Here is a 72089-nt window from a genome sequence, read left to right as displayed (position 1 = left end):
GGAGCTTCCCACTTATTTTTCTCTGCCACCATTCTACTTCTTTGCATTTCTCAAATCGACTATCCTTTAGCCTATACATGTTTCCATCTCTAACCCTAATGACATGGCCATCATTTAAGCTAGATCCCATTCGTCTAATCAATGTTTTTGTGTCCTTGAATTCTATACCAAGCCACGTCTTCTATATCGTAAGAATGAGAGAATAATTCTCCTATATTTTAGCACACATAGCTTATCCTTCACTTTTAGCACACGCCTCCTTACTCAAGTTAGAATGACATTGACCAAAACCCATTCATTGCATGTTCAGTATCAGCTTCAGACTCGACATGCAGCTTTGAGTCCCACTTTTCCATGCTGTCAAACAACTCCCAAAATTCCTAGTTGCTAGCCTTGCCATTTGGTTTCTCCCTCATCTCCTCCTAGATTCAGTCATCCCATATCCTAACAAATGATTTCTAATTACCTCTAGAACAAATTCCTTGGATGAATGGATCCACATCTCTAGGAAACCATTCAATGCTACATTCACTAACTCTACATCATTCACATCTTCCTCCACTATTGCAAGTTGATCACAGATATGAACAACTTTTTATCAAGTATCTTATCATTTTGTCATACCTAGTCATTTGCAAAGACTAGATCTTGTCCCTCAACATCATTTTCTCACTAATAGTCTTTCACTACTATACACCCACCAAAGCAATGAATATCTCCTTGGATGACTTATTCTTAGAGAAGTGAGGCATCAAATTCTCCTTTGCTGCATCCAATAGTACCCTTTCTGATTTTATCTCCTTCTTATCTAGGGAAAATTTCTCCTTTGCATCTTCCAACTCTAAGATCACATTCTCAATAATCTATCAGAGATCATTTTCCTTGAAAACCATGGTAACCCTAGTCTTCCAAGGTAGGGAAATTGAGGTTTCATCCATCCTATCTTCAAGTTGAATACACACTATAGTCATCTTAACTATATCTTATTGAATATATGTGTTAAGTCCTTCTAGCACTCTTAACTGGAAAAAATATGCCTGGTCCTTTAGGCACCCATCACTTCCATACAAATATTGTTGGTTAGCCCTCTCGACTGCTACCATCCATGTTGTATACTACAAGCTCACTCCTCTCATCAATTTTCACCCTCTAATTTCTAGTATCTTGCTTTGTCGCTTCTTGACCCTTACGCATTGATCTAGTCCATGACTCAATACTTAAGGGTCTCTTCTCCACCAAATGGGATTCCCTTCTTGAGTTTCCTTGGATCCTAACCATATTCTTTACCTACATTCTATTCACCCAATCTTTTGAGAATGCCTTCATAGTGTCCCCCAATGGTTGACTCCTCACATGGAACCACTACGTCCATAACAATCTCTAGTCTACAACATCACCTATTCTAAACCATGTCACTCCCTATGCATGTTGAAAACAGTTCATTGGTATTGTCCTATAATGTATGACAACATGGCCTATTATCGTCTCTTAACAACACACTCAATATATTCTTTGAAATTAATATATATCCTTAGCCCCACAAGATGTCGATCAAACATGTCCCCTGCCCCTATGATTTGTTGCTATCACCTCCTATTATGCAAGATCTCTCCATCTAGTCCCAACAAATTTCATTATTTGTCTATTATCATAGTCATTTTCTTCCTGTAGTGATCATTCTTTGTGTGATCCCATGGTACAAAAATTTTTTGTGCATTATTGTCCTCAAATTTTCTTACTATGTAGCCTCGCACCACCATTCATAGACTAAATGAATAAGAGAATTAGCCCTAGTGACAGGTCTGGACACCTTGGGCCATTGAAAAACCTATATGGGCCTCTTCATGGCCCACTCAATGATCTCACCATTTTTTAATTTCATTTCATTATTTTTCTTAGCCATTGTATAACACCATTTGTTTCCTGCAAAAGCATTTTCCTTGGCCACCATATAGTGTGCGACCCTCATATGGCCTAATTTTTTTTAAATATGCACCTTGTATGATCCAAACTCTCCTCCAATTATTCTTGTACAAACTTTGCACTTTGAGATCAACTTTTTGGAGTTTTCACTCTGATACCATGCTAAATTCTAAACCTAGCACATAGTAATTTATTCGTAGAAAATTATTATAGATCTACTAAACAAAAGCACAGCTAGGTTCTTAACATGATTATTCAAAGGAAGAACAATTTTTCAAATAATCTCATTCACATATGACACATAGTTCATTAAAGTAATAATTTGAACCTACCTAGGACTTGTTTTAGGATAATGTCCCAATTAAGGAATATACAAATAAAGCATGCCATGGATTTGATCTATGTGATCAAGTCCTAGATATGTCCTTGATCTACATGGTTAATCTAGGTCTCCAATATTGTACTCATGCACTTTCCTCAGACCTGGGAAATTAGAGTATCTCACTCCTCACTTGAAAAGAATTCTTTCTTAACGGCTTGTTCCAGTATATGGTCTGTCCTTTTCCTCTCCTTAATCTTGCTTTTTAAACTTTTCATTGAGATAAATCCCTCAACCTATTCTCTCTAGTGATGTATAGCCAAGATTAGATCTTATCTTGCTTGAGATCAACAATTGATATTAAAACATGATCACTAAAGAAAATAATTTAGTTTTCCTAAGTTTATTTTATTCGGTAGCCAATATAATTAATTATGTTCTTTACATAAGTTAGATTTATGGTAAGTTACAATAGCAACTTACTCAATACTTTTTAAAGTGTCCTCAGGAGCCTTTGGGTGATTTCTACATGCTAGACACAGGGCTATGTAGAAGTACCTATTTGAGCTACAAACATGAACATGTAAATACTTTAAGTTTTGGCATTACAAAATTATCCTTCTTATCAAAGGAAATGACATAGAAAAACATGGAAAATAAGAAAACACAAATTCCTTGTTTATAAGAGGATGCTCTCCTAATAGAAATAAAAATAATTCCTCTAATGGGATATCTAAATCTTAATGAAAAGTTGTAAAGGTACGTTGGATATGTGGAAAAGAATGGAATGACAAGAAAGATTGTAAATCCAAAATGATTAAGAAAGGGAAGGGATTTAATGATGCTCCTTCTACATAAGAAAAAAACCTCTTTAGATGAAGGAGGTTATGTCTACTTGGCATATTCAAGTACACACGTATATCATGAGGCATGATTGATCGATTTAGGGGAATTGTTTCATATGAATCTTCACAAGGAGTTGTTTTTTGAGTATGAAATCAATATTGGTGATAATGTTTTCTTAAGGGATTGATCTGAAAAACTTGAGAGGAACTCAAAAACTTATAAACAAGACCATTTTAATAATCAGATGGGCTTGAATAATTAAGTGACAATTCATCCAAATACATGTTCATTTAACTATAAAATTGTAACTTAAAATGCATGTAAACGAAATTGATCAAACCATGAAGAAACAAAACATGCAACATCAGGATTGATAACGGAGTTCACCCCAACTAGGATACATCTCTAGATTTGCCTCCAACAGGTCGAATCACTTTTCTCGTCTTTTTGAAATGAGGAATATGTACAATGTTATTTTACAAATGGGTGGAAAAACCTAGAGTTGTCTTCTACACAAAGGAATTCAAGACTTGTACATAACAAACACTTCCTTCGGAAAGGCCTCTTTAGCTCTCCAAGCTATCCTCAAAATTAAGCTCTCCAAGGCTTCTCAAAAATACTCTCAAGCTCTCTTCTCCTAAACTCTAATATCATCCAAAGTACATAGGAGGGTTTTATATAGCTTTCAAAATCCCAAAACAAAGGAGAGAATATCTCCTTAGATCCCCTACTCCAACGAGAAAATAACTCTTTGAATCCCTTAAAAGATGCTTCATGAGATTTATGTGGAGTAAAACTCTCAAATCCTTCTATCAATGACCTTATCGAAAACCAAAAGGATGAGAGAAAATACCTTAAGCCTTTAACTTCATCATGAATTTAGAAGTTGAATTTGAGAAAATCATCTCATAATTTCAATTTATATTTTAAAATTAAAAATTTCAAATATGAGCACATTTACATTCAAATTTGAAATACCCATAACCTAGGCTTGAAATGACTTTGTCTTCACCATGGTGCTCCTTGAGAAATGTGTCAAGATCCTCTTGGATCATACCTACCCAAACAGGAAGGATTTTGGTCCACCAAGAGCTGAAATAGTTGAAGTTGATTCTGATATCAGGGTATTGATTTTCTTAAATGAAGTATCTACTCTTCTAGCTGCTCGAACAATGACCTGCAGTTATGTCTTACAACTTTTCCTTTGTCTGCAATTTCCTACAATAACATGTCACTATATTTTCAATTGAATTGATTCAACTATCTAATAACTCCTGAGATAAGTTGGTTCAGATATGTAGATGTATTATCAATATGCTATAGCAAACTGCAAAACATCATACCACCATCATTTTTCTTACCAATGAGTGCATTGAACATGAAAGTGACATTTTCTCTAGCACTTCTAGAATTCATTCTAGCCATGGAAACAATCTTGACTCTCAATACCAAAAATGGATTTCCAACAATGACTAGACACTTAACCATGCAATAATCATTGTTAATATAACCAAGAGCGTGTCGTCGAGAAGGATGCTTATGATTATGTCCTTGTTGACCCCAACATTCAGAGTCGCGACTCCAACAGTAGCATAACTTGGATGTTTGTTATGATTGAGAAGGGAGTTATTCATACAATTTTAAGGTTAATGGCCTATGTGTAGAGATTTGTGCAGAAATGACCACCATTGTAGGATGAGGGTGTCAAAATACCTGCTTGAAGACCTGTCAATAATGCAGACATTTCATCATTTGTAAACTGAATAATTTGTCAACTGCTGGTTGTCAACATTCATATGAATTTATGTAGTGTTCATTGGATGTTTTTATCCTAGGACTCTCATGAAGATTATCTATTTATAATCACTCCACATAGATTTAACATATTGATGCCTTCATTAATAATTTTTATGCATTCCAACATGCAATTCCACACAGGCATGTAGCTCCATCCATCTCCAGCGTAGCCTTCCACTATTTATGGAATTAACCAACGTCTCCAAATTTTTTTTCATCGTAAAATACTTGCCCAATGTTTTCAACTTGCCATCTAGTGTATCTACTACCAACTTACATTGAACCTTTATGCCTACACTGATTATGTTATCATGGAACCATCATAACAACTAGTACCAAATTTTGTTGACATTGCACATAATTAAATAACTCCATCGTTTGACATAACTTTGATTGTGGCATGGGCCACACTAAAATGTGGCCATATGCCACCAAATATCTGTTTTCCCAAATTTGTAGTTGTGCACTACCATAATTAGCATAATTGATGGACTCTCATGTCTTCCATTTGCTCTAGTTCTCTAGAAACAATGATCTTTCCTCCAAATCAACTCCATAGCAAACAGATCGAATTTCCACAACGATCTTAATCCATGTGCATGTTGATGGCCACTCGCCTATTCCACTTGTACCCCCACCACTGTCTCTTTCAGTTTTCTAGTTTCCTTAATTGTAGCACAATTTACTATTTTTGGCAGTTTTTCAGGTCTTGAACTTCCAGAGCCAGTTTGAGGCCCTAAATGATATTTTTTGGGAAACCCAAAGCCAACATCGGTCAATTATCAATGTTGGTCACTCAGAAGTTTTATTCCTCGGACAGATATTTCTAACGAGGTATTTTGGGTGTCAAACAGAGATCATATACTAAAGTTATGACCCCAAGAAGTTAATGTACAAATTTACCCAAAAGTGGCCCATAGTTTTGGTGCTTCATCTCGTAGGGTTAGATTTTTGGATGTTTAGGGTTTTACATTGTTTATAAATAATAAATATGCCTTCAAGCCTCATTTTAACACAATTCAGAGGCATGTAGCCGCCACATCTCTTTTCAGAGATAAGCTACCATCGCCTGAGCTAGTCTTATTTCCATTCTGTTTGTAAGCATATTTGAATATTTGATATTAATGAAATGAAGTGTTATTTCTACTACATCTCTGTATTTATGGTTATATCTATAATTTTTTTTGTTCTTGCTTAAGTTTGAATTAGTGATATCAGAGTGGTCTACTCTTTCTCTTTTTTTCTTTGCATGTCCACAACGAGGTCAAGATATAAGGAATTAGGGCTCGAATTGGTCAAACATTTGCAAGAACAACCTCACAAATCCCAACGTCCTCCCATGGCAGAAGAGAAGAAATATGAGGGGGTAGGAAATCCTTTCAAAGTATCCCTCGAAGAATCCCTCGAGCAAAAGTGGAACGCAATGATGGACAGTGTTGCCCAGATCCTTCAGTGGCTTCCCAAGGGTGACACATCTCCTTCCAGCAACTACTCTAGAAGCACCACACCATTTAAGGTACAAGTTAACTTTTACATCCCCATATTTGAGGATCAAATAGATGCGGACACCGTAGATAAATGGTTAAATATGCTAGTAGGATACTTTTTTTGTTCATGATTTTTCTAGTCACAAAAAGATAATTTTTCACTTCTCAAAGTTGTCCCCCACATCAAGGATTGGTGGGAAACATACTATGAGAAAAAGGAAATGGGAAAGTGGTGTGAGTTCCATAAGAGCTCTACTCACAACACAAGTGAGTGTCAGGCCAAGCAGTCATTGGTGGCAGAGGTGAAGGCTTCCGAGTCAGACGCATGTTCCGAATCTAACTTAGGACCTAACAAAGGGAATGTCAAAGGGAAGCAGATCATTGACATAGAGCCCAGTGCCACTATGGAAGCCACCAAGATCCACAAGATTGATCCTCAAGATCTAGAGTAGGGGGAACACCTATTACACTCACAGATGTGGGTGAAGGGTTCTCCGTTGCAGTTCATTGTCGACAGCGGGAGCTAAAATAACGTCATTCCAATAGAGATCATGAAGTGGATGGGCCTACCGACTACAACACATCCACAACCATACACCATTGGGTGGATTCACTAAGGATGATATATTCACATCAGCTAGTGATGTCACCTTCCATACAACATCAATCCCTTCACAAATAAGGTATTGTGTGATGTTGCCCCTCTTGAAGTTTGTTATGTATTATTAGGACAACCATACTTGTGGAAGCGGCATGTTGTATATGAGTTTATACTTCATTCTGTTATTATTTCTTTGGGTAGTAAGTTATACAAGATATTGGAGGTAGCCCCACCTACTGCCATCTCTTTGATCTCTTGTAATCAATGTAGTAAGATAATCTCCCAGAGTGAGAAATTCATTTTCTTTTTGATTCGCTCTCAAAGTAAGGGGAAGATCATAGCCACATCCATGGCCCTTGTGAAGGGTTCCTCAATGCAACAAAATAAGATGGATATGGTCATGGAAGAATACAAGGACATCTTTTCCTCACCCACAGGGGTACCTATTGGGTTGTGTTATATTATTTCCATGACTAGCCCACATAGTTAACCGGGTGGTTAGAGCAGGGGCAGAGGCCCCCCCTTTCGTTGTTCCGATTGCCTAAAGGGGCGGTCACAGGGGGTTTGAGGGGTGCAGGTAGCCCCCTCTATGGGGTTCAGGGTAGCACCCAGGAAAATTTTGTTTTTTGACCCTATATTAGGTTGGTTGGACCTACCTATGGTTTTGTGCATGGTTTTCGCACATGTTTTTGGACACAATGGTTTTCAGTCCATGGTATTGGATGCTTCGCCATGTATAAATATGTATTGTAACATTGAAAGGAACATAATGAAAAATCAAACTGGTAGTCCCAGTTTTGGGATCCAGGGGAAAATATCTGTGTATATGTTTTTTATGTGTTATGCTCTCGCATTTTTTATTTTCTGTGTTTTAGAATTCATATGCAGGTACTTTCTGTACGGGGTTAAAACCTATATTTGGTATCAGAGCTGTTTTGGCTTCAAGGGGACACCTTTGCTGCTGATGGGTTTCGCTTGGGCCTGCGGTAGACCTTGTTCAGTGGGAGAACTGGGGGATCGATTCTGGTGGTGAAAGAAGATGGTGAGCAGTGGAAAGATAGAGATCGATAAATTTAATGGTCATAGTTTTGAGTTATGGAAAATCAAGATGGAGGATTTATTGGTGGATAAAGATCAGTGGGTTGTGATAGATCCAGGTACTAAACCAATGGGAATGTCTAATGAAGAATGGAAGAGGTTGGATCAGAAGGCTAAGAGCACAATACAATTATGTCTCAGATTCAGTATTGCTGAATGTATCAGAGGAAGCTACGGCAAAGGCTTTGTGGGACAATTTAGGGACATTGTACCAATCTAAGTCTCTCGTGAATAAACTGTTCCTACGAAAAAATTTGTATAACCTGAGGATGAAAGATGGAGACTCGTTGACAGAACATATGAATGCATTTAATACTATGGTAAGTCAGTTATTATCTGTTGATATTAAAATTTCAGATGAATATAAGTGCATCAGTTTGTTGTGTTCACTACCAGATTCATGGGATAGTCTGGTTATTGCAATAGGTAGCAATGCAACTGCCTTGCAGTTTGATGAAATAGTTTCATCCTTGCTGATGGAGGAGATGAGACGAAAAAATATGGAGAGCTAGAATGGTGATGCCTTGTCTGTACGAGAATGATCCCACAACAAAAACAAAAATAAGTCATCAAGTGGGAGATCTAAATCTAGAGGGAGATCTAAATCTCCAGGAAAGCCTGTAAAGGTTTTGTGTTGGAAATCCAGAAAGGAAGGGCACTACAAAAGGGATTGTAAATCTAAAGCTCTTGACAAAGGAAATGGATCTGATGATGCTCCTTCTGCAGAGGTGAAGACCACCTCATATGAAGGTGGGGATATGTACTTGGCTTCCTCAAGTACACATGTAGATCATGAGGCATGGTTGATTGACTCAAGTGCATCCTTTCACTTCACGCCCCATAGAGAGTAGTTCTGTGAGTATGAGAAATATGATGGTGGTGATGTCTTCTTGAGGGATGACATGAAGGCTAGAATCGTTGGTCACGAAAAACTAAAGTTGAAGTTGCGAGGTGGAAGGGTTAGAACACTTCTGGGTGTTCTGCATATTCCTGCACTAGCCAGAAATCTGATTTCCGTAAGCAAGCTGGATGATGCAGGTGTAAAAACAATGTTTGAGAAGGATAGTTGCAAAATGGTTCGGGCATCACTGGAATTGATGTGGGGACTTCGGATTGGAACTCTGTACAAGCTGCAAGGTAGCACTGTAATTGATGGGTGCAACAGTTCTATGGTTCCTAAAAGTGGAGCAGAAAATATAGTGGTCTCTGGAGAGAGGACCATGTTGTGACATTAAAGGCTTGGACATATTGGAGAGAGGTGCCTTCGAATACTTCATGGTAAAGGTATGGTAGAAGGTATGAGTAATAGCCCTTTGGATTTTGATTTCTGTAAAAATTGTGTATATGGGAAGCAGAATCGGGTGAGTTTCCCCTCTGGTGGTAAGAGGGCGAAACATATATTAGAACTTGTGCACAGTGATGTGTTTGGACTTATGAAGGTTCCATCACTGGGTAAGTCTATGTACTATGTATCATTTATAGATGAATTCTCAAGGAATACATGGATATATTTCCTTAAGAAGAAATATGAAGTCTTTGACAAGTTTAAAGAATTTAAGGCTCTAGTGGAAAACCAGACAGAGAAGAAGATAAAGGTGTTGAGGACAGATAATGGTGGAGAGTTAGGTAGCAAGAAATTTGAAGAATTCTATAAGAAGTGTGGTATAGCACGGCAGAAGACTACTCCATACACACCTAAGCAAAATGGAGTTGCAGAAAAAATGAATAAGACGTTGATGGAAAGGGCAAGAAGAATGCTCTGTGGTGCCGGGTTAGGACAGGAATTCTTGGTAGAGGTGGTGGAGACAACATGTTACTAGGTTAGCAGATCACCTTCATCAACATTGGAGGATAAGACTCCACAACAGTTATGGACTGGAAGGGTATTTGGATGCGATGCATATGTACATGTTCCAAACGAGAAAAGAACCAAGTTGGATAGTAAATTTGAAAATTGCATCTTTATAGGGTATAAGGATGGTTTAAAGGGTTACAAGCTTTGGAACCCAGAAACGAGGAAGGTTGTGTACAGCTGAGATGTGGCGTTCAGAGAGGTGAAAGATGTTATTAAACATGAAGTCAACCAAAGGAACATGAGAAGATAGAGTTTGAGCTTAAGGAGGAAGAATAAGACTCTACAATAGAGGAGGAATTAGAAGATGAAGAGCCACAAACTCCGGGTGTGAGAAGATCAGTTCGAGAAAGAAGGTAGCTGGAAAGGTATAGTCCATCTACTTTCTGTTCAAATTTTTCTTTATCTGTTACTGATGATGATCCCAGAACTGTGAAGGAAGTAGTAGATTCAGAGGATGGAAAACTCCAGAAAGAGGCCATGGTCGATGAAATGGTATCTTTGCACAAAAATGAGGCTTGGGATCTAGTGGAGTTGTCAACTAGAAGGAAACCCATTGGCAAAAAATGGGTTTTCAAAAGGAAGACAAATGTATAAGGAAAGGTGGAGAAATACAAAGCTCAGTTGGTAGCAAAAGGTTATTCCCAGGTGTCGGGAATTGATTTTGGTGTTGCCAAGGTAGCTTCTATTAGATTACTCTTATCTGTTGTTGCTACTTTTGATTTTGAGGTAGAACAGATGGATGTGAAAACAACATTTCTTCACAGCGATCTGGAAGAGGAGATCTACATGAAGAAACATGAAGGTTTTGTGGTGAAGGGTAACAAAGAAATGGTATGCAATTTAAAGAAGTCTCTGTGTGGGTTAAAACAATCACCAAGGATGTGGTATCAGAAATTTGATACATTTATACGAGGACTTGGCTTCACCAGAAGCAAAGCAGATCACTCTTTGTATTTTAAATTAATTGGTGACCCTGTTATTTATCTGGATTTGTATGTGGATGATATGTTGTTGGTTGGAAATGACAAAGAAATTATCCAGGATTTGGAGACCCAATTGTCCTCCAAATTCGACATGAAATATCTTGGTGTTGCAAACTATATTTTGGGCATGGAAATTAAAAGAGACAGGGTAAAAGCTTTGGTTAAACTAGAGGAAGTATATCGATACAATACTGTAGAGGTTTAATATGCAAGATAGTAAATCAATGAAGGTTCCTATTCTTGTAGGTGTGAGGTTATCTACTGAACAGTGTCCCAAGACACAAGAAGAGGAAGAGGACATGTCCCATGTTCCATATGCAAGTGTAGTTGGTAGTCTGATGTATGCAATGGTCTGTACTAGACTAGAAATTACACATGCAATGGGAGTATTGAGCAGGTTTATGTCAAAACCAGGGAAGGAGCACTGGACAACACTGAAGCGGGTTTTCAAGTATCTGCGTGGCACTAGTGATTATGGTTTGTGATACGAAGGAAGACCAGGATTAGACAGAGTGTTAGATATTCATGGCTTTGTTGATGTAGATTGCGTTGGAGATCTAGATCAGAGAAGATCTACAATTGGGTATGTGTTTAACCTATTTGGAGGTGCAGTCAGTTGGATGAGTAAGAAACAATCTGTAGTGGAACTATCAACTATAGAGGCAAAATACATGGCAGCCACTCATGCAAGCAAGGAAGCAGTTTGGTTGTAGAGATTTTGTTCAAGTATGGGGTTAGTACATGGAGCTATAATGATAGACTGTGATAGCCAAAGTTGAATTTTCTTGGCAAAGAACCCTACATATCATTCAAAGACAAAGCACATTGATTCTCAGTATCACTTTGTGGGGGATATGATAGAAGACAAAAAAGTGTTTTTGGTAAAGGTGGACACTTTGAAGAATACTGTAGATGCATTGACAAAATCTATGAGCTCTGAGAAGTTCTCTTGGTGTAGAGAAACAATGGGCATTGTAGGGATGGATAAATTACTAAGCTCTCATGTGGCCCCCTCTGGAAAGAAAACAATAAGTGGGAGATTGTTGGGTTGTGTTATATTCTTTCAATGACTAGCCCATGTAGTTAACCAGGGGGCCCCCCCTTTGTTGCGCTGATTGCGTAGCGGGGGGGGGTCATCGGGGGTTTGAGGGGTGCAGGTAGCCCCCCTCTATGGGGTTTGGGGCAGCGCCCTAGAATTATTTTTTTTTGGACCCTATATTAGGTTGGGTGGACCTACCTATGGTTTTGTGCATGGTTTTCACACAAGTTTTTGGACGTGATGGTTTTCAGCCCATGGTTTTGGACGCAATCATTTTCGACCCATGGTATTGGATGCTTCAACAATAATAAATATGTATTGTTACATTGAAAGGAGCATAATGAAAAATCAAGCTGGTAGTCCCGGTTTTGGGATCCAGGGGAAAATCTCTATGTATATGTGTTTTATGTGTTATGCTCTCACATTGTTTATTTTCTGTGTTTTAGAATTCATATGTAGGTAATTTCTATATGGGGTTAAAACCTACAGTACCCTTGCACTGTCAAATCAAGCATTCAATTGATCTGACTCTTGGAGAACCTCTACCCAATGGGATGATATATCGTTGCCCCATTCTGGAAAATGAAGAGATCAAGCGAAAAATCTAGGGGTTTCTGAAAAAAGGGTACATTCGACCAAGTTCCTCACCTTGTGGAAGCCCAATTGTACTTGTACAGAAGAAGGACGGGACCTGGAGGCTCTGCATAGATTATCAGTCTCTAAGCAAAATCACTATCAGAAACAAGTATCCAATCCCACGGATTGATGACCTTTTGGACCAACTCAAGGGGGCCAATTATTTTAGCAAGATCAATCTAAAGTTTGGCTATCACCAAGTTCCGATAGAGCCCAAATATTTATGGAAGACCACCTTCAAATTCAAGGAACACCTTTTTGAATGGTTGGTTATGCCCTTCGGGTTGATAAATTCCCCTACTACTTTTATGAGGCTAATGAATGACATCTTGTGACCCTTCACCAACTCATTCGTGGTCGTTTATCTCAGTGAAATCCTCATCTTTAGCAAGGGTTGGTAAGAACACTTGCAACCCATTCGGCATGTCCTTCAAACCCTTCGATAGCACAAACTATGTGCCAACTTAGAGAAACACACCTTTGGCATGAGCGAGGTCTAATATTTGGGTTAGATCATCGATGAGCGTGGCGTTGATGTGGATCCGACTAAGATCCATGTCATTTGGGATTTGTTAGCCCCAACCACTCTAACGGAGCTTCGTAGCTTTTTGGGCATCACAAATTTTTATTATAGGTTCGTGTTGGGATTCTCCCATATCACTTGGACTTTGAGTCAAATTACTAAGGGAGGGGAAAAAGAAATTTTTTCCTGGTATGAGTCCCAATAGAATGCGTTCATTGAATTAAAGCATTAACTCTACGTTGCAACGGTACTCACACTGCCAAGCCTGCAGCAACCATTTGAATCGAGACAAATGCCTTAGACTATGCTATTAGTGCAGTCTTCACATCGCACGAGAATCCAGTGGCCTATCATAGTGAGACACTTTCCGATACAATTTTGAAGTACCCCACCTATGATAAAGATATGTATTCCATTATGTAGGCATGCTAACAATGGAAGCATTATATTCTGGGGAACGACATAGTCATCCACACTGATCACCAACCTCTTAAGTTTATACAAACAAAAGGGAAGTTGGAGAATGATTGCCATTAGAAGTGGTCTACATATCTGCAACAATTCAACTTGAACATTAAATACAAAAAGTGAAGCACCAATCATGTTGCAGATTGCCTCAGTCGACCCACAGTTGTAGCACTGACTACTGTTCTCAACTCTTGTGGCCATGAGACTGCTAGATGGTCGCAACAATACAAAAGTGATCCACAGTTCACCTCCACGTACCAGATGCTAGTAGATGGCAAGCAAGTTCCTAATTTCCACTTCCATGATACATTATTATGCTACCTAAGCCACCTTTGTGTTCCTTTAAATGAGTGTGCCAAGCTGATTTGGGAAGCGCACTATAATTGGGTAATAGGACAGTTTGGTCTAGATAAAATTATGGTTTTACTACAAAAGTACTTTTATTCACCAAAACACCAACTAGATGTTGGGAAATATATCATATCCTTCACTGCATGCACCATTTACAAGCCAACCATCAAGAAGAAACGCTTGTACACTCCTCTACCTACTCCCAACCTGTCGTGGGAATCCATGTCCATGGACTATATATCTGGTCTCCCTTCTACCAGCCATGGTAATGACTATGTATTTGTGTTTGTGGACAATTTTTCTAATATGGCTATATTGTTGGCCTACAAGAAGAGTATCACAACAGAGGAAACTGTCAAACTCTTCTTTGAACAAGTGTGAATACATTTTGGGATCCCGCAGACCATTATATCAAATCGGGATAGAAGGTTCCTGAGCACATTCTAGTGAAGCCTCTGGACACTATTTGACACCAAACTCACAAAGTTGACTGCCTTCCATCCCCAAACTCATGTCTATATGGAGGTCTTCAATAAGATGATAGCACACATACTCCACATGTACAACTCCAAGCATCCAGAAACCTGGGATGAGAGTCTTTCCTATATGAAACATAGTTATAATAGAGCTCCCCATAGCTTGACTAGTCGCAGTCCCTTTCAAGTGGGTCTAGGATTTCAACAATTGTGTCTGATTGATGTTGCCATGCCTCATGCAACTATACAAACAGAATCCACACATATATTGTTCGAGGCTGATAAAATGACCAGATTTATTGAACACATCCTACACATCCACCAACAGGTTCATGGCATCATGTAGAAGTCAAATGCCAAGTACAAGCATCGACATGATCAACATCATGTGCAACATAGGTTTTAGGTGGGCGACAAAGTTTGGTTGCATTTGTAGAAAGACCACCTTATTAGATCCCATCAGAAGCTTAGACCACTTTGATATGGTCCTTACACCGCTACCAAGGCTATGGGAGACAATTTTTTTGAGCTCATCATTCCCCCATTCCTTGACCTACACCCATTTTTCAATGTGGATCGCTTTCCACCATACTTCCCACCATTAATGGACACATCAGACATTGCAGAACAACTCACACCAATAGAATTAAACCCAGATTGCATGGAACATGACACAATTGATCGAGTTATGGACATAGAGATCAAGAACACTCGCCAGTAGAAGATCCAACTATATCTGGTTGTCAAAGTTGGCCAACTTTTGGACCAAGGCAAGTGACTCACCAGGGACCAAGTTCAACAGAAATTCCCCCCTCTGCTGGGGGAAATCAACACAATGGAGATCATTGCTTCCTAAGGGGGGGGACTGATCCAGGTGGATGTTGGTGGCCACCCGCCTATTCCACTTGGACCCCCACCATTGTCTCTTTCAATTTTTCAGTTTCCTTAATTATAGCACAATTTACTATTTTTCGCAGTTTTTCACATCCTAAACTTCTAGAGCCATTTTGAGGTCCTAAATGATGCTTTTTGGGAAAACGAGGGCCAATTAAGGGATTTAATTAACCTTTTCCACTCCAAAGTTTTATTTATTGAATAGATCTTTCTAATGAGGTATTGTGTGCGTCAAATGAAGATCGTGTGCCAAAGTTATGACCCCCAGAATTTAATGTCCCTATTTACCTAAACGAGGACCATAATTTTGGCGCTTCATCTCCTAGGGTTAGGTTTTTGGATGTTTAGGGGTTTTCATTGTTTCTCAATAATAAATAGGCCATTGAGCCTCATTGTAACACAATTCAGAGGCATGTAGCTGCCACATCTCTTCTTAGAGATAGGCTACCATCACCCAAGCTAGTCTTATTTCCATTATGTTTGTAAGCATATTCAGTATTTGATATTAATGAAATGAAGTATTATTTCTGTTGCATCTCTATATTTATGGTTATATCTGTAATTTGTTGCATTCCTGTTTAAGTTCAGATCAGATTTGTAGTTCAATGGCTCACTTTTCGAAATGACTATTCTGACGAAAACATGTTAGTAGCTTACGACTTCTCCTTTTGTATGCATCATCAAAGCCTTGTCTATTTTCAACAATTCCACCATTTTTTTTCTATTAACCTTTATGAGATTTGATATTAACTTTCCTGCTACAAATCATTCTATTGGAAGAGAGGAAAAAATATAAAATTGGAAAATTTATCATTCTCCAAAAAATTTGTTGTTGCATACCTCTTGCATGACATATCCCTTCATGTTGGTTCGTGAATTTCACAATCACACTAGACGATAGTAAATTCCTATGCAAACTTTGTTAACCTGACTCAATTAGAAAGTAGAAAGATATCATATTGAATTGACAAGGTCTTAAAAATACAATGTTTTTCCAGATCAAGCTCTTTGCTATGGTGAGCTCCTTCACACAAGATTTATATGATCTACAACTTGGAATCAACTACCCATAGATCTTAGCACATGGATCATTCTAAGGAACCGCGTGGAGCCATTTCCACTTATGTATGTGCTCTTGATGCAAATTTCCATACAACAGATCTAATGTTGATAGATAAATCGCCTCAAGTCGATCTCCTTCATTTTACACGATTTTGTTCCCCTTTGCTACACGAAAATGTGGGTAAACTACTTTGAATGGATCTATGGAGCTATCTTCAACTTATTTCCTCAGTTCCTATCCATCGTAACCACCATATCATCTTAAATTTGTGGTTACGAAGTGTGCATTAGCACTCATGCCACATATTTTCTTGTATTGCACCTCCAATGCCAATGCAAATTACATTGATTGCATTTCAAGAAGGAACCACAAAATTTTTCCACCAGTGTAACAATATCGATCTTCTAGCAATTTTGCAAGAGAGATTTGGGATAATATGTAACCATTAAACATTCATTTGCATACCTAGAAGATAATGAACCAACTCCATTAATTGTCATTGAGTGTTGCATGGACCATGTAATACGTGGCCATATGCCACCAAATGAGCCAACATTAATCCATTTTCTAAGTTCAAACAATCGCCCACCATATCTCCATAATAAAATATATCCACTTGCAATGTTGTGCCCTCAAATTTGCATTGCAGTAAATTTTTAACTATGCCACTATTTGAATTGCCATAGATCCAAATCATGGGGCCATTACGTGGAGCTTAGCATGTGATCTATCGTGGAACTCGCAACAATCCACCATATTACGTGGCCTAAATCATTTCCTATGCTGTCATAGAGGCTTGGAATCCACAATTCTATTCATAATAAAAGAATTGGAAACCCTTCATTAGCTTCGACCCACCTGGAAATTCTTATTACAACATTTTGTAATACATTTATCTTAATAATATCGTGGTTACGTTTTATTTACATGCACAAATCAAACTAGGCAATTTTTCATTTAAGGAGAAATGCAATCCATTGCTTACCGAGCCAACCGAATTCTTCTTCTTTAAATTGATTTCATCGTGCTCAGTTTCTTGATGGATTTTTCTAGGAATACTAACCACATGTAATAATTTTACAGATTCCCCTATCTTTGATGGATTTCGCACGACTTTTCTCCAAGCTTGAGGGCACTGATGTAGTTGAATCCTTCCACATTTGTCAGCGATATTTTTCTCCTTCTTTACCTGAAGTGAAGGATCTCTTTGCTATGATTTAATTTTTAATATGCCAATTTTTTTACCATATTCTTTAAATCTCCAACATTCTACAAAAAAATGATTATTCTTTCCACAAAAAGTACAAAGTGTCACTTGTTTGGGAGAACCATTATACCTGAGAGACTTAGCCACAAATTGATCACCGAGGAACTTATATTTTTTTTCTTGGTCTTTTGAACTCGGACTTTGATGAGGAGAATTAACTCTTATTTGGATGCGCTCATTCCCTTGTGGAGATAAATTTTCATCATTATTACCTGCATAGTATATTGCATCATTAATTTTTGCAATATTCGACAATCTTTTTGCTTCGGTAACTTTGGAGCATTCTTCAATTTCTTCACATGTATATCCCAAGCCTGCTTTTTTAGGTTGTCTTATCGCCTTAATAGGATTGACGATGCATTGACCATTGAGTCCAAGGCATCTTCCTTCGTAACCCATTTTCAATAGCACTTTCGACCTAATTCCTCGAGTGTGCTTCTCCATGGAACCAAAAAAATACATTTTCTTTAGGAGAATTTAAAACAATGTTGCTTACTTCATTTACCATAGCATTCTGACACCTTGCTAGGGCCTCTTCTGAAGCTTTTTATTGCAATTCCATTTCTTGAAGTCTATCTTGAAGCTCTTGCTTCTCATCTTCCAATGCTTTCAACTGTTTCCACAACTTATTGCTTTCTCTATCATCGTCATACAACTCCTCTACCATTTTATTCATGGTTACAAAAATTCCAAAATTTTTTAAATTTTGATAAAATTTGCAAATAAAGGATCATGAAAGGACTTATTTTATAAAATCGACATTTCGAAACTTAAGAAACTACCTTCTTAAGTAGTTTCCTTCTCCTTGTTTGAATTAAACTTGACAAATATACCGACTAAGCCAGACAATGAACTGGTCTTATATCAAGTGATTTAAAAAAATCAAGAGGCACTTTAAAAATTATAAACAAGATCGTTTGAATAGTCAGATGGGATTTAATAATTAAGTTACAATACATCTAAATACATGTTAATTTAATTATAAAATTGTAACTTAAAATGCATGTAAAATAAATTGATCAAATCATGAATAAACAAAACATGCAACATCAAGATTGATAATGGAGTTCACCCCCTTTACTGAGCTACATCTTTGAATTCGCCTCCAACAAGTCGAAACAATTTTATTGTCTCTCTGAAATGAAGAAGATGTACAATTCTCTTTTACAAACGAGTGGCCAAATCTAGAGTTGTCTTCTACACAAAGGAGTTCAATACTTGTACATAACAAACAATTCCTTTGAAATAACTCGTTAGCTCTCCAAGCTCTCCTCAAAATGAAGCTCTCTAAGGCTTCTCAAAAACTCTCTCAACCTCTCTTCTCCTAAACTCTCATGTCATCCAAATTACATTAGAGGGTTTTATATAGCTTTCAAGATCCCAAAAACAAAGGAGAGAATATCTCCTTAGATCCCCTACTCCAAGGAGAAAAAACTCTATGAATCCCTTAAAAGATGCTCCATAAAATTTATGTGTAGTAAATATCTCAAATCCTTCTATCAACGAAGTTATCCAAAACCCAAAGGATGAGAAAAATACCTTAAGCCTCTCAACTTCATCATGAATTTAGAAAATGAATTTGAGAAAATCCTCTCACAATTTCAATTTCTATTTTACAATTAGAAAAATTCAAATATGAGCACATTTACAATCAAAATTTAAATACCCATAACTTAGGCTTCAAATGAGTTTGTCTTCACTATGGTTCTCCTTGGGAAATGTGTCAAGATCCTCTTGGATCATATGTGTCAATAGACAAAATCCTAGGACATGGAAAATTCAACTTGAATCTCATGGGTGGAAGGATTATAACACTCACTAAGGTTTTCCACATTCTAGTATTAGCCAAAAGTTTCATTTCTATAAGGAATTTGAGCAATCCAGGTGTGAAGACAATGTTTCAAAATGAGACCTACAAGATGGTTCAATAGCTATAGTATTTCTAAGAGGATTTTGGATTGGAATTCTATATAAGCTACTAGGAATTGCTATCAGTGATGGGTACAAAAAATCGATTGCTCCTCAAAGTGGAGAAAAATAAGGAGAAAATCGTGAAGTGTCTAGAGAAAACACTATGTAATGGCATCAAATATTAGCTCATATCAAAGAAAAAGGTGTTCAAGTACTACATGCTAATGGTATGGTAGAAGGTATGTCTAATTTATCACTAGATTTTGATTTCTCTCAACATTATTTATATGGGAAGTAGAAGTAGGCATGATTCACCTATGGTATTAGGAATATTATAGTTGGTGGATGATGATGTGTTTGGATTTATGTTGGTTCCATCATTGAGTAAATTTGTGTATTGTGTCTCATTTATAGATGACTTCTTAAGGAATACATGGATTTATTTTCTATGGAATAAATTTTAGGCTTTCGTCACTTTCAAAGAATTTAAGGCTCTTGTGGAAAATTATAAAAAGAAGAAAATTAAGGTTTGGAGGATAGATAATGGTGGAGGATTATGTGGGAATGAATTTGAAGAATTTTGCAAGAAGTGTGGTATAGCAAGGTTGAAGACTACCCCATACACACCTTAGTAAAATGGAGTTGTAGAAAAGTTGAATATACCATTGATGGAGAAAGAAAGGAGCATGTTTTGTGGTACCAAGTTACATATGGAATTCTAGGAAAGAGACAAAGTATAATGTGTGTTACCTAGTAAGTAGATCACCCTCATGAGAATTGGATGGCAAGACTCCATATGACATATGGATTATACCAATGATGGAGAAAGAAAGGAGCATGTTTTGTGGTACCAAGTTACATATGGAATTCTAGGAAAGAGACAAAGTATAATGTGTGTTACCTAGTAAGTAGATCACCGTCATGAGAATTGGATGGCAAGACTGCATATGACATATGGATTAGTGAGAAACCCTCTCTTCAACCTATTAGGTTATTTTGACATTATTCTTATGTACATATTCTAAAGGATAATAAGAGAAAGATAGATAAGAAAGTTGAAAAGAATATCCTTATTTGATTTAAAGATGGTATGAAAGGTTATAATATTGGAACCTAAAATCTATGAAGGTTATGTATAGCATATATGTGCTATTTAGAAAAATAAAAGACATTTTCAAATAGGAAGTCTTTCCAAGGGAGAAAGAACTAAAGAAGAGGGAGTTTGAATTAAAGGATGATGAATCAAACTCTACAAATGAATAAGAATCGAACAAACAAGAACCACATACTCCATTATTAAGGAGATTAGTTTGGGAAATAAGGAATCTATAAAGGTATATTCCACCTTATTTTTGTTTATTTTATTATTATTATTATTCTTATTATTATTACTGATGATGATCCTATAACTATTAGGGAGGTGGTGGATTTGGAGGATGGAAAAATCCAGAAAAATGCCATGGTTGAAGAAATGCCAACATTAGACAAAAATGAGGTTTGATAACTAGTGGAGTTTCTAGCCAAAAGAAATCCCAATGCTAGAAAACATGTGTTTAAGAATAATTATAATGCAGAATGAAAAGTAACACAAAGCTTGGTGAGTGGCAAAAGGTTAATCCCACGTAAGGAGAATTGGATTCACTAACATGTTTCTCCTATTTCCATGTTAAATTCCATTATATATATATATATATATATATATATATATATATATATATATATATATATATATATATATATATATATATATATATATATATATATATATATATATATATATTGCTTTTGATTTCGATGTTGAAAATATGGATGTGAAGGCAACATTCCTACATGGAGATCTATAACAACAAATCTACATGAAGTAGTAAGAAGGCCTTGTGGTGAAGGAAAAGAAAGAGTTCATATGTAGGATGAAAAATACACTCTATAGGTTAAAGGAGTCACCAACGATGTGGTATAAAAAATTTGACATATACACTAGGACTTGGCTTCACAAGGAGCAAAGTGGATCACTGTGTGTATTTCAAATTGATTGGTGCTCATTTTATTTATTTGGTCTTATATGTGCATGATATGTTGTTGATTGTAAATGACAAAGAAACCATCAAGGAAGTGAATTTACTTAGTTTTCCACTAAATTTTAAATGAAGGATCTTGGTGTTGCAAATTTCATTCTAGGAATGGAAATTAAAAGAGATTAAGACAACAAGAAACCTTGGTTAAATCAAAAGAACTGTGTTGAGGCAATATTGAAAAGGTTTAATATGAAAGAATGTAAAATGGTAACTATCTCTATTTAAGTAGGCTTAAAGTTACCTGCAAATTAATGTCCCAAGACATAGAAAGAGGAAGAGGACATGTAATGTGTTTCATATGATAGTGCAATTGGAAGTTTGATGTATGTGAGGGTCTGTACTAGATCGGACATTACACATGCAATGGCAGTATTGGTCAAGTATATATCAAATATAGGGAAGGAACATTAGACATCAATAAAGAGGGTTTTCAAGGATTTTTGTGGCACTATTGGCAATCTATTATACTATTAAGGAAGAATTTGATTGGAGAGAGTGTTAAACATAGATAGATTTTTTTTATAAAGAGTGGGCTAGTAATATGGATTAGAGAAGATCTAAAAGTAGTATGCATTTAACCTGTTGGGAGGAGTAATTAATTGGATGAGAAAGAGAGTTTTTAGTGGCACTCTCAGCTACAAAGGTTAAATACATGGCATCAAATCATGCAAGGAAGGAAGAAATATGGTTATAAATATTATCTGAAAGTATTGTATCGGTGAAGCAAGTTGTAAGGATAGATTGTGATATTTAGAACATATTTTCCTCTGTGAAGAGCCCAAATTATTAACGAAGACACAAAATATTGATATTCAATATCATTTTATGGGAGATATGATTGAAGACAAGAAGGTGTTACTGGAAAAGGTACACACTTTGAAGAATGTTGCATATTCATTAACAAAATATGTGAGCATAGAAAAGTTCTCTTTGTGTAGAGAAGAAATGGGAATTATTTCCCTCAATTATTGATCATGTACTACTGTGACCCATTATGTGTAAAGAAAAGAACAAGTGGGAGAATGTTGGGTATGTGTTATATTCTTTTCATGACTACTTGCATGTGTTATATTTTGTTCCAGATGAAGTAGTGGCAAAGCAACCTTGTGTGGTGTTTGGAGGCAAGGTGCCTGTTTTTTTTTAGATTGTCTTTTCCGTGTGCATTTTTTTAGTTTTCAGCACATAGTTTTTGTGTTAAATGTTTTTGTGGTGCATAGTGGTTTAGCCCATGGATTTGTAGCTTCTGTTAATTAACTATAGCTATCTTGTAATCCATGTTAAACAGAATGGAATTTTATGGATGCCATGAGATATATATATATATATATATATATATATATATATATATAAAGATGAATATGCTAAAAAAATATTAATATTTTTTCCAGATTAGATTTCTAGGGTCAAATATTTGTGTTTTCCATTATATATGTTTAGTTTTTTAAGAATTTGTTTGCAATGATTAATTTCGAGGGGTTAAAGCCTACATCTTCGCTCCTCATAAATCAAGGCATAACAAGAAAATTCAAATACCCTGAGATGTCTCACTGAAATAATGTGGTCATACCACATTCCATATGGAGTATTATTTCTAAGAGCTTAAGATGGCAAATTTTTTTTCACAAATACTATACATAGAGCCACATCAGCCAAAAATATCAACTTTACATTTTTGAAAAACATCATGGAACAAACCATATTGAAGATAGTCTTGTTCATTATTTTAGCTACACAATTATGTTGAGGATTGTATGGGATTATGGTTTAACGTTGAATCCCATGTTGCAAAAGATAATTTTCAAATTCATTATATGTATATTCTCCTCAATTATTAGCGCGAAGAGAGAAAATATCCTTCATTTTCAATCAATACATGAAAATTTTTAAAAGTTTGAAAATCTTGAGATTCATATTTAAATAAGTACACTCAAGACATCTTGGTGTAATAATCAAAAAAAGGCATGATAGTATTTATTTCTATTAAAATATTGAATAGGCATGGGGCCACATAAATTAGAATGTATTAGTTCAATCTTTTTATGTGCTTTAGAAGTGGACTCATGGAAGGGTTGTTTGGTATGCTTTCCAAGGATAGAAACATTACATTACTTTGGTTTGCTAGGAATGATAGACAAGCTACAAACATTATTATTTTCCAATAACCAAAGGTTGTCATACTTAATTATTTCAAATCTATCATGCCATAGAAGATTATATGACAACGTACATTCATTTTGATGAGAATGATATGCAGAACGTTGTGAATGAGTAAATGTCCCTTTCAACTTCAACAATGTTTCATATTCCACTCTAGTCATGACAACCATGTTGTTAGAAACCTTTTTTATTTGAAATTTTCTATCAAATATATGAATGGAGTGGCCTTGTTGTTAAATGTTTATAAGGGACAGGAAGTTCTTTCGCTACTTTGGAAGATAGAGCACATCATGTAGAAGTGAATCTAAGAGTTATGGAAAGTTAATCATGATGGTGTCAATCCTAAAGGTTTAAGACTTCACAAAATACACTACACCATCTATATTGTCACTAAATATTCAAAGAAGTATCTTTGGAAGGTTGTGACATGTTACATCTATGCAAGCAATCATGCATCTCTCCAAGTAGGAAATAAGACTTCACAAAATACACTACACCATATATATTGTCACTAAATATTCAAAGAAGTGTCTTTGGAAGGTTGTGACATGTTACACCTATGTCAAGCAATCATGCTTCTCTCCAAGAAGAAAATGAATTATGAAACAAATCTTCAGTTATTTCAACATTGCAATGAAAAAGTAAGTAATAAGTAGATCATGGTGCTTTAAGTTTTGTTGGATTATTGTTTTACCTTTGTCCACTTTCTAGTTTTGTTTGTCTTTGATTTTCTCCTAGAGGATTCAAGATGTTGTTGCATGGGATCCATTTATGTTGCAACAAATACAATGAAGATTAAGTCTTTCTCCTTGATTTGTTTTTACTCCTTATCTCTAGAATTATTTTTTACCCCACCCCTTTTTAGTGTGATTTCCTCTAAAAGAATCATGTGGTTGATTCTTCTCTTTTTAAACAATGCACACAATTTGTGTAGTGCGTCGTGATGTTGTTTTCTTCTTTCCAAACAATTTCTTAAGTTTTGCTACTCTTTCCACCAAAAAGTCAAATTTGTTAAACTTGAATCAATCACTAGCATACAAGGATTCAAAGTAAAGATAATATATATGGCAAAGCACCTTAACGGAAAAAAATGAAAAAAATATTTATGTTCATTCCAATGGCATTTATATCATATATCTATATATATATAATGGATTTTATCTCATAGACTATAACCCAAATCATCATCCTTCAACTCTAATTATACAAATTCCAGTTTCAATTGAAAATGCTCATAACACTCATAAAGATTTATAGAAACCCTCATAACACATAAATGGTTAGTTCCAATTGAAAATACTCATATAACATATGAATCTCAAGTTCAACTCTAATTATACAAATTTCAGTTTCAATTGAAAAGGCTCATAACACTTATAAATGGCTCATAACACTCATAAAGATTTATAGAAACACTCATGACACATAAATAGTCAGTTCCAATTGAAAATACTCATAACATATGAATCTCAAGTTCAAGTTTAAAATAATACTCATAACACACGTATTTCAATAGAAATTTATAAAAATGAAGTGGAGATTTATAAAGACAAAGTGCATGAACTTCTAACGAATCAATCATTACCTTTAAATGACGCATACACAATACAGTATAAGGTGTAGATTTGAACTATGTTATGAATTCAATGTCAGTAAAAGGGTATAATATATATTGAAGATCATAGCATCAAATTCTATGTATGGAAGATTAGATGTGTACCAATAAGAACGTAAGAATATATATGAAATTAGATAGGGATAAATAAGAATATAAATTATTTTAATTTTCAGATGAAAATTAAATTGGAATCCTGAGTACATTTAATGAATTTTTGAAAACGAAAAGGAAAAAACCCTTTTGAATTACCACCTTTCAACTCGGCAGAAGGAAAGGTTCAAGAAAGGTTCACTTTGATCGCGGCCTCCCAATGATTTCGCAAAGTTACAATGGAATCCAATGTATACAATAGCATCACCTGTGAATCACGTATTACAACAGCCTTCTCGTGAGTGTTTACGCAACAGCCTTGCTGCTGCTGCTCGGATCCTCATAGCCTCAATGACCAAGCTTTTCATTACGACTCTCTCCTCCTTTCTTGGCTATCGTCGTATATTAAATACACAACACAAATAACCAATAAAAAATAAATATAATTCATATTAAATTAAGTTATTAAAATATTAGCGTGAAAAACTTTATTTAATTTGAAAATTTATTTCACATAGGAAATTTTAGGAAATTTTCATGAAAAAAAAAGGATCACGATCTTGAAATTTTCATCGTACACAAAGACGACCACTATTTGAGATCTTTGAATTTTGCGATTTCAGAGGGCAATGATTCTATATGATGACATCCGTTGAGATCCAGAAATTTGAGATTTTTCAGATCTCGCTTTTCACATGGCAATAATTTTAACCTTTTACATCCATTGAGATGTAAAAAAAAGGTTTGAAAGATTGCCAATGTCTGAATGCACATATTTAATTTGAATAAAGTTCAGATTAAGATATTCAAGTTGTTTCGATTGCCACAATGATCTTGGCAATAATTGTAGCGTCCTGTTACTTAAACCTAACAACGTCATAGAGACGAGGTTAAGCAAAAATGCTTCTGGAATCTCTTTTAATTCAAGATTGAGCGTTAAAGCCAGACAGACCAATTTTGGACATCTCAATTCCATGTCTGGGAGAGACGTAATATTAGTACCAAAAAGGGAGAGCCTCCTGCAACTATCACGAGTCTCGATATCGGGGAAAAGAGCGTCGATGTCAGCGCAATGTTTACCTGCCATGGATATAAAATTCTCCTCCCACATAAATTGCCATATCACGCTCAACATCGTGAACTCCAAATGTAATGCTCCAATAACTGGATCCACCAACTACTTTACCTAACTGTGCGCAATATCCATTAAGGAGTCCACATCTTTGCACTTTACTATACCTTCTGCAATCCAGATGTGCGATATCACATGCACAGGAATGTACCAATCCTCATGGGGTAAACTATTGTAGATCCATTTCAATCGTTGATATGAGTAATTGGAAATTTAAATCCACTGTCTGAATCGGCCTTAAAGCAAGGTTACCAATCATTGTTGAGGCTATTACATTTATAGCCAAGGGCAACCCTTTACACTCCTCCGCCACTACTCCGGCAATATGCTCTATTTTCTCAGGAACATCGCCCTCTTTGAAGGCTATTTTGCAAAACAGTTTCCAGGCCTCCTCTCTTGGCAGTGGTTGTATTTGCATGGACTGGTTTGCATTCATTTCTGGAACAGATCTATATTTTGAGTAGAAAATACAACTTTTCTCCCTTTGTTCTCGCCAAATTCAACGCCCAAATCTTTCAGAGTGACTGCCCTCCACATGTCGTCTAAAATCAAGAAAAATTTCTTTGCCGATAGCTTCATCTTCAGCGCATCAACATCATTATAGGAACAACTAGTGATGTCTAGATTGATTGCAGAAGCCACACGACTCTACAACTCTAGAATGGAAAATTGAGCAATTGCAACCCAAATCACATGATCAAAAACACCATTGACCTTGTAGGTCTTGTAGACATTTTCAAGCAAAGTTGTTTTTCCAATCCCACTTGTCACACCCTTATCTTGGTGGGAATCTTTTAACGGCACATAGGCAGGTCTACCCAATTTCTTTTCACCAATAGTCTCGAGTACAGACTACGCCTAACATTCAATACTTAGAATATTTTTCAACTTTTAATAAGCATTCATTTTTTGACACACCGGAAATATATTCATCATCATCATTTATAAAAATGTACGGCAGATACAATCTTCTATTAATGGGAGGGGCAACTCCCTAGTTAGAGTCTACCCAAATAATAATAATAATAATAATAATACATTTTTACAAGTATTTTTACAATCACAGCCTTTGCAAGGCAACCCAAAGTTCATCTTTGCAAAACTGCCAATTTTTAGTTCGAACTATCCTTCAGGGTCATCCCATCCCAGGTCGCCCTCATCGTTCAGCAATGACCGCGTGTTCGTTTAGGGTTGCCCCTTCGTTCAACAACGCCTTTGTGTTCATTCAGGGTCGTCGTCATTTAGCAACGCCCTTCGTTCAGCTCATCCGGAAGACGTGCCCCACTGCAACTCGTCCGGGTAGGCGCGCGCCACTGCAGCTCGTCCACAGGAAGACATGCCCCTCTACAGCTCTTCCAAGCAGGTTGGCCCCACCGCAGCTCATCTAGGCAGAGGCTCCCCACTACATCTCGTTCAGGTAGGGTTTCCCCACCACAGCTCGTCCAGGCAGAGGCTCCCCACTATAGCTCGTTCAGGTAGGGTTGCCCCACCGCAGTTCACCCGTTTAGATGCGCCCGGCCTGCAACTATTCTGTCCGCTAATTCACCTTTCTTTGCTTCTCCTTATGCCTCGCAACACACCAAAATTCAAACTAAGTTCTAATGTTGGATTTCCACTTGGATGCTTGGTTGAATCTCCTCATCTCTTCGCCAATATATATGTGTGCCCTTCGTGAATGGAGGGGCATTGGCCTTCAAGTTGACCTAACCATCCTATCTCGTCGCACCACATCTTGATGTCCGTTCGTCCATATGTGTATGTAAGATCCATCTCCTCAAAATGAATAGATCATCTCATCAAACCGACTCTCAATGTGCCACATCCAAGTCCATGAAGTAACCTCCATAACATTTGTAATATGCCATAGCTCAAGTCTATCAAAGCGACAAGTATACACTTGTCTCATCATCCATGAGCTGCCCATGTTCAGAAACCAATTAGCTTCCATGTACCAAAAGTGCTTAAATTTCGGCTCAACCCATGCCCAAATGTTGCCACCAAGGCATCATCGTCGATGCAACTCCATCTACTCCAAAGTGTCTCATCTCGATCGTCGTCATCAAGTCACTCTCCCGAACACTGTTGGCATTATGTTTCTGGTATGGCTATATGTTACAGATGTTGTACTTGATGGCAACTCCCATGACAAGGCTCTCCATTTATTAAAATTTTAAGAAGGACGCAGGAAATCAGTTCAGAAGGTACGTACGCGCAGGTACACCATGTAGGGACCGCGTCCAGAGACGCAGACCAACCGTTCAGGAGGTGCGTCCACCCAGTGCACACATTTCAAGGCAGAGAAAAGCTCACGTGGGGGTTTCTTATGTTTTACTCTTGGTATTTAGCCGACGGTTTTGGGTTATTATGGTGTCGGCTCGTGGTATTGTTCCATGATTTTAGGAGGAGCTTGCCTATATAAAGCAAAGGAGATCATTTGGCTTGAGCATGTTTTGGGTTGAATATCTTATGAGGGCTAGATCTGGTCTAGATCAAAATAAGGCGAATCTACTGATGGACCGAGATCTCTTCAGCGCATGTTCGGATCTGTAGATCTGACTGTCTGGGTTATTTCTAAAGTCTTGAAATCATCTATGCCCGAAGGGACGCAGGTACAGTGAAAGAAAAGTGCGTACGGACGCAGGAGCGAAGCGTTTCAGGTGCGTCCGGGACGCAGGCTAGCAGTTGAGCAGAGTGCGTCCGGGACTCAGGCTAGCAGATGAGCAGGGTGCGTCCGGGACTCAGGCTAGCAGTTGAGCAGGGTGAGTCCGGGACTCAGGGTAGCAGTTGAGCAGGGTGAGTCCGGGACTCAGCAGTTGAGCAGGGTGCTTACTTCTCTTAAAATCTTTGTTTATCATTGTTGTGTTCTCGGTTTGGTCCTATTATTGTTGATCTGGTTACTACAGTTGATTGGGTGATTCTCTTACACTTTGATCAATTAATGCTTATGGATCCAGTTTGAAAATTTATGAAAAGTGGTCCTTGTATAAAAAGAAGTAGGGGGTTGTAGCTCCCTTCCAGGAGAGACTGGAAAACAAGAGAGAGTTGTAGCTCTCTGCAGGTTGCAGCCTGCGTACTGGTAAAGGACTGCACCAGTACAAAACCATTGTAAAAGGAGTTTCTAATTTGAAAGAAGATAGAGACATATTGCAGCAGGTGGTTTTCACCCACATTGGGTTTCCACCTTACATCTTGTGTTCTTTGGTGTGACTATCTGTTTCCTTTTGTTCATGCTCATTATTTTATGGTACTGACATGCAAAAATAATTCAAAGAACAAATAAAGAAGATTTATTAAAAGAATTATATAATACTGATTCACCCCCCCTCTCAGTATTATTTCCAACAATTGGTATCAGAGCAGGTCCTTCAGAGAAGCTTGATCGCTTGAAGGTAGATCGTTCATCATGAGCAACTACGAAAGAGAAGCATCAATCAGGCCACCGGTTTTTGATGGGACAAACTTCAATTATTGGAAGGTAAGAGTTACTGCCTATCTTCAATCTCTTGGTACAGAAGTCTGGGACATCGTAGAAAAAGGCTACGCTTTCCTTCAGCTACTCCTACAGATGCAGCCGAGAAAAAGAAGTATGAAACAAATGCGAAAGCAGTCAGTACTCTATTAGGATGTATATCTCAATCAGAATTCATGAAGGTAATGCACTATAAATCCGCGAAAGAGATATGGGACAAAATTGTCACGAGCTATGAAGGAGATGAACAGGTAAAGCGTGCTAAACTTCAAACTCTCAGAATTCAGTATGAGACTCTCAAAATGTATAATGATGAAAGTGTGGCTAACTATTTTCTTCGGGTAGATGAGGTTGTTAACTGTATGAAAAATTTGGGTGGGGAAATTAAAGAGGCTATTGTGGTTGAAAAGGTTCTAAGATCATTGTCCCCCAAGTTTGAATCTAAAGTATCTGCAATAGAAGAAAAGGAAAATCTATGAATTCTTACTATGTCTCAGCTACATGGAATTCTAACTGCTTATGAAATGAGAAAGGGAGGTCCATCAGATAGAAGAGAAGCTGCTTTCAAGGCATCAGGCAAAGGAGATTATTATGAAGCAAGCCGTGTCCCAGAAGAAGAGGAAGAAGAATCAATTTTTGTCAGAAATCTTCAAAGCGGTTCTGGAAGGTTCAGAGGTAAGTTACCTTTTAAATGCTTTGCTTGTGGAAGAGTAGGTCATTATGCTACAAAATGTCCTTACAAGGATAAAGGAAAAGAACCTGCTAGATGGAACAAGAAACAGAATGCAAATAAGAAAAGCTACTACACTCATGAAGATAGTGATGGGCTATCAAACAGTGATGAAGATGAACAAGGTAATGAATATAAGTTGTTAATGGCATTTGAAGATGATGATTATATGGATGCTGTAGATGTGGATAACCTTTATGATGAAATTACTAGACTCAAGAGATGTATAGAAGAAAAGAACATGATCATTGATACTCTACAATTTCAAATTGATGAAAAGGAAAAACATATTGAAAAATTAGAAGGTGAAATTGTTGGTCTTGGAAAAGAGATTGAGAAAACAAAAGCTATTAATCTCAAGTTTGTCAAAGGATCTGAAACTTTGGATGAGATTATCAGTGTGCAGCGGTCTCCACTAAACAAGATGGGTCTGGGCTATAATGGAGAAACTTCTCAAGCATCCACCTCAAAAAGTTATCTTGATGCAGCAAGAAGAAATGAGCAAAAGCACAATGAAGATCATCAGGTAAAGCAGGGACAAATTACAAACAGAAACTATCAGGGGCAATCCATCTTAAGGGTGAACAAAAGCTACAACCAGCCACAGGTAAAATCTTCTCAATTTGGTTCAAGAATAGATGACAATAGAAATTACAATCAATTGGCTGGTAGATTCGATAACCGCAGAAGTTTCTTCAATGGACAATGCTTTTCTTGCCATAACTTTGGTCACAAAGCAGCTCAATGTGTTGCATATAAAACGATCATGACTAGGGAAGCTCAAAAACAAAGAAGTATGACGGGGATTACAAAAAGGACCTATAACAACTTTTCGGTTCTTGAAAATGACGTTGAATGTTCTATTTGCAATAACTTTGGTCATGAAGACTCTGAATGCAGGAGCAGGTTTCAGCAGAAAAAGGAACAAGCCTCAAGCACCAAAACATGGAGAATAAAGGAACCTCAAACAGAAAGATGTGGGATAGCATTTTATGCAGAGGGACAGGAAAATCTATGGTACATTGACAGTGGATGTTCGAAGCATATGACAGGTGATAAAGAAAAACTTGAGTCTTATTCTACTCTAGAAAAGGGAAAGAAAGTCTCTTTTGGAAATGATACTCCTACAACTATAAAAGGAAAAGGCATTCCTCAGTTAAAAGAAAAGGTCAAGGCTGGAAATGTTTTGCATGTTGATGGATTGAAGCATAATCTTCTAAGTGTCAGCCAGATGTGTGATCAAAGAACCGAGGTTATATTCAGATCAAATGGATGTCTTGTTCGTGATCTTGATACAGGTAAAACAGTGATCAAAGGCAAAAGAACTCCAAATAATCTGTACATATTTGAAGAAGGAAAACAACAATGCTATCTGAGCAAGGATGATGAGCACTGGTTATGGCATCGGAGGTTGGGACATCTAAGCTTTTCACAAATAAGGAAAGCATGAAAATATCAGGCAATTCGTGATCTTCCAGATATCAAAATTCCTGACAACACCATATGCAAATCATTTCAGTTTGGAAAACAAACCAGAACTAACTTTCCAGAGAAGGAAGGATCAGCTAGCATGCCTCTTGAGCTAGTTCATACAGATACATGCGGTCCATTCAGGAAAAGAACACCTAGAGGAGAAGAATACTTGATATTATTCATTGACGATTTCCCCAGGTTTGTCTGGCTAGGACTTATGAAGCACAAAGATGAAGCATTCGAAAAATTCAAAGCCTTCAAAGCCTTGGTTGAAAATGAATCAGGTCACAAAATTAAGTGCCTCAGATCTGACAGAGGTGGGGAGTTTACCTCAAATGAATTTTTCGATTTCTGTGAAGAACATGGGATAAGAAGAGAATTCTCTACAGCTAGAACTCCTCAGCAAAATGGAGTTGTGGAAAGAATGAACAAAACAGTCCAACAAATGGCTCGTGCTATGCTTGACGAATCAGGAACTCCCGCAACTTTCTGGGGTGAAGTTGCACATGCTGCGGTTGTTATTTTCAACAAAACAAATGTCCGGGTGAACAGCACTCAAACTCCTCATGAGCTCTGGAGTGGTAAGACTCCTTTGGTAAAGCACTTCAAAATCTTTGGGAGCAAATGCTATATCAAGAATACTGATGAGCAGCTTGGCAAACTTGAACCTAGAGGAGATGAAGGCATTCTTCTTGGTTACTCTCCACATAGAAAAGCATACAAATGCTACAATAAAAGACTTGGCAGAATTGTTGACAGCATTGATGTAGTGGTTGATGAGAAGGGATACATTCCTAGGCAAGTACATCATGAAGATATCGAAGAAGATGAAGGCTACCCTCAAAGACAGAATGATGAAGAAGAGGAATCTCAAGAAGAACCTCAAGAAGAACCAGAGGAGCAGACAAGAATAGAAGAAAAGACTCCATCCAGATATGTTCAGAAGAATCATCCAGAATCCCAGATTATGGGGCAGAAAGAAGCAGGTGTACAAACAAGAAGAACAGTTGCAGAAGCTTCAAGCTATTTGGCATTACTCTCCTCTACTGAACCACAAAGTGTGAAAGAGGCATGCAAAGATGAATGTTGGGTGAAAGAAATGGATGAAGAACTTGAGCAAATCGAAAAGAACAACACTTGGGAGCTGGTTCCTAGACCAAAGGATAAGAATGTTATCGGAACAAAATGGGTCTTCAAAAGCAAATTGAATGAAAATGGAGAAGTAATTAGAAACAAGGCCAGACTTGTTTGTAAAGGGTATGCGCAGCAAGAAGGAATAGACTTTGAAGAAACCTTTGCTCCTGTTGCAAGACTTGAGGCCATCCAAATGTTCCTTGCTCTCTCAAGTTTTCAAAACTTCAAAGTATTTCAAATGGACGTGAAATCAGCCTTTCTGAATGGAGAGTTGGAAGAAGAAGTGTACATTGAACAGCCAGATGGGTTCATTCTTGGAAATGATCCAAATCTTGTATGCAGATTAAAAAAGGCTCTCTATGGTCTCAAACAAGCTCCAAGGGCTTGGTACTACGGTTTGGACAAATATCTTCATCAACAAGGTTTTTCAAAAGGATCAGCAGATAGCAATCTTTATATAAAAGTTGAAAATGACAAATTGCTAATACTTGTTGTGTATGTAGATGACATTATTTTTGGGAGCAATGAAGAAGCGATGAGTCAAAGCTTTGCCTCGGTCATGCAGAAAGAATTTGAAATGTCTTTGCTAGGAGAACTGACATATTTCCTTGGTTTGCAAATCCAACAAAAAGAAGGAGGAATCTTTTTATCTCAAACCAAGTATCTTAAACAGATTTTGAAGAAATATGGTATGGAAGATGCAAAACCAGTATGTACACCCATGGTCACAGGATGTAGCCTCAGTGCAAATGATGAATCTGCAGCAGTACATCAACCAACCTATAGATCTATGATTGGAAGTCTACTTTATTTGACAGGTACCCGACCGGACATCATGCATGCAGTTGGAATAGTTGGAAGATTTCAGGCAAATCCGAAGGAGACTCATCTTCAGGCAGTGAAGAGAATTTTCAAATATCTTCAAGGGACTCAAAATTATGGCTTATGGTATCCTAGAGATACAGATCTTACACTTCATGCTTATACAGATGCAGATTGGGCCGGAAGCATGGATGACAGGGAAAGCACAAGTGGTGGTGCTTTCTTTATGGGTTCCAGACTGGTATCTTGGTTCAGCAAGAAACAGAGTTTGATTGCCTTGTCTACAGCTGAAGCGGAATATGTTGCTGCTGCATCTTGTTGCACTCAACTCCTTTGGATGATGCAGACTTTGCAAGATTTTCAAATCACTTGTACACCACCTATCCCCATCTTATGTGATAACACAAGTGCAATCAGCATCTCAAAGAATCCGGTTATGCATTAAAAAACCAAGCACATACCAATCAAGTACCATTTTCTCTGGGAACAAGTACTTGAACAGAAGGTCAAGTTGGAGTATGTTCCTTCTAAGGAACAAGTTGCTGATATTCTCACCAAACCATTGCCCAGGGACACTTTTGAATACCTCAGGCAAAAGCTGGGGGTTGTTGATGCATCATCTTATTGTTGAACCTTTTCTGATTGATGGTACAGGTTCAGGGGGAGCATATAATGCATTGTTGGCATTATGGAGGATGGCCAGAAGGAGATCTTGGAAATAGCTGCAATATGTCTCTATCTCTTTCATGGTGGATTATGGCTCTTTGTTGCAGATCTGGTTCTTTTTCAGGGGAGCATGATCTTAGGGGGAGCATACCCCTTTGCCCTTGATGTCAAAGGGGGAGAATGAACCTGAAGCTTGTGAGGTTGCCATCAAGTCCAAAGGGGGAGATTGTTGGCATTATGTTTCTGGTATGGCTATATGTTACAGATGTTGTACTTGATGGAAAATCCCATGACAAGGCTCTCCATTTATTAAAAATTTAAGAAGGACGCAGGAAATCAGTTCAGAAGGTGCGTACCCGCAGGTACACCATGCAGGGACCGCGTCCAGAGACGCAGGCCAGCCGTTCAGGAGGTGCGTCCACCCAGTGCACACATTTCAAGGCAGAGAAAAGCTCACGTGGGGGTTTCTTATGTTTTACTCTTGGTATTTAGCCGACGGTTTTGGGTTATTATGGTGTCGGCTCGTGGTATTGTTCCATGATTTTAGGAGGAGCTTGCCTATATAAAGCAAAGGAGATCATTTGGCTTGAGCATGTTTTGGGTTGAATATCTTATGAGGGCTAGATCTGGTCTAGATCAAAATAAGGCGAATCTACTGATGGACTGAGATCTCTTCGGCACATGTTCGGATCTGTAGATCTGACTATCTGGGTTATTTCTAAAGTCTTGAAATCATCTATGCCCGAAGGGACGCAGGTACAGTGAAAGAAAAGTGCGTACGGACGCAGGAGCGAAGAGTTTCAGGTGCGTCCGGGACGCAGGCTCAGGGTGCGTCCGGGACTCAGGCTAGCAGTTGAGCAGGGTGCATCCGGGACTCAGGCTAGCAGTTGAGCAGGGCGAGTCTGGGACTCAGGCTAGCAGTTGAGCAGGGTGAGTCCGGGACTCAGCAGTTGAGCAGGGTGCTTACTTCTCTTAAAATCTTTGTTTATCATTGTTGTGTTCTGGGTTTGGTCCTATTATTGTTGATCTGGTTACTACAGGTTATTGGGTGATTCTCTTACACTTGATGATCAATTGATGCTTATGGATCCAGTTTGAAAATTTATGAAAAGTGGTCCTTGTATGAAAAGAAGTAGGGGGTTGTAGCTCCCTTCCAGGAGAGACTGGAAAACAAGAGAGAGTTGTAGCTCTCTGCAGGTTGCAGCCTGCGTACTGATAAAGGACTGCACCAGTACAAAACCATTGTAAAAGGAGTTTCTAATTTGAAAGAAGATAGAGACATATTGCAGCAGGTGGTTTTCACCCACATTGGGTTTCCACCTTACATCTTGTGTTCTTTGGTGTGACTATCTGTTTTCTTTTGTTCATGCTCATTATTTTATGGTACTGACATGCAAAAATAATTCAAAGAACAAATAAAGAAGATTTATTAAAAGAATTATATAATACTGATTCACCCCCCCTCTCAGTATTATTTCCAACAAACACACCCATAAATGTGCTCAAAAATATGCACCCCATACTGCATCGAAGTTAGGTACACCACTGACCTCAACTCCTCAATGCATCAGATACTCCAAGACCACTATAATATAAAGTTTCCAATAGCTACAACAATCTCATGTCATCATGAGCTCCATGAATCATCTCCATTCGACATCTCGGCAAGCATACATGTCTCGGCCTTAAAGGTCTCTGCAAGATGCCTCAACTCTCCATGTAGTATGAATGCTCTCATAGAATACTTACAAATCCAACCAATCCATGGTCTTGCTGTAAAAGATTACACAACATCTCTATCGGCTCATAAGTAAAATGTATCCATGTCGCATTAACAAATCTATCTGCACAACATCCCTAGCTTGGCACTGCCCATTGGATGCCCATAAGTGACCTCTCTAAATAGGTGGACCTGTATAATGTCCCTGAATAGTGTCTTCGATGTTCCATCTATGAAACTCGATGTCCATGACTCAAGCTGACCATGTTGTCCAACTGAATAGACCCATCACAACATCAGTCATCTCATCCTAGTCATCAAATTAGGTTTAGTGCCCTCGATCACTTAAACCATATATATCATTCAGTCACATAGGTCTCTTCCATCATCACTCCCCCACTAAAGGTCCACCAAGACTGCCTCTTGGTCTCAACCATGAAGAAGTCTAATCAAGTCTTACCAAAACCTCAAATGTGTGCCCTTTCTCCAATCTGTCAATGAGTCATGCCGGGCACTTAGCCAATTCTTCATATGGCTTAAAGCATAACTCATCCTCTGCAATGATCATCATGTTCCTCCCTTGTCACAAGCATTTTCACCCCCTGCCATGAGGTCACAAATTGCTCCAACAATCAATGTTCCTTGCTTCTCCACACAAGGTTTCATCGTAGTCATCCATGGTAAGGTTGTCCATCGCATCGACAAATTGTCTTTACTCTTCCCTGCATATGGCCTATCCTCCAAAAGCTCCATTGAAACACAAGTAGTAATAGGAATACTTACTTCATCATGAGTCTCCTCCATGTGAGTGCCTTCATCCATCAATGGTTGCATCGTGCTCAAATCTAGTTCAACTTGAGTAATGAATGGTACCTCAAGTCCTTCCTCTTTTGTTGTCACATCTACAACATCCTCCAAATTCGGTTCCACTATGGTAGGTTCCATCCCACCAAGCTCCTCTTTTTTATGCACTACAACTTTCTCTTTATCATTAGTCAAAGCTATGAACCACTCTCTCTGAAGAGTTAACTATTCTCGAAGCACTTCTTGCTTCTTCCAAAGAAATTTCTTCATTACTTTCTGTTGTAGGGAAAAGTATCCGACACGGAATGACCCTATCCCACTCTAAGGGTGATAGTACCTCAGCAACAACTGAAAGAAAAGCTATCTAAGATTTCTTCTTTATGAAAGTAAATAGGGGAGAAAGAGATCCACCAGCCGATGTCTTTCGCTAGTGTTGATCCAGTCTTCTCTCCTTTCTGCTTGCTCCCAGCTCCTTGCTCTTTCACTGGCCCAGCTACACAAAGATCCTGCAAAAAGGCAAGAGAGGGAAACTACAAGAAGCATACATTCATAACTGATTCAAGGATTAGAATAAATCAAATACACAAGTACAACAATACATCATTGAAACACATGTATATAGAAGAACCTGAAATGCTTTATTAATGGAAGAAGTAAAGTTCTGAGAGTGTTACAACCATAAAAGGCCCAATCCAGCAACACCTCCCAGCAGAAAGAAATCTCCTCTTCACCTCCTTCAAAGCAATCACCCAATAGCTCTAAACTCAAACCAACAACACTTCCTTGCTTTCACAAAATTCCAGCCTCCCTAGACCTCATGAGAGAGCTCTATATATAGGATATTTGGAGAAAGGATGAGTCAGCTTGAGACTGACATGAAGCTGACTTGTGTCCTCTCCCTCTTCAGTTATACTTCAGTTCTTGAGTCCACTTGGAGATCCTTTCTTCCACTTGGACTTTAAGGACTTCTTACTCATCATAGGGCGAATTTGCTGATCCAAGTGTCATTTTAGAAGCTTCCTGGGCACCTGACACCTTGCAGAATGACTGTGCCACTTGGCCAATCTCGCCCAGCGCAGGTAGCCTTCCTTACTGTTGACATTCAGCACAGGTACAGAGTGGAGCAGTTGACATTCAGCACAGATGCTCAATGGAGCAGTTGACATGATCCTGAAATTGCTTGTTTTTGAGTGTTTTCAGGTGGAGAACTGATCTGAAGTGCTGTGGTTTGCTGACCTTGTTCCTCTAGGGGTAAGAACAACATGTTTAGGGACTTTGGATCCCTTTGATTATTGACATTTCATGCTTCATGCTGTAAGGCACAAAAATGTCTATAACAGTTGCCCCCTAAAGTATGAGGTCGTTTATCGGGTGAAATGCTTTATCTAGAGGATCCGAAGTTCATTCAATCGCTGAGAGGTGTCCTGTAATAAAATACAATACAATACATTATTTTTCATTCTGTTTTCATGATCTAGCTGAGGCGGGCATTCCCATGCTCAGCTTTACAAATACATTTTGGTACATAGAACAGACGATCGTCTGATGGTAGACTGATAATTCTCTGCTAAAATTATCATCCTTTGAGTAGGATGATCATCTGCTGCAATGATGTACATGACAAATGTTTTTATATTTCCTGAATATATATCGCAGCCCGGATGGATGAAACTAGATCCGGGGTCTTCAAACTCGTTCGACCTTCACTCTAAGTACAAGTCGATCCATGTGAGAATTGCACTGAAGTCGAACATTGAAAGACATCGCTTGATTACCGGTCAATGATGAAAACCGTTAACAAGTGCGAGAGGAATCACCGATAATGATAATGACCCTCAAGGTACTGCAGTACAATTCACGTGGCGTGAATAAAGGACTTGGCGTCGAACGCCACGCAAAATCTTCTGGTCGAAGGTCATTGATGTATACCTGTCGCCGGAAGTGAGAAACTTGCCATTGAGGCATGCAAGCTTCAAAGTACTGAAGGGGTTGTTCCTAGATCAACTTCTTGGATAATGAGCTGAAGTCGACAAGAAGCGATTCGTCAAAGGAGGGCCTTAATGAATCCCACATCAATGACACGGAACGGAGCTAATGATTTTAGTGGAGGTGAAAACAACTGTGACATATGATTCAGGGTGGCGATCATGGACGGATGAAGGATAATGTATGGTAGTGGATGGGACACGGTTGACACTTTCTGAATGACCTCTCTTGAACATATAACGACACTGATGCGATGGATCGGTAGCATTACCCCAAATGTGGATGGTTTGGTGAAGACCATGGTGATGAGACCAGTGAATGAAACAACCCAACCCGATGTGGTACGGAGGAAAAGTGTCATGTTCAAGAGCGACTTGCTACCATTAAAGCTTTGAGGTTCTTCCAATTTTTCCCCAGTCATTTCTGACCAGTACCTCTTTATTTTTGTCAAGCTTGTGGAGGATAACATATGATTGTTCTATAACCTGCCCTTCGGGCAAGCCTATCGCTATATTTTAACGAGCTTAGCGATAGGGAAACTCGTTCTCGTCTAAATACAAGTTTGTCGCTATTTAATCATTTTAACGAGTCTAACGACAAGGAAAACTCGGTCCTTTTCATTTTTAGAGAGTCTGAAAAGGTACAGAAAGTTAACTCCAAAGTTCCTTTTTCGTCATCTAATCCCTTACGTCCGAAAAAGTGTAAAACAATACAGAAGGGATGAGTGTTCGGTATTTTTAACGAGCCGAACAAAACAAGCGCTCGATCTTTTTGTGCAATAATCCCTCAGATCCAAAAAAGATTAAAATCTAGAGGAGGGATAGCTCTTCCGGTCGTTTAACGAGCTGGAAGGCCAAAACTCGGCAAACTTTTCATATTTTACGAGTCAGATGAAAAGAGCTCAAAGAAGACTCGTCTTTTGAGGAACGAGTGATAAACAGGGATAGCAACTGATTCCAGGTACAGGTTGGAATTTTCCAATCACGGCAGTGTCACAAGGATGGCTAGGTGAAATCACTCTTCGCAGCTATTTCTCAAAAGAGGTAAACACACAAATGGAGGTGAATGATCGGCCAAATGAAAAGTGGAGGTGACGGTACACAAACACGACCAAGGCTTTTATGGCTGATGAATTTACGATCTCAAAAGGTTATTTATCGATTCATTTTTTCTGAATGAGCTTGAACTCTAAAGGAAAGCCTGCTCATAAACTTATGTTTATTTTTTAACGAGCATGAACTATGCGCTAAAACTGCTCGGATCTTGCGTTTATTTTTTAACGAGCATGAACTATGTGCTAAAACTGCTCGATATACCAGTCATAAAATAAGAATGTCTCCTGTGAGATAGCTATTTTTTATGGAGCTTTATCTCACGAAGCTATGCTCCATATTTGGCAAGTTTTGACTTTTTCCCCACATCCTTTCTTTATGCAAGGTCAGAATCGGCTAATCCTACGAGTTTAAAGGGTTAGACCTACATGTTTAAAGGGAGGAGCTAAAAATTAAAAAAAAAAAAATAGTCGTCCCTCGCTCGCACTCCAAAAGATTGCATGCCCCCAGGTATAAAGTAGAATTTCAAGGCTGCCCCTACTTATCCGATAAAACATTTGTTTTAAAGGGTGAGGCTTGCCTCTTTCAGGTTACCCAAAGATTGTTCTGTTAATCTTTCAAACTGAACATTTCCTCAGCAATGTCTACCGAAGTAGACAAGGGTGAATGACTCTTTTGCCAAACACGTAACTTTAACAAAAGAATCCTATTCTAGAACAACCCCTCTTCCAACCACGGACGGGGTACGGACTAGTCATATTCTTCCATGGAAATTCTACCTTGTACCCAGGGTTTCTTCTGCCCGAAGCAGACCAGGATGCATGCCCCCTGGGTTCCAGTCCCATCTTTCCGAATCACTCGCACTCATCGGGAAGGAGAACTGGGGGTGGAGACATTTCTTGAGTGAATAGACCATTCAGGGTTGGTATTTGACTATTTGCGATGCGTGATCCCAGAAATGAAAGTTGGTCTACGAGCTTGACCACTCTTCCTTCATGTGGAAAACACATTACTCTAAAGAGTGAGGAGACTATCGCTCCCATGCAATAAATATAGTCTCGTCCAAGGAGTAGGTTATAATCCAAGGGTCCTTGAACGACCTTCACGTTCATTTGAATGGTCTTCCCTTTCAATGTAATAGGCACATTGGGGAGGATCCCTAATGGTCGACTGGTTCCTTTATCAAAACCCGAGAGATTTCTTATCTCAGGTAAAAGCTTCGGGGAACCCAGTGCTTTCCAAGCAACAGAGGAAAGGATACTCACAGATGCCCCTTCATCAATGATAGTGCCAGCCATAGTCATTCTGTAAATTTGGACAATGATTCTGAATGGTATATTGGCTGGCAATCAGGGTCTGCCTAGTTGATTCCAATCAAAGGATACAACCAGGTTGCTTGGTGGTGGGACCGAATATACGGCCGGATATGACCCTGACGATGTTCCTTCCTGCGATAAAGGAATAGGTGCATTGCCTTGACGCTCATCAGAGTCTGTGCTGATGAAAAGAATCTGGATGGTGTCATCCTTATTCTCTTCAGCGAGGGTGTCACTTGAAGATAACTCTTCAGTGGCGGTGTCATTTGAAGACGAAACTTCTGAAGGTAGAACCGGGTCAACTGCCATATCGACCTTTGGACTTTCGTCCGGTCTGGATTCAGTAGGTTCATTTTCGGTGACTGACGCTTCAGCTGACCACTTGAGCGGGCCAGCTGTATTTTCAACCAACGAAGGACTTGGCACGAGTTTTTTGTATCCAGGAGGAAGTCTCAACGGTGAAACTGGATGATCTTCCAAAACTCTCTTCGCTTGGTCTAAGAAGGGACAACGGTGGATGGCGTGATCTCCTTCACACAGTCTGCAGGGGGATCTTACTCCTCCTCTTTGTCTTGAACCTTCACTTCTATTGGTTGACGATAAGCATTCAACCTGACTGTCAGAGGTTGATGCTTCCGAATTGTGCAAACGAGGGGACCAGTCCCTTAGTATCTGAGGAATACAGGGACAATCTCTATGGAAATGGTCTCCTCTACATACGACACATGGCGATTTAGGCCCGGTCTGTGCTGTGTGTGGATTTTTGTCAGATGTCTTTTGCTTGCCCCCAGTCGCCTTAGGCTCCTTCTTCTTCTTCTCCCTCTTCTTCTTCTCCTTTTTCTCCATGGGAGCTTGGCTTTTGCCGGCTCTACCTTGCGAAGATGAAGGATTGGAGGAAGAGTTGTTGGAAGTAGAAGTCTGGTGGGCAGCTCTAGACTAATCTAACTGTTGACTCGACCGATCAGGAACCATGGTGGCCTGAACTACATTGGTTGAGAAAAGCCAAACTGGCAGGCCAATTGTCAGTCCTGGAAGCGACAATGTGGCCATATGGGGCGCACCAACTTCTCCCCAAGAGGAGAAAGGACTAGGATTTCCATCTTGTGGACTTCCTTGGTTGGGGCGTTCCATGTTCTGAACCTACAGATCAACGCGGGAATAAGAGGTGATTTATGTTCTGTTTAAAATGAATTTTATAACAACGCTTTAGACACAACTTGCTTTTTCACTTTTTAAGAGTCGAGAAAAAGCTAAAGATGACTCTAGTCTCCTTCGATGTTTTAACGAGCCCAAAGTGACAAATGCTCAGATGGACTTTTTCAGTTATAGAGTTTGAAAAAGGCCAAAAGAAACTGCTCTGGAGATCTAGGCAGAGGGTGCGCCAAACCTTTCGCGAAACCACAGAATACGTTTTACGGTTCGGGTGGTCGATCTTCCTGAATGCTGTGTTCACTGCATCGCGATCAGTAGGGCGGCCGACACGGCTTCCTAAGGATAAAGGCTTTGTTCCTATAGGGGCCTCCCAATATACGCGACGGTACGCGGGAGCACAAGTCCGTATTGATACTTATCGCTTCACCGTGGAGGAATCACCCAACCACTCAACGCTAAGATATCATGTTTAACGACGCCGGAACACGTCTCTAGCTTAGACCTCTATGTGTTTGTGTTATGTTTCAATGCATTGTTATGTAAATTCAATTCATTTTAAGTTGATCTTGCTTAGCAGTTTGCCTTTAAGGATCACCACGAGATGTATAAACAACTTCCTAGATGCAGTCTAAGATGATAAGCAAGCTTTTCAATCTTTCAACTTTGAAAATCTTAACTACTGAGGGAAAAGAAAGACATCATCTTTTCACACAGATCATAGAGCACACACTAATGCACTTTTCCCTAAATCAACATGCAAGCTGTCAAAATGCACATGCACAATGCAGGTATTTCTTTTCTCTTTCTTAATGTTGATGTATTACAAAAAAGAAAGCTGTTGTATAATTTTGAATTCAATTTCAAGCGAAAACAAACAAGCTTGTCCAAAATCAAAAGACACCTTAAGCTTTACTTGTTTCGACACTAGAAATACATAAATTCAAACCATATGATGAAAGCAAAAGCTCAATCAGCTATGAACATCAATCAAACTAACTCTAAAGATCACTACGACATTTATCACAGTTCTGGATCTAAGAGGCCACAGCAAGACTAGTTCGCTTTTCGTTATGGGAAACTGTAAATGAAACAAGAAATACACAAAGAACAATCACAGTTTCTTTATACAACCGAGGCGGAATAGTGGCAAGGGAAGTTGGTTTCAGATAGGTACAATGACCAGCAACAGGCAGCAAAAACAAGAGTGAAAACAGGGCAAGAAACAGCAGGAAACCCCAGTAGCACAGTGTACCACTGGTTCAGCGCAGGTAAAGGACTGTCAGATTGACATTCAGCGTAGTTCCCGAAGGGGCTACCTGCGCTGAAATGCAAACTGCCTTTGTACAGCCTGCACTGAAGAACGAGACTTGCGTTTTTCACAGTTTCTGGGTCACAGTTTGCTAAAAAATTCACAGTTTTTGGCCAAATCAGAAGCTATCAGTCAAGTACACACTAAGGGATAATTAGGAAGATGAAAAGATATCACTAAGAGCTTCAGAGTCCTTGTGGATCAGCTCTTCAAATCATAAACATGCCCAGAAACTGAGCTAGAGTAGCTGCCCTCTACTTCGCATTTGAAAGATCCAAGTGCAGTTCGATTCGGTACTCCCTGTGTTTATGAAATGAATAGCAAAAACACAAACAACCAACAAGATACGCTCCCCAGTGGAGTCGCCAATTTGTTGTAGGGAAAAGTATCCGACACGGAATGACCCTATCCCACTCTAAGGGTGATAGTACCTCAGCAACAACTGAAAGCAAAGCTATCTAAGATTTCTTCTTTATGAAAGTAAATAGGGGAGAAAGAGATCCACCAACCGATGTCTTTCGCTAGTGTTGATCCAGTCTTCTCTCCTTGCTGCTTGCTCCCAGCTCCTTGCTCTTTCACTGGCCCAGCTACACAAAGATCCTGCAAAAAGGCAAGAGAGGGAAACTACAAGAAGCATACATTCATAACTGATTCAAGGATTAGAATAAATCAAATACACAAGTACAACAATACATCATTGAAACACATGTATATAGAAGAACCTCAAATGCTTTATTAATGGAAGAAGTAAAGTTCTGAGAGTGTTACAACCATAAAAGGCCCAATCCAGCAACACCTCCCAGCAGAAAGAAATCTCCTCTTCACCTCCTTCAAAGCAATCACCCAATAGCTCTAAACTCAAACCAACAGCACTTCCTTGCTTTCACAAAATTCTAGCCTCCCTAGACCTCATGAGAGAGCTCTATATATAGGATATTTGGAGAAAGGATGAGTCAGCTTGAGACTGACATGAAGCTGACTTGTGTCCTCTCCCTCTTCAGTTATACTTCAGTTCTTGAGTCCACTTGGAGATCCTTGCTTCCACTTAGAGTTTAAGGACCTCTTACTCATCATAGGGCGAATTTGTTGATCCAAGTGTCATTTTAGAAGCTTCCTGGGCACCTGACACCTTGCAGAATGACTGTGCCACTTGGCCAATCTCGCCGAGCGCAGGTAGCCTTCCTTACTGTTGACATTCAACACAGGTACAGAGTGGAGCAGTTGACATTCAGCCCAGATGCTCAGTGGAGCAGTTGACATGATCCTGAAATTGCTTGTTTTTGAGTGTTTTCAGGTGGAGAACTGATCTGAAGTGCTGTGGTTTGCTGACCTTGTTCCTATAGGGGTAAGAACAACATGTTTAGGGACTTTGGATCCCTTTGATTATTGACATTTCATGCTTCATGCTGTAAGGCACAAAAATGTCTATAACACTTTCAACTCCTTGAGTTCTGAATCAAATAAGTCCACTTTTCCTACAAGTCGGTAGAGTTCACCTTTATTCATGTTAGAGATCCCTTCCTTAGCCAAAACATGAAGAGCATCCCGTGTTTCATACAACTCCTTGCTTAATTCTGCAAATTTTTGTTCAACATCACCTAATTCTTCAAGTAGAATTTTGCTCAGATTGACTTGGCCCTAAAGTGTGCCTCTACCATTCTTTAAAGCTCATAATTCCTGCAAAGCCCATTTTCTGGAAAATGGACATTCTTCTCAATTCTCAGAATCAAGCTCTGATGCCAACTTGTCACGAAGTGCAAGCGTATCAACTTCACTTCATATATCCAATCGAGCCTTCCTGGCAGCAGTCTTTCAAACACACATAGGCAGGTGCGACATAGCTATCAAATTTCTTTTCACCAATACTTTCGAGTACGGACTATGACTAACATTCAATACCTAGAATATTTTTCAACTTTTACTAAGCATTCATCTTCTCACACAACAAAAATACATTCATCATCATCATTTATAAAAATACACAGCATATATAATCTTCTTTTAATGGGAGGGGAAACTCCCTGGTTAGATTCTACCCAAATAATAATAATAATACACCTTTACAACTATTTTTACAAACACAGCCTTTGCTAAGCAACCCCAAGTTCACCTTTTCAACACTGCCAATTTTCAATTCGGACTGTCGTTCAGGGTCGCCCCACCCTGGGTCACCCTTTTGTTTGTTCAAGTTGGCCCTTGTTTAGCCACACCCTTTCACCACTTAGGGTCACCCACGTCATTCAGTAGCACCCCCATGTTGGTTCAAGGTCACCACTTCGTTTAGCAGTGCCCGTGTGTTCGTTCAGGGTCGCCCTCATTCAATAGTGCCCTTCGTTCAGCTCACCGGGTAGATGCACCCCACTGCAACTCATTCGGGGAAGTGAGCCCCACTACAACTCGTCCATAGGAATATGTACACCTTTGCAGCTTGTCCAAGTAGGGTCTCCCACCGCAGCTTGTCCAGGTAGAGGCGCCCCACTATAGCTCGTTCGGGCAGGGTCGCCCCACCGCAGCTTGCTCGTTTAGATGCACCTCACCTGCAACTGTTTCGTCCGCCGGTTCACCTTTCCTCACTCCTCCTTATGCCTCCCAACACACAAAACTTCAGAGTAAGTTCTAATGTTGGATTTTCACTTGGATTCTTGGTTGAATCTCCTCAACTAGTCACCAATATATATGTGTGCCCATCGTGTATGGAGGGGCATTGGCCTTCAAGCCGACCTGCCCATCCTAACTCATCGCACCCCATCTTCACTTCGGATCACCCGCATACGTTGGCTCGTCATGTCCACTTACCCAACCATCCATCCTATAAACTTGCCATCACAATTTTCCGTACTTACCCTTCTTTTCATTTCTCGGTTTTTTGACCTTCTAGCTGGCTCATTGCAACTCGTGTCTCGAGCGCATTTAACCGACAGCCAAACTCGTCGCACACCAACTCATCTCATCGTCGCAGCTTTCGTTGCATGTGACTGGCGCACGTTTAACTGACCACTCAACTCATTTCACCCAACGACTTGTCACCTTTAACCAAATATACCCACGCCCCAACGTCACACATCACACACACTCAACTCGTGGGTGTGACACCACCCATCCCATATACAACAAATATCTGATTGCAGGGAGCTTTTGTAAGCCAATTCTCGAGCCGTATTTCTGCACATTTAATTTCCAACCCTACCAGTCTAGTGTCTGGTTGGTCTTGAAGTAGTAGGCTTGCCTAATGTGGTGTCGCGGAGGCAATCTATTGAGCACTATGAAACACAAAGAATTCGGTTTGAATATTGTGAAAGATATCATCAAAAGTTGTCTTCCACCTCTAGATTTTTGTAGAAAGTTTAGGCTTGCAAAGGAGGAAATTGATACACTACTATTGCCTTTGAGAGAAATCGATCAATTCTCTTACTTTTCCAACTACATCTTGCATCCTTCGCAAACAATTTTGAAGATATTAAGGTGGCATCTTTTGCCGATCTTGAAATTGATCACTAATATCGACTAGGAGACTCTTCATATGATTTAACTACCCTTCCAAAAACTGACGGTTCTCATCCAACCAAATAACATCATTTATTTGCTGGATAAGTGGAGGAATAACGCTACCGTAGGTATTGGCTATGACTGTAGTGATAATAGCCGTCATTGCGATTTTATTTTTACTTCGCAGTAGAAGAAATCCTACGTCTAAAGGGGCGAGAGACATTATAACACAGGCTAACAAACAAATATAAATACAAAGAATTGACATGTTTTTTGTGAAATCATCAAGGAGATACAAAGTCATAGGTCGTTATTTAAAATGTAGACTGAGTTCATCTAACATGGTTATTATATAAATGTGGAATCCATAAATAGATTGTCCAACTTTATATAAAATCAAGCCGAGCTTTCAGCAAATAGTGCTTAAACACATAAATTTTATCATCAATAACATCTTCCTAAGATATGCAAGTACGAGGACATATGTCCTAATGTATACAAGCTTCCTTAAATGGAAGACGACAAAGGCTAGTCTATTTTAAGTTTGTTTTCCAATTGACGAAATCAAGTCTCTCTCTAGTATACATAGTTGTTCTCAGCATTGTACCAAGAGCCCTATTTAGACAAAATTTCCACAAATAACGCTTGGACTACCGCCTCGAACAACTGTGTTTTTCAGTTTCTTTCACTACTACATCAAGGGAACTTTTAAGACATTTTTTTATGACAAAAGAAATCTTTTGTCTTAAAAGGTCACCTTTTATTTTAGTTATTTTACATTAAAATTTAATATCAATTGAGTTCTTTTAAATACAAAATTTAAGACAAAAACAGTTTGAGACAAAAATAATTGAAAACAAAACTTTATATTTAAGACAAAACTTTAATTTTAAGAAAAAAACAAATTGAGACAAAAATATTTTAAGACAAAATTTAATATTTAAGATGAAACCAGTTTAAGACAAAATTATTTTAAGACAACTTTATATTTAAGACAGAAATAGTTTGAGACAAAAATATTTTAAGGCAAAACTTTAGATTTAATTAGACAATGGCCACTTAAGATGAAATCCATTTAAGACAATTAACAATTAAGACAAAAACATATCAATTTGAGACTAGTATCTAACCACTGGAAAATTGACTCTAACAATGCGCCCTAAGTCCACCAGCTTGTAGGCTACTATTGTCCTACGCCTATATTAAGGTTGTTATTTCACTTACCATTCACATTATTTTATATAAAGACAACGATTTGTTGGGCTCTTCATTTTGTGAGGGTAACAGGCTCTGAAGAACGTGACAACATTTCCTAGCAAGATTTCCTGGACATTGATTCCACTTTTATCCCTTCAATCTCAGCTGGTAGAATTAGAGACAACTTGTTTATTGTTGCATTTGGCCAATGAGTCACTTTAGTGCTTACCATTGCAGAGCAGTTGATAAACTAACTAAACAATGGACTACTTCTATTGGTTATGTGATTAAGCCTCGAGTTTGAATTTCCCTTAATATGCATCCCATCGAATTTTGGATCTAGCTCAGGGTAATTATCTACAAGAAATATTGCAATGTGGTTGGCTTACAATTCGGTGGAGAGTTGAATTCCTTCCTTCATTTTTGAGCCATCATTAAACAAACATATAACTGTACATTGCTAATTTGTATTGTCTTATGGAGTGCGATGAATCTTGTTACATTGTGAATCGTGTATGATCTTGCGTGTTTGTAAATGTAAATGAATGTATGAGCTTAGACGCTCATTGTATCTTCATTATTAGAATGGTTTCATGTATGTAGTATGCCTACAATATTATCTTCATTATTATGTGCGTGGTGAATGCACAATTATGTGTTCATATTCAGTTACTTTATTTCCAAATTTATGGGTATACTTCATTTAACCAATCCCTACGCTAGTTATTTTGTCAAAATTGAGTATTAAGGTATTAGGAATTCGGCCATTAGTCTCCTTGAAACTATAGGAAGGTGGGCGCACAATATGTGTAGTTATGCTTCATGAACTTAGCCTAAGTTTCATTTTAGTCCATGTATGCTATGTTTTCAAGGTCGAGAGGAAGTGGGAGAACATGACTTTGTTGACATGCTAGCAGGTCCAACACCTTGTGGGTGCTGGTGAAAGCACACCCTAGTGGAACCATGTTGTGTGTATAGACACCAACCTTAATCCATCGACCCTAGTGATCAAATCTGACGTAAGGCAAGGTCTATACACTTAGCCAAATGTTGTTTTATTTTGGGTGAGAAGCCTAAAGGCCAAGAGTATGGTCAAGGAAGAAATGGGAGTGTTGGGAACATTTCCATCCACCAATCGCTAAGATACTTGTACCCTAAAACATCCTAAGAGTGTATAAATTAATATAAATTTTCTACTACTGATGTATTCAAATTGAAAACAAGAGATTACAAATTTCCTCTATTATTCTGTGAAATGGAAATCACAATTTAGAAACACATTTTCTAACACCCTCTTAGCAAGAAAGGGATTTTGCACCACCCATATCCTACACCTGTGGAATTCAAATTTTCCTCTTGACAATGCCCTTTTCAATATATCCACGTCTTTATTCTCAGTTGGAATATATTGTAGCATCATAATTCTCCTCTTCACACAATTCCAGAAGTGATGGTACTTGATATCAATGTTCTTGGTGTTGAGAAATCTAGGGCATTCAAAATCAACATTTTCTCTACTTGATAATTGCTTGTGATGCACTTTTACCTCTTATCTTATAGTCTTTTCTTCGTTATCTTATTAATGTGTTCTTCCATCAAGACAATTACCAAAATTCATAATAAAAGACAAGTGACGCAGTATGTAGGCTTCTCCAGCCAGGGCCAAAACCACTCACCTTTTGAGGGGAAAACTTGATCAAAATTATTCTTCTGGATCTTCAATTGATAAGTACCAAGACCTTGACATAGACCCTTGACTCTAGTATCCTCTCAAGAACTTTATCACAAACCTTGGTGCTCTGCCTCTTCCTTCCTTCGTTTTTCTCCTTGTTCTAGAGCTACTCCTTTTCAACTCCTTCTAGAGAAACTCGGTCTCTATCCTTTTTTTCTTCACCTTCACAACTTCCCTAGAGAATCTCAGTCTCTAGGTCTTCTATAGAGAAACTCGATCTCTACTTTGATTACCCAGAAGAGTCTTTCCTTTTTTTCCCCAGAAGAAACCCTTCTTCACATTGCCTAGAAGATACTTCATTGCCCCAAAAGAAACTTTGTTGCCCTAACTTCGCACTACCCAAAATATACTCGCTCCTCCAGAAGAAAGTCACTTTCACTGGTCCAGAAGGAACCCTAACTTCTCATTACCCAGAAGAATCCTTTTTTCCCTTCTTTGCAGTTCTATTCTCTTCCTTTTTCATAATTCTACCTTTCACCCTTTCTTCACACTTCTTCAAGTCGATTTGCTTGTCCGAATTGTGTTTTTCCAAATGAGGTCAAGTTGGGCTATTTATACACTTCTTCACTTGACCTTTAGGCCGACTTGACATTTGGAGTTAGGTCGACATTGTCTAGCAGTTTCTTCATCATTTGTAGGCTGACTTGAAGAGGTTATGTGACAAGTTCTAGGAGGATACTTTACATAGACAATATTGACCTTTTACAAAGTGTAACATGACTCTTACATTTTATGACTAGATGAAAAATAAATCCTAAAGACTCTCAATGGGAGTCTTGACTAAAAAACAAAATCCTTGCTCATGAAACCCATGAAGCAAGTTAATATAATAATTTCATTTTTCTTATTTACATCTCATTACATAAAATCATAATTACATGTCATTATGAAGACCGAACCTAGTTACACTTTTCAATGCTCCCTCTTAACTAGGGAGGTATTCATAATGGTACTTGGACTTTCTCAATCTGAAGAATCTCTCATATGAAAAATTCAGATTTGTAATTCATTTGCATAACATCATACCAACCATCATTGTTATATAGAAAGGCCTTGACAAACAACTTTATCTCTCCACAAGATCAGAGAACAATGCTAGTGAGACCAATGATTTATAGACAAACTCATCATTGTTCCTCTAGGAACATACCCCACCTGGGTTCACTTAGCATATGCTCCATAAGGACTATTCTTTTCTTGGACTCCCTAGTGCCACAAAGAACATTGGTCCTCCACGAATACTCTTTCATTGGATGCCCTATCTCATCCCCTAAGAGAATCACATGCCAAATGATTACACAATCCTCCATTTTGTCTTCACAGATGAAGAACAGAACAACGTGTCTATCTCTCCTTTTCAAACTAGGAGGTTTTATTCCATTAAAAGAATGTACTCATTCCTATTACAGAGGAATGTACCTAAGCTCCCTGCTTAGGAATTTCTAAGTTTCTTCCAAGTAAGAAACTTCTTATCAGGCTCCCTCTTAACCAGGTACCTATCGTAGCTCTTCATGTGGAGATCCTAAAACAACCAGCTGCATGAAGAGCTCCTTCCTTTGATGTCATGAATTTTTCTTCGCTAAGGAGTCTTCATCCTTTGGGAACTTCTATATACAAGGCACAGATCATTCATCACTTTTTTTCATGAGTTATTCATGTCCTCAACTTATCAGAAAGTGATCCATCAGATTCTCCATCTAGCTTTTCTTCATGTCATTCTATTTTCATGCCATATTTTCAAATTAGACTTACCTTCGTGATGATATTTTACCATGACATCTTCCTGTAAGTATCACATCCTGCATGCAGATTGACACATGTCCCACTAATATATATTGTCAAGGGTTTCTATCTTTGGCTTCTGTCGGAGTCTCCATATCCTTTTGGGAGATATTCTAGTCAGATCTTCTCAGACTTCAGATGCTTTATTTTTTTTTTGCATATTATCTTGATCTCTTCCTTTCTTTTCATACACACTTCATTCCCAGGAGCTTCCAATTATAATCCCTTGATTGTAGTCAGCTTCCTCATGATTCATGAGAGAACATATTATGTTGATTTCATCTAGTGCGACTTATGGTTTGCTACAATCCTTCGGCGTAGGATATCCTTCCTTCTCTTGATCATATTTCCCAGGAGGGAAATAGTGATCTATATTATTTGTGACATGACTTTCATAATAATCTATGTGAGCATATATACATCGTCTTTCTTTCAGTCATTCAGACTTCCTGTAGAAACTTTATTCGAAATGATTTTATCCTTCATACCTGTTTTCCTGTTATGTCATCATACCATCATTCCTTGAATCCCACGAGTTGAAATTCTTGATGAAAACCTTTGCTTCCTTTCTACATCGGTGAATCCTTTTATGAGAATTTTTTCAGAGAAACTCAAGGATGCTTCATATCCTCACCTTGTAGGTGTTTTCTTCTATGATGTTCCTAGTCGATGATGACCCCTTCTTCTATAAGTATTAATGAGGTTTCATAATAGCTTCCTATTCTTTGTAATTTGGACTAGACATACTTTCTACTTTCGATGTCATGAGCTCTTGTAATGTTTCTATCACGATGCTTCTTTCTAATGTGATGCATCCTATCTTATTACATTTCTTCTGATCTATAACTTATAAGTGAAAAGAGCCTTCCAATGAAGAAGACAACTCAATCATCTTTTCACTTCTTCCTTCTTATGCTTCTTTGTCTTTGGTTATTTCACTTCATTAGTAGAACAGTCTTCTTCCATGTCCCTCTTGCGATTATGACAGTCCTTTTTGTAGTGCCCAAAATTATTACAACCATAGCATCTTTCTTTATCCATGTTCTTCTTTTTCATCTTTGTATTACTAAACTTTCCAAATTTTCCCTTTCGTCTTGACATTGTTTGTTCCCTTCCATCTTATCTTTTGTCACTTTCATTCTTCATCTTGTCTTCCTCTGCCTTGCAGAGAGACCATAACCTAATGAATGGAATAACTTCCTATTCCCTAGTGTCAATGAGGTTACCTTGTTCATTAGTTAATGCATTTAGAATAGTGAAGATTATTTCATTACCAGACATTATCTCTCTTATATCCTTCAATTGACCTTTTATTTGAGACGCCTTAGAGAGACATGACGATATCCCTCCATTCTTTGACACCTTATATTTATGAAGATCAGATCTAAGTGATAAGATATTTTCTATCGTGCTTCTAGAGAAAATTTATCCCAACTTTTCATATATTTCTTTAGATGTCTCTAACTTGGCTACATAGGAAATGAGTGGATCTTTGATGCACTCGTTAAGAATATTTTTATCTTTGAGATCCATTTCCATGTATTCAGACAATGATTGCTCTTTGGATGGTTTGGATATCTTCCCATGGACATAATCAATGAATTCATTTACTTCAAAGGACAATGTCTATCCTTCTTTTCCAAACAAGGAAGTTTGATATCCTAACCAGCTTTTGGTATTACTTAAAACATGAAGTCATTTTTAATAGATTTTATTATAATAAGTGGTACTCACTTGTGAAGATCAAATATTCAACTTGATGATGAACTTGATGCTTCTTACTTCAAATATTTAGGTGAGGGAGGAGTGCCTTCTATGAGATCTCTGCTTCAATAGAGAGAGGATTGACTTTTGATTCAATCTTACTTAGATTTTAAGAGCTTCCCCCTCCTTTGATGATGTGATGATATCTGAAGTGCTTCTAGGGTTTTGGTCTTTCTTCCTTCTCTCTTTGATCTAGAGTTTCTTTGATGTAGATATTTATATTTTTGATAACCTTCGACTTTCTTTAATGCCTTCTATGAAGATCGATTCTTGTGTGTCAGCTTATTTTGACTGCCCCTTCTTGCCTTCAACACCTAAGCTCTGATACCATGTTGAGAAATCCAGGGCATTCAAAGCTAACAATTTCATTGCTTGACAATTTCTTCTGATGCACTTTTACTTCTTATCTTATAGTATTTTCTTCGTTAGCTTATTAATGCATTCTTACATCAAGACACTTACCAAAATTCATAATAAAAGATAAGTGACACAATATGTAGGCTTCTCCAACCAAGGCCAAAACATCTCACCTTTTGAGAGGAAAAGCCGATCAAAATTCTTCTTCTAGGTCTTCAATTGATAAGTACCAAGACCTTGACACAGACCCTTGAATCTAGTATCCACTCAAGAACCTTATCACCAACCTTGATGCTCTGCCTCTCCCTTCCTTCACCTTTCTTCTTGATATAGAACTACTCCTTTTCGGCTCCTTCTAGAGAAACTCAGTCTCTATCCTTTTTTGTTGCACCTTCAAAACTTCCCTAGAGAATCTCAGTCTCTAGGTCTTCTATAGAGAAACCTGGTCTATACTTTGATTAACCAAAAAAGTCTTTCCTTTGCTACCCCAAAACAAACCTTCTTCGTACTACCTAGAAGATACTTTGCTTCCTTAGAAGAAACTTTTCTACCCTAACTTCACACATCCCAAAAGATACTTCACTTCCCCAGAAGAAAGTCACTTTCATTGGTCCTAAAGAAACCCTAAATTCGCATTACCCAGAAGAATCCTTTCTCCCACACACCCCCCCCCCCCCCTTCACACTTCTATTCTCTTCCTTTTTCGTAATACTTCCTTTCACCCTTTCTTCACAGTTCTTCAAGTTGAGTTGCTTGTCCGAATTGTGTGTCTCCAAATGAGGCCGAGTTGGGATATTTATACACTTCTTCATTTGAACTTTAGGCCGACTTGACAATTGGAGTTAGGCTGACTTTATCTAGCAGCTTCCTCATCGTTTGTAGGCTGACATGAAGAGGTTATGTGAAAAGTTCTTGGAGGATAATTTACATAGACAATATTAACCTTTTACAAAGTGTAACATGAATTCATTTTCGTGACAATGACTCTTACATATTATGACTAGATGACAAATAAATCCCAAAGACTCTCAATGGGAGTCTTGACTAAAAAACAAAATCCTTTCTCATGAAACTCGTAAAGCAAGTCAATATTGTATTTTTACATATCATTACATAAAATCATAATTACATGTCATTATGAATACCGAACCTAGTTACACTTTTCAACACTTGGACATATCATGAAATACTAGATTCTCAAAGAGTTTGATACAACTATGATTATCACAATAAATCGTCGACTAATCCATCTGCTAACTAAAAATATACACACTTATTTTCCTCATCCATATGACCTCACATGCTTCTTGACTTGTATCCATGTATTCAACCTTTGTTGAGTTGAGTGCCACATAACACTGTTTCCTACTATACCAGGAAATAGTTGCAGACCCAACACTGAAGATAGCACTCGAAGTACTTTTCTTGTCTGATGGACTCCTTGCCTAATCTGCATTAGTGAAGCCTTGGATATTCACTCCCTTTGTACTCCTGTACCATACCCCATACTCGGTTTTGCCTCTAAGGTACCTAAACACATGCTTTGTTGGCTTCCAATAAATCTTGGTAAGCTTCACCATGGCTTGACTCAACTGATTAGCTGCATAATGTATGTTGGGCATTGTTTTCACTAGATACATCAAGGATCCCATAAGATGTCTATAGATGGTAGAATCTACTACCTCTCATAAAGAAGCACTCTCCTTCCTCCATTCTGTTGCTAGAGGTGTGTCCATAGGCTTGCATTTCTCCATGTAAAATATCTAAAGTATTCAGAGGCATACTTCCCCTAACTCACAAACATCTCAACATCACCCTACCATGCTTCCAGCCCAAGGAAGTAATGTATCAATCCCATGTCTTTCATCTCAAATTATGTTGCAAGGTTATACTTACAAGATGGATCAACTGCTCATCTCCTTTAAGTATCAAGTCATCAACATACAATACCAAGATAAGGAACTTTCCATATACCACAATGTGATATAGGTTGGCATCTCTTCACTTTTGGTGAATCCCAATCCACTGATATATGTATAGGTCTAAGTGTACCATGCTCAGGGTGCTTATTTGGGACCATACATGGCTCTTTTGATTCTACACACATCTCCCATTCATATGTCTCAAATCCCTCTGGCTGCTCTATGTAAATTTCTTCCTCAATAAGACCATTAATAAAGATGGTCTTCACATCCATTTGGTTGATCTTCCACCCCATCTGTGTAGCTAATGCTAGAATGGTTATGATCAAGTAATATTTTTCCACTGGTGAAAATGTTTCCTCATAGTTCACTCCCTCTACCTGAGAGAATCCTTTGGCCACAAATATAGCCTTTTACTTCTCTATACTCCCATCAGCTGCATGCTTCACTTTGTAGATCCATTTGGAACCAACTACTATTTTGTTCTGTGGCCTCGACACCACCTCCCATACATTGTTATTTATGATGGATTCATACTCCTTCACCATGGAATAAACCCACATTGGTTGAGAAACTGCTTCCTCAAATGAAGAAGGCTCTGACTCAATGAGCTTTGTAATGAGAGCCATATACCTAATAGTAGTAGCTATTCCAAACATTGCAGGGTGACTTGCTATATCTTTCACAAAGGATGAGACTAATGGGGAGATAAAATATTTGTCCATTCTTTATGTCATGAATTTTGTGACCAACTTAGTAGCATATACAACAAGAACTAATTCTTCACACAATATACATTTATGTCATATGGGGAGAAACTCCTTTCTTGGAAGAGATGGATTTACTGGTTAACTTCGCAAAAATAGTGGTATCTTTCTAATCTCTCTGAATATTATTTTTGAGATAAAAGTAGTGCAACACAAATAAATAAGGCAATGGTAATGGATATTATAATAAAAACAATGCTAATTAGATAACGTAAACAACATCTAATGGTTATTGCAGCTATCTTGTTCAATGTACCTGATTATTTTAGGCTAAACATAATAGAATTTCTTTTGTCAGTTAAATTATGTAGTGTTTTGAATCAATGGAGGACTATACAAAGTCAAGAGCTATGGATTTCTTATTGACATTCTTTTGATAATATATCGAATTGACATAGTTTTACCAAAACATGTGAAACTTCATTGAAATATTACAAATTAAAACTAAGCAACAAGTCTTGTTGTGTAATTGATCTCCAACACTGGTTACAAGATTTTCTTGACATGCAGCATGTACATTAATGATAATTTTGGAGGAATTACATGTTCGGTATCTGCAACATATGTTTCTTCAATCATTTGTATTTCTGCAATGGAAAAGAACACATATAGTCAGTTAACTAGGGGGACATTTATTTCCATATGCCTCTTTACTGATGAAGGTTGAATTGTAAGTGCAACGTTGTTGAAAATTAAAAACTAGTTTCCTGTAGAGGGTCAAATTTTTATATTAGCTTTGACAGGTTCAAAAGATGATGATTTTATTATGAAATTTTGGAGAAATTTCATGTTCAGTATGTGCAACATATGTTTCTTTAAAAACTTGTATTCCTTCATTTAGAAAGAACAGATAATACAGTTGCGAGGGACAATTACAACCATAGGCCTCTTTCCGATGGGTAGAGACCTGCGTGCGAAGGGAAAGCCTTATGTTAGACTTAGGTCAATGGGAATGCTAAGTGTATTAACCTCAATACATTGCAGGAGTTCAAGGGCCACACCTATATAAAAAACAAAAAGCAAATTTATTCTAAGTAAGCTAGAAAAGAAAGTGTTGTTGGACTAATAAAGACCAAAAAGAGTGCATTGGAGGGATGCCTTCAAAGAAGGTAAAGGGGGAATGGAAGATGCCTCAATGCCCCCTAGGCCTGTCACCTGAAGAGGAGAAAACATTTCCCTCCTATAGGTTATTTCTACCATCAGAGGATGAAAAGAAAACTTATAATATATGACTGTCTTGAAGTGTTAGAAGAAGAGTTGGTCCATGGAGCATTTTTCTATCTCAAGGGAGTGGCATGTTGGTACCATCTTGGAGTGGAGGGTTGCTTGCTGGAAAGGAGAGTCCTGTCTTAAGAGAATGGTACCTGTTTAAGTGACATATTTAGGAAGTTATTAGAAAATAGTCGAAGATTGTTTTTGAAGACACTGGAAAGGGATATCTCATTCAATACACAAATTCCTTGGGAGAGCCTTCCTATTTCGTATTGTGAGATTACAACTTCTATTCCAACTAAATTAGTCATGCATAACTATTCCTTCCTAAATTTTCACTATCTTGACTATCAAGGTTTCCTATTTGAAATTTGTTCAATGTTGCAAATGTTTTGGGAACAAGCTCATTTTTTTTTATATTGATAACTTAAAAAGTTAAGTGATGAATATTGGTAAGTTACATGATGAATATTTGTCATCATATTGGTAAGATTAGGAGTATAAAATTAGTTGCTAATATGATATTTGATGGCAAAGATATGATAGAAAAATTAAAGTGTGTAGCTAATAATTTCAACTTTCTCTTTATTTTAATTTTAATTTTGTTTGTTTGTTTGTTGTGTCTATGTAGTGACATAACATGTTTTTTTTTAATAATGTTCAACATAATAGGTTTTTTTAATAATGTTCAGAATGATGGTGCCACGCCCTCTCACTTTTTTCGTCTCTCTTGCGACACAATAGCCCTATCATTATTTTTGTCTCTCTAGTGACATATAGGTCTTTTTCCGTCACTCGGGCGACATATAGGTTTTCTTTATAATGGGCAGAATGATGGTTCCATGCCATATCACTGCATTGTAACACCCTTAGTGCATTGTAACACCCTCAGAAATCTCTCAAAAAACAATCGGAATCTTAGCTCAGTGGCTATAATCAACCTTGTCTTGGATAAGATTATAAAGAATTTTTCATGGCGCAAAACATTCACAAGTCTCTTTACCTGTCGAGTAAGAATGTCTGTAGGTTTAACCCCATACAGAAATTCCCTGCATACAAATTCTAAAACACATAAAATAAACAACGCGATAGCATAACACATAAAACACATATGTTGGAAATAATACTGAGAGGGGGGGGTGAATCAGTATTATCAAACTCTTTCAATATACCTTTCAAATTTATCCTTTAATTTATTCTTCAGATGTTGATCATTAATTTGTATGTCAGTACCATCTAATAATGAACAAGAACAAGAAAAACAGATAGTCACACCAAAGAACACCAAATATAAGGTGGAAATCCAATGTGGGTGAAAACCACCTGCTGCAATATGTCTCTATCTTCTTTCAATTAGAAACTTCTTTTACAATGATTTTGTACTGGTGTAGTCCTTTACCAGTACGCAGGCTGCAACCTGCAAAGAGCTACAACCCTCTCTCGTTTTCCAGACTCTCCTGGAAGGGAGCTACAACCCCCTTAGCTCTACTTCTTTTCTTCCAAGGACCTCGTTTCATAAACTTTCAAACTGGATCCATGAGTATCAAATAATCATCAAGTACATATGAATCACCCAATCTCCTTTTACAATCAACCAATGAATCAACCAATAATTTCTCAGAATGCAGTAACTAGAACAGTAATACCAGTAATCTAAACCCAGAACTTTTCAGCAATAGATAAAAGGCATCCAACAAATATTTCAAGAAAAGTTTGCAACTTCACCAATAGAAACTTGTGAATATCCGCTGCTCTTCTGTGTCTAAACTGCACAGATCTGCACCAGATCCTTCTTCTACTCTACGTACCTCCGCACCTACTCCGTATGTTGCATTGCGTACCTCTGCACAGATATGCACCTGCGTTGTCTTCCTATCAGCGTACCTCCGTACCTGGGCCTTCTGTTCCTCTGCGTACCTCCGCACTGTGCCTTCGGCTGCGCTGCGTACCTCCGCACCAGCGCCTTCTGCTTCGCTGTGTACCACTGCTCAGATCCGCACCTGTACTATCTGCCTGATAGCGTACCTCCGCACCTGCACTGTGGATCGCCTGCGGACCTCAGAAAAGAGCCAGTTTATCAGTCCTCCAATGTGCCACAGATTTTCAGATCCACAGATCTGATCATGCGCTAATGAGATCACGATAGATCCGCCTTACAATTTACAGAATTCACCTTGATTTAGATCTAGCGTTATCAAACCGATCACCCAAAATTTCAGATCTTAAGATATTCAATGTTCAAAAAGGTGACTAGCCAAATGATCTCCTTTCCTTTTTATAGGCAAGCCCATACTCAAACCAAGGGTCAAAACCATAGAGAACCGATACAAGGGACCCAAAACCGGGGTTCAATAATTTAGATGCTACACCATGGACCAAAACCATAGGATCATATACGTCAGACTAAATACCACGGACCATTCATAAGAATTCCCACGTGCGCGCGCTTCTCTGCATTGAACTGAGTGAAATTGAGGTCCGCACCTGTTGAACAGAGAACCTGCGAGTATGTCCGCACTTCTTGGTCGGGGTACCTGCGTGTCCACAACTTTTCTTAGGCTCACCTGCAGGTATCTCATTTTCTATGATTTTGAGAGCCTGAATAGAGACCTGCATCTTGAGTGAGTTGCCATCAAGTACAACACTTGTGCCATAGCGTCAAACCTGAATCATAATGCCAACAATCTCCCCCTTTGGACTTGATGGCAACCCCAAGATCCTCATGGTCATTCTCCCCCTTTGACATCAAGGGAAAAGGGTTATGCTCCCCCTGAGAACATGCTGAAGACTCTGCTCTGCTGATCATGCTCCCCCTGACTATAGACCAGATCGGCAAAAGAAAAAAAATTCTTCAAGAAGAACCATAATCCACCATACCATAAATGACCTTGACAAAAGAGATAGAGACATATTAGCAGCAATATTCAGATCAGCATTCATGTTCTCCTTCTATACTTTCTCCTCCAAGATCTTCTACCATAATGCCAACAATGCATTATTAGAAGAATATATGCTCCCCCTGAACCTGTGTCGTTCGTTCTTCGACCAATCCATAAACCAGCAATGTACGCGTATACCCCATATGAAACTCGCGTACAACCAACAATCTCTAAAACAGATGAGATTCAACAACAAGATGATGCATCAACTACCCCCAGTTTTTGCCTGAGGTATTCAAACGTCTCCCTCGGCAGTGGTTTGGTGAGTATATTAGCAACTTGGTCCTTAGAAGGAACATACTCCAACTTGAACTTTTGTTCCAACACTTGTTCCTAGAGAAAGTGATACTTGATTGGTATGTGCTTGGTCTTTGAATGCATGACAGGGTTCTTTGAAATGCTGATTTCACTTGTATTATCACATAAGATGGAGATAGGTGGTGTACAAGTGATTTGAAAATCTTGCAAGGTATGCATCATCCAAAGGAGTTGAGTGTGGCAAGATGCAGCAGCCACATATTCTGCTTCCGCTGTAGATAAGGCAATCGAACTCTGTTTCTTGCTGAACCAAGATACTAATATGGAACCCATAAAGAATGCACCACCACTTGTGCTCTTCTTGTCATCCGTGCTTCCGGCCCAATCTGCATCTGTATAAGCATGAAGTGTAAGATCTTTATCTCTAGGATACCATAAGCCATAGTTTTGAGTTCCTTGAAGGTACTTGAAGATTCTCTTGACTGCCTGAAGATGAGTTTCCTTTGGATTTGCCTGAAATCTTCCAACTATTCCCATTGCATGCATGATGTCTAGTCGGGTACTTGTAAAATAAATTAGACTTCCAATCATAGATATGCAGGTTGGTTGATGCACTGCTGCTGATGCATCATTTGCACTAAGGCTGCATCATGTGACCATGGGGGTACTTACTGGTTTTGCATCTTGCATGCCATATTTCTTCAAAATCTGCTTGAGATACTTGGTTTGAGACAAGAAGATGCCTCCTTCATTTTGTTGGATTTGCAATCCAAGAAAATATGTTAGTTCTCCAAGCAAAGACATTTCGAATTCTTTCTGCATCACCAAGGCAAAGCTTTGACTCATAGCTTCTTAATTGCTGCCAAAGATAATATCATCTACATACACAACAAGTATTAGCAATTTGTCATTTTCAATTTTTATATAAAGATTGCTATCTGTTGATCCCTTTGAAAAACCTTGTTGATGAAGATATTTGTCCAAACGGTAGTACCAAGCCCTTGGAGCCTTTTTTAGTCTGCATACAAGATTTGGATCATTCCCAAGGATGAAACCATCTAGTTGCTCAATGTACACTTCTTCTTCTAAGTCTCCATCTAGAAAGGTTGATTTCACGTCCATTTGAAATACTTTGAACTTCTGAAAGCTTGAGAGAGCAAGGAACATTCGGATGGCCTCAAGTCTAGCAATGGGAGCAAAAGTTTCTTCAAAGTCTATTCCTTCTTGTTGAGCATACCCTTTACAAACAAGTCCGACCTTGTTTCTAATTACTTCCCCATTTTTATTCAACTTATTTTTGAAGATCCATTTTTTCCCTATGACATTCTTATCTTTTGGTCTAGGAGCCAACTCCCAAGTGTTATTCTTTTCGATCTGCTCAAGTTCTTCATCCATTTCCTTGACCCAACATTCATCTTTGCATGCCTCTCTTACATTTTTTGGTTTAGTGGAGGAGAGTAATGCCAAATAGCTTGAAGCTTCTGCAATTGTTCTTCTTGTTTGTACGCCTGCCTCCTTTTGCCCCAAAATTTGAGATTTTGGATGATTCTTTTGAACATACCTGGAAGGAGTCTTCTCTTCTATACTTATCTGTTCCTCTGGTGCCTCTTGAGGTTCTTCTTCATCATCAGTTTGATTTGAAGGATGATCTCCATCCTCTTCGATATTTTCATAATTTACTTGCCTAGGAATGTTTCCATTTTCATCAACGACTACATCAATGTTGTCAACTATTCTTCCAAGTATTTTGTTGTAACACTTATATGCTTTGTTGTGAGGAGAATAACCAAGGAAAATCCCTTCATCTTCTCTAGGTTCAAACTTGCCAAGATGTTCATCATTATTCTTAATATAGCATTTGCTTCCAAATATTTTGAAATGTTTTATTGAAGGAGTCTCACCATACCAGAGTTCATGAGGAGTTTGAGTGTTGTTCACTCGGACATTTGTTTTGTTGAGAATAACAACCGAAGTAAATGAAGCTTAACCCCAGAAGGTTGCGGGAGTTCCAGACTCATCAAGCATAGCACGAGCCATTTGTTGAACCATTCTGTTCATCCTTTCCACTACTCCATTTTGCTGAGGAGTCCTAGCTGTAGAGAATTCCCTTCTTATTCCATGTTCTTCACAAAAATCGAAAAATTCATTTGAGGTAAACTCCCAACCTCTATCAGACCTGAGGCACTTAATTTTTTGATCTAATTCATTTTCAACCAAGGCTTTGAAATATTTGAATTTTTCGAAGGCTTCATCTTTGTGCTTCATAAGTCCTATCCAAACCATCCTGGAGAAGTCGTCAATGAATAATATAAAGTATTCTTCTCCTCGAAGTCACCTTTTCCTAGATGGGCCACATACATCTATATGGACTAGTTCAAGAGGCCTGCTAGCTTATCCTTCCTTCTCAGGGAAGTTAGTTCTGGTTTGCTTACCAAACTGACATGATTTGCATATTGTATTGTCTGGAATTCTGATGTCTAGAAGACCACGAACTTCCTAGTATTTGCATGCCTTCCTTATCTGTGAAAAGCTTAGATGCCCCAACCTCCAGTGCCATAACCAGTGTTCATCGTTCTTGCTCAAATAACATTATTGTTGTCCTTCTTCAAATATGTATAAATTATTTGGAGTTCTTATGCCTTTGATCACTATTTTCCCTGTATCAAGATCACAAACACTACATCCATTTGATCGAAATATTACCTCAGTTCCTTGATCACACATCTGATTGACACTTAGTAGATTATGCTTCAAGCCATCAACATACAAAACATTTCCAACCTTGACTTTTTCTTTCGACTGAACAATGCCTTTTCCTTTTACGACTGCAGGGGTATCATTTCCAAAATAAACTTTCTTTCCTTTTTCTAAAGCACTATATGATTGAACTTTTTCTTTATCACCTATCATATGCTTCGAACATCCACTGTCGATGTACCATTGATTTTCCTGTCCTTCTACATATAAAGATATCCCACATATGTCTGGTTGTGGTTCCTTCATTCTCCATGTTCTAGCATTCGAGGTTTGTTCCTTCTGAGTTGTCTTCCAAAACCTGCTCCTGCATTTAGAATCTTCATGACCGAAATTATTACAAATAGAACATTCAATTTCACTTTCAAGGGCAGAAAAGTTGTTATAGGTCCTTTTCGTGATTCCAGTCATACTTCTTTGTTTTTGAGCTTCTCTAGTCATGATTGTTTTATAGGCAACACATTGAGCTGCTTTGTGACCAAAGTTATGAGAAGAGAAACATTGGCCATTGAAGAAACTCCTACGATTATTAAATCTATCAACCAACCGATTGTAGTTTCTACTGACATCCATTCTTGAGGAAAATTGGGAAGATTTTACCCGAGGCTGGTTGTGGCTTCTGTTTGCCCTTAAGGTAGATTGCCCCCGATTTTCTTGATAGACTTTGTTCATTCTTGAGGTAACCTGTCCCTGATTTACCTGATGATTTCTATTAGGCTTTTGCTTGCTTCTCCTTGCTGCATCAAGATAAATTTTGGAGGTGGATGCTTGAGATGCTTCTCCATTATATCCCAGACTTGTCTTGATTAGTGGAGAACGCTGCACATTGATAATCTCATCCAGAGTTTCAGATCCTTTAACAAATTTAAGATCAATAGCTTTTGTTTTCTCAATCTCTTTTCTAAGACCAACAATTTCACATTCCAATTTTTCATGATGTTTTTCCCTTTCAGCCAGTTGACATTGCAAAGAATCAATAATCACATTTTTCTCTTCTAAAAAAATTTTGAGATTAGAAATCTCTTCATAAAGACCTTCTTCATCTATAACATCCATGTAATCATCATCTTCAAAAGACATTAAAAGTTTATAATTATTACCTCGTTCATCTTCGTCACTATTTGAAAGTCCATCACTATCTTCATGAGTGTAATAGCTTTTCTTATTTGCATTTTGTTTCTTGTTCCATCTAACAGGTTCCTTCCCCTTGTCAATCTTATCCTTATGAGGACATTTGGCAGCATAGTGACCGACTCTTCCACAAGCAAATAATTTGAAAGGTAACTTACCTCGGAATCGTCCAACACCCTGTTGAATATTTTTGACAAAATTTGATTCTTCTTCTTCTTCTGACACGTGTCCTGACTCATAGTAATCTCCTTTGCCTAAAGCCTTGAAGGCAGCTTCTCTCCTGTCCGATGGTCCTCCTTTCCTCATTTCATAAGCAGTCAGAATTCCATGTAGCTGTGACATAGTAAGGTTCCGTAGATTCTCCTTTTCTTCTATTGCAGAAACTTTAGATTCAAACCTAGGGGACAAAGATCTTAGAACCTTTTCAACCACAACAACTTCTTTTATTTCTTCACCCAAATTTTTCATACAATTAACAATCTCATCTACACGAAGAAAATAGTTAGCCACACTTTCATCATTATGCATTCTGAGATTTTCATACTGAATTCTGAGGGTTTGAAGTTTTGCACGTTTTACCTGTTCATCTCCTTCATAGCTCAAAACAATCTTGTCCCATATTTCTTTTGTGGATTTATACTGCATAACCTTCACAAATTTTGATTGAGATAGACATCCTAATAGAGTATTGACAGCCTTTGCATTTGTTTCATATTTCTTCTTCTCAGCTGGATCTGTAGGAGTTGCTGAAGGAAAATTTTACCCTGTATCTATGATATCCCAGACTTCAGTACCAAGAGATTGAAGATAGGCAGTAACTCTTACCTTCCAATATACGAAGTTTTTCCCATCAAAAATCGGTGGCTTGATTGATGCTTCCCTCTCGTAGTTGCTCATGATGAAAGATCTTCCTTCAAGCGATCAGCTTCTTCTGAAGGACCTGCTCTGATACCAATTGTTGGAAATAATACTAAGAGGGGGGGGTGAATCAGTATTATCAAACTCTTTCAATATACCTTTCAAATTTATCCTTTAATTTATTCTTCAGATGTTGATCATTAATTTGTATATCAGTACCATCTAATAATGAACAAGAACAAGAAATACAGATAGTCGCACCAAAGAACACCAGATATAAGGTGGAAACCCAATGTGGGTGAAAACCACCTGCTACAATATGTCTCTATCTTCTTTCAATTAGAAACTTCTTTTACAATGATTTTGTACTAGTGCAGTCCTTTACCAGTACGCAGGCTGCAACCTGCAGAGAGCTACAACCCTTTCTCATTTTCCAGACTCTCCTAGAAGGGAGTTACAACCCCCTTAGCTCTACTTCTTTTCTTCCAAGGACCTCGTTTCATAGATTTTCAAACTGGATCCATGAGTATCAAATAATCATCAAGTACATATGAATCACCCAATCTCCTTTTACAATCAACCAATGAATCAACCAATAATTTCTCAGAATGCAGTAACCAGAACAATAATACCAGTAATCTAAACCCAGAACATTTCAACAATAGATAAAAGGCAGCCAACAAATATTTCAAGAAAAGTCCGCAACTTCACCAATAGAAACTTGTGAATATCTCCAACTCTTCTGTGTCTAAACTGTGCAGATCCGCACCAGATCCTTCTTCTGCTCTGCGTACCTCCGCACCTGCTCCGTCTGTTGCACTGCGTACCTCTGCACAGATCCGCACCTGCACTGTCTTCCTGTCAGCGTACCTCCACACCTGGGCCTTCTGTTCCTCTGTGTACCTCCGCACTGTGCCTTTGACTGCGCTGCGTACCTCCGCACCAGCGCCTTCTGCTTTGCTGCGTACCACTGCTCAGATCTGCACCCGTACTATCTACCTGGCAGCGTACCTCTGCACCTGCACTATGGATCACCTGCAGACCTCAGAAAATAGCCAGTTTATCAGTCCTCCAATGTGCCACAGACTGTCAGATCCACAAATCTGATCATGCGCCAATGAGATCACGATAGATCCACCTTACAATTTACAGAGTTTACCTTGATTTAGATCTAGCGTTATCAAACCGATCACCCAAAAATTTCAGATCTTAATATATTCAATGTTCAAAAAGGTGACTAGCCAAATGATCTCCTTTCGTTTTTGTAGGCAAGCCCATACTCAAACCAAGGGTCAAAACCATAGAGAACCGATACAAGGGACCCAAAACCAGGGTTCAATAATTTAGATGCTATACCATGGACCAAAACCATAGGATCATATACGTCGGACTAAATACCACGGACCATTCATAAGAATTCCCACGTGTGCGCACTTCTCTGCATTGAAGTGAGTGAAATTGAGGTCCGCACCTATTGAACAGAGAACCTGCGGGTATGTCCGCACTTCTTGGTCGGGGTACCTGCGGGTCCGCAGCTTTTCTTAGGCTCACCTGCGGGTATCTCATTTTCTATGATTTTAAGAGCCTGAACAAAGATCTGCCTCTTGAGTGAGTTGCCATCAAGTACAACACTTGTGCCATAGCGTCAAACCTGAATCATAATGCCAACAACATATACACAGAGATTTTCCCCTAGATCCAAAAACCAGGACTACCAGCTTGATTTTTCATTATATTCCTTTCAATGTTACAATACATATTTATACATGTCAAAGCATCCAATACCATGGACCAAAAACCATTGTGTCCAAAACCATGGACCAAAAACCATCGCATCCAAAACCATGTGCGAAAAACATGCACGAAACCATAGGTAGGTCTGCCCAACCTAACATAGGGTCCAAAACCAAAATTTTCCCAGGCGCTGCCCTGGACCCCATAGAGTGGGGTTACTTGCACCCCTCAAGCCCCCTGTGACTCCCCCTGCTATGTAATCGGTGCAACGAAGGGGGGGCTCCACCCCCCTCCTAACCCCCCGATTAACTACGTGGGCTAGTTGTGGAAAGAATATAACACAACCCAACATTCTCCCACTTGTTGTTTTCCTTCCACAGAGGGCCACAAGAGAGCTTAGTCATTTATCTAGCCCTGCAATGCCCATTGTTTCTCTACACCAAGAGAACTTCTTAGAGCTCACAAATTTTGTCAATGCATCTGCAGTATTCTTCAAAGTGTCCACCTTTACCAGCAACACCTTTTTGTCTTCTATCATATCCCTCACAAAGTGATACTGAACATCAATGTGCTTTGTATTTGAATGGTAAGCAGGGTTCTTTGCCAAGAAAATTTCACTTTGGATTTCATAGTCTATCCTTGTAGCTCCCTGTACTAACCCCATACTTGAACACAATCTCTGCAACCAAACTGCTTCCTTGATTGCATGAGTGGCTGCCATGTATTCTGCCTCTGTAGTTGATAGTGCCAATACAGATTGTTTCTTACTCATCCAACTGACTGCACCTCCAAATAGGTTAAACACATACCCACTTGTAGATCTTCTCTGATCCAGATCTCCATCCCAGTCCGCATCAACAAAGTCATGGATATCCAAAACTCTGTCCAATCCTAGTCTTCCTTGGTACAACAAACCATAATCACTAGTGCCATGCAAATACCTAAAAATCATTGTTGTTCAATTTTCCTTCCCTAGTTCTGACATAAACCTCCTTAATACTCCCACTGCATGTGCAATGTCTGGTCTAGTACAGACTATCGCATACATCAAGCTACCGACTGCACTTGCATATGGAACACGGGACATGTACTCTTCCTCTTCTTATGTCTTGGGACACTGTTCTCGGATAACTTTACACCTATAGGAATAGGAACCTTCACTAGTTTACTATCCTGCATAGTAAACCTCTGCAGTATTGTCTCGACATGCTTCCTCTGGTTTAACCAAAGCTTCCTCTTTTCCCGGTCTCTTTTAATTTCCATGCCCAAAATATAATTTTGCAGCACCAATATCTTTCATGTCAAGTTTGGAGGACAATTGGGTCTTCAAATCTTGGATAATTTCTTTGTCATTTCCAACTAGCAACATATCATCCACATACAAGACTAGAGAAATAACATGGTCACCAATTAATTTAAAATACACACAGTGATCTGCTTTGCTTCTGGTGAAGCCAATTCCTCGTATAAATGTATCAAATTTCTGATACCACATCCTTGGAGACTGTTTAAACCCATACACAGACTTCTTTAACTTGCATACCAGTTCTTTCTTACCCTTCACTGTAAAGCCTTCAGGTTGCTTCATGTAGATCTCCTCTTCTAGATCCCTGTGAAGAAATGATGTCTTCACATCCATCTGTTCTACCTCAAAATCAAAAGCAGCAACAACAACTAAAAGTAATCTAATAGAAGTTACCTTGGAAACAGGAGAAAAATATCACCAAAATCAATTCTTGACACCTGGGAATAACCTTTTTCTACCAACCAAGCTTTTTATTTCTCCACCTTTCCTTCTACATTTGTCTTCTTCTTGAACACCCATTTGCTTCCAATGGGTTTCCTTCCAACCGGAAACTCCACCAGATCCCAAGCCCCATTTTTGTGCAAAGATGCCATTTTATCAACCATGGCCCCTTTCCAGAGTTTTCCATCCTCTAAATCTATTGCTTCCTTCATAGTTCTAGGATCATCATCAGTAATAGATAAAGCAAAATTTGAACAGAAAGCAGGTGGACTATACCTTTCTGGCTACCTGCTTTCTCGAACTGATCTTCTCACACCTAGAGTTTGTGGCTCTTCATATTCTGATTCCTCCTCTGCTATAGAGTCTGATTCTTCCTCCTTTAGATCAAACTCTATCTTCTCAAGTTCCTTTGGTTGGAATTCATGTTTAATAACATCTTTCACCTCCCTAAACACCACATCTCGGCTATAGACAACCTTCCTTGTTACTGGGTTCCAAAGCTTATAACCCTTTAAACCATCCTTATTCCTAATAAAGATGCACTTTTCAGATTTACTATCCAACTTGGCTCTTTTCTCCTTTGGAACATGTACATATGCATCACATCCAAATACCATCAGATGTGAAAGAGAGGGTTTCTTACCACTCCATACCTCTTGTGGAGTCTTATCCTCCGATGCTGATGAAGCTGATCTATTGACCAGGTAACATGCTATCTCCACTACCTCTACCTAGAATTCTTGTCCTAACCTAGCACCACTAAGCATGATCCTTGCCCTTTCCATCAAAGTCTTGTTCATTCTTTCTGCAACTCCATTTTGCTGAGGTTTATATGGAGTAGTCTTCCACCGTGCTATACCAGACTTCATACATAATTCTTCAAATTCCTTACTACAAAGCTCTCCACCATTATCTGTCCTCAACACCTTTATCTTCTTCTTTGTCTGGTTTTCCATCAGAGCCTTGAATTCTTTAAACTTGTCAAAGACTTCAAATTTCTTCTTAAGGAAATATATCCATGTATTCCTTGAGAATTCATCTATAAATGATACATAGTACATAGACTTACCTAGTGATGGAACCTTCACAGGTCCAAACACATCACTGTGCACAAGCTCTAATATATTTTTCGCCCTCTTACCACCAGAGGGGAAACTCACCCGATTCTACTTCCCATATACACAATTTTCACAGAAATCAAAATACAGAAAGCTATTACTCATACCTTCTACCATACCTTTACCACGAAGTATTCGAAGGCCCTTCTCTCCAATATGTCCAAGCCTTTGATGCCACAGCATGGTCTTCTCTTCAGAGACCACTAGATTTTCTGCTCCACTTTCAAGAACCACAGAACTGTTGCACCCATCAACAATAGTCTTACCTTGCAGCTTGTACAAAGTTCCAATCCGAACTCCCTGCATCAATACCAATGCTCCCCGAACCATCTTGTAGGTATCCTTCTCAAACATTTTTTTACACCTACGCCATCCAACTTGCTTACAGAAATCAAACTTCTAGCCAATGCAGGAATATGCAGAACACCCAAAAGTGTTCTAACCCTTACACCTTGCAACTTCAACTTTACTTTTCCGTGACCAACGATTCTATCCTTCCTATCATCCCCTAAGAAGACATCACCACCATCGTATTTGTCACACTCACAGAACCACTCTCTATGGGGAGTGAAGTGAAGGGATGCACCTGAGTCAATCAACCATGCCTCATGCTCTACATGTGTACTTGAAGAAGCCAAGTACACATCCCCACCTTCATCTAAGGTGGTGTTTGCCTCTATATAAGGAGCATCATCAGATCCCTTTCCTTTATCAGGAGCTTTAGATTTACATTCTCTTTTGTAGTGCCCTTCCTTTCCACATTCTAGCACACCACCTTTATAGGTTTTCCTGGAGATTTAGGTCTACCTCTAGAATTAGATCTCCCACTCGATGACTTATTTTTGTTTCTGTTATGGGACCGTCCTTGTACAAACAAGGCATCGCCATTCTGGCTCTCCATATGTTTCCATATCATCTCCTTCGACAACAAGGATGAGACTATTTCATTAAACTGCAAGGTAGTTGCATTGCTACCTATTGCAATAAACAGACTATCCCACAAATCTGGTAGAGAACGCAACAAACTGATGCACTTATCTTCATCTGAAATTTTAATATCAATAGATGCTAACTGACTTACCACAGTAT

Source organism: Pinus tabuliformis, chromosome 9, assembly GCF_031772625.1.
Source record: "Pinus tabuliformis cultivar Carrire ecotype Pingquan chromosome 9, CPIR1, whole genome shotgun sequence".
Classification (NCBI taxonomy): domain Eukaryota; kingdom Viridiplantae; phylum Streptophyta; class Pinopsida; order Pinales; family Pinaceae; genus Pinus; species Pinus tabuliformis.
The sequence above is the reverse complement of the archived record's forward strand: the minus strand, read 5'-3'. Positions refer to the sequence as shown.